The sequence below is a fragment of the Bombina bombina genome, chromosome 11 (genome assembly GCF_027579735.1).
Source record: "Bombina bombina isolate aBomBom1 chromosome 11, aBomBom1.pri, whole genome shotgun sequence".
Taxonomy (NCBI): Eukaryota; Metazoa; Chordata; class Amphibia; order Anura; family Bombinatoridae; genus Bombina; species Bombina bombina.
This window is the reverse complement of record NC_069509.1, coordinates 25,442,481-25,503,428: the sequence shown is the minus strand read 5'-3', so window position 1 is coordinate 25,503,428 and position 60,948 is coordinate 25,442,481. Positions and strand designations below refer to the sequence as shown.

The following is a 60,948-nucleotide window of genomic DNA, read 5'->3' as shown; positions in this document are numbered from 1 at the left end:
TGCAGCGTGTATCACTTGTACTAAGAATAAGGTGATAGGTACATTAGTGCAGCTTGTATCACTAGTATTGTGCATAAGGTGATAGGTACATTAGTGCAGCGTGTATCACTTGTACTAAGAATAAGGTGATAGGTACATTAGTGCAGCGTGTATCACTTGTACTGAGCATAAGGTGATAGGTACATTAGTGCAGCGTGTATCACTTGTACTAAGCATAAGGTGATAGGTACATTAGTGCAGCGTGTATCACTAGTGCTGAGCATAAGGTCATAGGTATATTAGTGCAGCGTATCACTTGTACTGAGCATAAGACGATAGGTACATTAGTGCAGCGTGTATCACTTGTACTGAGCATAAGACGATAGGTACATTAGTGCAGCGTGTATCACTAGTACTGAGCATAAGGTTATAGGTACATTAGTACAGCGTGTATCACTTGTACTGAGCATAAGGTTATAGGTACATTAGTGCAGCGTATATCACTAGTACTGAGCATAAGGTTATAGGTACATTAGTGCAGCGTGTATCACTAGTACTGAGCATAAGGTTATAGGTACATTAGTACAGCGTGTATCACTTGTACTGAGCATAAGGTGATAGGTACATTAGTGCAGCGTGTATCACTTGTACTGAGCATAAGGTGATAGGTACATTAGTGCAGCGTGTATCACTTGTACTGAGCATAAGGTTATAGGTACATTAGTGCAGCGTGTATTACTAGTACTGAGCATAAGGTTATAGGTACATTAATGCAGCGCGTATCACTTGTACTGAACAGAAAGTGAGCACATGAAAAATTAACTCCTTGGCTACCAAACTGGACTGTGCAACATTATTTTACAAATAGTTACAGCCACATCTGGAACCAAAAGTCAAAAAGAGCTGGTAAGTGTCTACTTCAGGATACAGGCTGTTATATATTTTAGATTACAATATTAATTATGACTATCTCGGCAGGTCTCTCAGGTCTTTCACAGCAAAGTTACTTTATTTCTGTAACGTTTTCGGAGGTCTCGCCTCCTTCATCAGCATAGTTAAAACAAAGCATAAAATACAAATAAATAGTGACATACTCACTCATACCACTCAAAACCAGCCCCTTTCCCTTGGCGCCAAACTGCCGATAATGGAACGCATACTGCGTTCCATCAGTGCTGAAGTGCCGGAAGTGGTGCGCTACATCACTTCCGGTAAACAAATATTGCCCAAATATGTGAAACAATTCAATACGTGAAGATGAGCGTGATCGGATCTCTCCTGCATGTGTGTGCTCACAACAACTACAGTACCTAGTGCAGATACTACAAAATAACAAACAAAACATGAAAGAAAAAGTTTTGGCGACACGTTTGCACGTTGTCATGGCAACCTGTGTGTACATCGTACCCCACTCATTCTATGGGGAAAAAATAAAGATAAAGAACAAATGTGATCCACAATTCTGTGTGGTGTTGTACAAAACTCAAAAAGTGCAGTGCTGATTCATATATATATATATATATATATATATATATATATATATATATATATATATATACTATACTTAACATAACCAGAAAATACACTGCCTACCCTAATAGCAAACAATTGCAATTGCGTGCTGTGCTGCAGGTTTTGAGCCATACAAGACTCAAGTTTTAATCTAAATAACCCAAAGGTTTAAATAATGTATACCCATAAGGACTGCATAGTTGCACCCTAATGTTATGCAGGGGTCCACTAATACCCAGTATGAAATAAACCTCCAAGATGGTAATGTGAATTTTTAAATTGGATTATCCCTTAATTACTATGCTGGGTATAGTATGAGAAACCTCAACATTATGAAACCCCTGGTTGTTTCTATCTGAGTGCATATTACTGTATATAAGGTGCATATATACTGTATATAGGTGCATATATACTGTATATAGGTTACAAAATAATTTACTATTGTCTCATCAGTAATCTCCCATATTTGTATTATTTTTTTTTAGTAGTTCTATTCAGGTGATATCTTTTTAAACACAGCAAATTATATTTGTGGAGTAAGAATAAGGATTCAGTTTGAAAATATATATACAGATTTATTACACATTAAACAAGATACTAACAAGCGATATACAACTTAACTATACACAAAACAAACTCTCTGATACAATATGAAATAAAATATGCTACAACACTTTGCTTTGATCCTAGGGGTACAAATCTAACAATGAAGTCTATAACAAAAATAAAAATGAACCAGCATGGACCAATTATGCAATATGTGTTACTAAAAACAGCTATTTAATATAATTTTAGACAATATTATCATTAAAATTATGTTTTTGTAACTTAATAATACAATGCAATCAGTCAGATTCAGAATGTCTACAACCAAAGAAACGCATAAAAACATCTCTAATGTGTCAGCAAGTCTCAACCTTAGGGAAAATAAAAAAAACTAAAATAAAATATACTTAAACATAAAACCAGGGTTTTTCTTACAATGGACTGAATTATTTGAATACTATTTATAACAAAATGTCTTGTATTTATAGGTGAATTAGATTCCTAGACAATATAAATTAGACTATAGCTATAAGTACATTTACAATTTGGGCCTATAATCATCTAATACAAATCTTAAATAAGGACCTTAAATGCCACAACTGTTTAAATATAATTATAGACTTTTTATACTTTACCAAATGTTTGCTCCTCCAAGCCCTGTGTTATCAATAATCACGCTATGTGTTTTCTCTGAATCCGGTTTCACAAAATCTCTTAATCCACAGCAAATACAGGCAAAAAGTTTCCAAGGATACCAAAAATATAGAATGGGTACAATCAGGATTTAGAATTCTGTTTCAGAGGAAAATTGGACAGCGTATCCACCCTTCTTTCATGCAACCCAGAGTCCCTTGTGAATGCTCAGTGACCCAATTTATCCTGTACTACAACTCCGCCCCAATCTCCAACAGCCATTCACAGGTGTGTGAGGATCTGTAATGCTTTGACTGGATGAATGCTAATTAGCCCCTGGGAATTATTCACTCAATGCTAAGTATAGCAGGTTGTACTTCTACTAATTCACTGCAAGATGGCGATGGTGAGTTGTGCCATAAAAGTAAACTTGTGTAACTTCCTTGTATTTATTTTTCTTAGAATATTTTTTTTATATATTATATATATATATATATATATATATATATATATATATATATATATATATATATATATATATATATATATATATATATATATATATATATATTCATATATGCATACACATAGTACATATATATATATATATACACATACATACATATGCATACCTACATCCATGTCTACTTACAAGCATGCAAATATATTTCATTTAATATTTTTTCTGTTTAACTAAAATGTACCAGTTTGAATGATATAGTAATTTACAATAGTTTCTCACTATATGTATATTTTAATCTGTCATGACTCCTCAATGCATGGTGATGCCTGGGAGTATAATTTGGTCAGGTAATCAGTATATATATATATTTTTATATACAATACATAAATGTACAAGTCACATTATATACATATATACAGTATATATATATATATATATATATGTACACACATATACATTTATACAGTATATACACAGATACACAGGAATACACATATTCATATCATACTGGCTATTTCATATACTTAATTCCATATTTAACTTATTTATACATATAGTTATTTTAAAAACATATGATCCTTATACACACATAATGCAATAATGGTCATTTTTACATGTCCTTCCTTACACATTTAATTGCTCTATACATTTAGATACGTGGGACATTATTTATCACAATGTGCCAATTCTTTTATACACCATTCTAACCTATGATTTCTTATAAAGGTTACCTCAGTTCATTTAGGGAGTGCAATGTAGACTAGCAGGTATCTCATTAACATATGCGTGAGAGCCCATTTGTTTGCTATTCCTCCCACCAAAGTTCCTAGACAATGGGACTCCACCTGTGTTTCTCTTTTGTGTTCACAAACAGCAGGGGGTTTTCCTGGCCAAGTGGTAAACTTTGGACACATGTGATCCAAGATAATTTACATTGTTATCTTATGAGTCATGGAGGTGTGGTAAATTCTAGCCAAATGTTCTTGTTTAATTAGAGAATGCTATATACAAAATGATTTTAAATACATTTCCTGTATCAAATTAATTATTTTTATAATTTAATAAAATAATTATTCTGCTATAGACAGTTCCCCACAGATGATGTAACAAGGTTTTCTAAATGTCATTTCAAGCGAAGCATCTTTAAAACCGATGGCAACAGTCCTATTTGTGGTGGAATCTCCACTGGTTTAGCTGCAGCAGCTAATCTCTCAGATTCCAGCCTTTGCTTCTCTAACTCTCTCTCATGTGCAAACGTGAACAGAAATTCCTTCCGCTGGATCTTTTCCTCAGTCGGATCCCTTCTTTCTTCCATTCGGAATTGAACATCTTTACAAATTTCAGAGAGACACCATAAAATTGTTTCATGTTTGCCCCTTGTTTTTAAATGATCCTCCTTTGTATAATTTTCTACAGGGAATATGTTCCTCACGCCCATCTGTCTGAATTTCTCTTTCACGTGAGCCAAGTTCTCATTTGTTTCATGGGTGAGAACCACTGTAGGGAGAACTCCTGTAAAAAGAATAAAAGTCATTATTGTCAGGATATAAAGTCATCACTATCTGTACAAGAAAAGACTGATAAGACGTCAGTTTGTGTAGCTGTGTCAGCCTAAGATTAGCAAGCTGAGTAGTGAATAGAGGGAACGCTATCTCAGTACTCTAGACAAAACCATGGTCATAGGGCTGTAATGCACTTGCTGTTTTACTGGTGGGGCTGTATTGTTAAGATTTAGGTCAATGTAGATAATTAAAGGGACAGTGTATTGTACAATTTTCTCTGCTTTAAGGCATTTCCAGATGATCTATTTTACGTGTCTGAGTGTATTTAAGTGTTTAGAAATAGCTCCTTTATTTTGTAATTTTAAATAGCTACAATTCTCTGCTCTATCCCCACCCATACTGAAAATTTCAGTACTTAAGTATTGTTTAGTGATGGGCAAATGTTTTACAACATTCAAAAAAAATTAAATGAATTTTAACACATTTGTTTGTTTCAAATTTACAATGTTTGTACAACATTCTAACATTCTTTAAAGGGAACCTCAACACCTGATTAACATATTCTAAACTAACTTTTTCTAATTGTGCAAAATAAACTAACTAGCAATGCTGTATGCAGTTTTTTCATCTTACTGCATTTTATTTTTGATAAAAGCTTTATAATTTAAACATTTATTTGCAGCATTGGATGTGCTATGCAAGCTGCCATTTGTTAAAGTAGGTTTCACAACAGTGTGTCATGTGATGCACACGGCACCAGCTATTACTAAATCACAGTGAGCCCTGCAGTGTCTGACAAGAACGGCTTCAGGCACTGTTATGTTTATAAATAGAACGAGCAGGGAAAGGAAGTGTGAGGGGGAGGCGAGGTGAAGACAGAGGGAGGCACAGGGGGAAGAAAGGCTCCGGAGATCATATGTAAGGTGATGAATGTCTCTTGTTACAATTTTTATGCAGCGTGAGTTCGCTTTCATTCTTCCCCCTGTGCCTCGCTCTCTCCGCCTCTCCTCCCCCCTCCCCCCTCCTTCCCTCCTCGTGCTATTTATAAACATAACAGTGCCTGAAGCCGTTCTTGTCAGACACTGCAGGGCTCACTATGATTTAGTAATAGCTAATCACGTGACAGTGTTGAGGAACGCACGTTACAAGATGGCAGCTTACATATCTTATACAATGCTGCAGATCAACGTTTACATTGTAAAGCTTTTATCTACAATAGAATGCAGTAAGATAAAGACTGCATACAGCATTACAATCAGTTTATTTAGGATAATCAGTAAAAGTTAGTTTAAAGCATTTCCAGCAGGTGTTTAGGGTCCCTTTAATGTAATAGTATTTCTAACGCTCTCTTTACATGTAATATTCAATTATGCAATATTTGAAAAAGCAAAATTTTAATTAATATATTTGTGTCTATTTTGTATCAATTTACTACATTTCCTACCACATGAACTATTGAAATTCTGAATAGTTATATTATTAACATTTGAAAACGATAAAAAACATTTGATAACCAAATTTTAGTGGATTTTCGTTCTTATCAACCTTCGATTGTCCAAAACAAATGTTCACAGGACTATTCATTCTACCAAGCAAATTGCACTTTTACAACGTTTGCCCATCCGTAGTATTGTTTATAGAAACAATATGTAAACAAGAATCAGTCATTGAAATTACACTACCAGTTGGGATTAGGTGAGATAGTTACTAAAATGTTAATTTTCGATTGCTCTCTCTAAGCCCCTGATGATCAAAGCATTGTGGTAATGGCAAAATTTTAAAAAGGGATCTGTAGCGCAATCATGAATGCCGGTGACATTTTAAAAAGGACTGAAATCAGTGTTTGAAGGCTGTCTCACAGAGAGACGATTTACTATACATCTCTGTAGGTGGTCATGCTTTTCTGATACTGGTGAAATTGTAAAAGCAATATCACTACCTACATTGAAGGTGTAATATAAATGAGCCTTTTACATAGGATTGTGTCATGAGATGCAGGACACAGCATAGAAGGTACAACGCTATTTTATTGCAGAGCATAGAAGTATACAGCTTGTACAACACATCAAACTTGGTAACTGCGACATAGACAATAAGGGCCCTAAACCTCGCCCCCATCCAGTGACGTCACTTCCCTTTCTCATCATATCTTCCCCCTTTTCAAAGGACAAAGCAAACATTTTTTTTTTCTTTTTGAATACATCAAATAACAAGGTATACAAGAAGCAAACAGAAATAGTTTTATTTAGTATACAAAAAATAACAAGTTAAAGAGAATATATATATATAAACAACATGAAATACCATCCTGACTTGAACATCGGGGTAGACTACCCTAGTCCACAGTGACCATGGGATTATTCTGCCCATACTGCCGGTCACTGCTCTAACTAGTGCTAATCCCGATATCGGGCTGGAAGTTTCACCACCCTTCCACTTGATATCATTTTACATGAACTTTCCTCTGATACAGAAGAAGGTGATTGAGAGTCTGCTGGAAGCAAAGACGTATCTCTGCTGTCATCTTGCTGAGGGGAAGGCACCCCTCTTAAAACAGGGGATCCCACCGGCAGTGGTACTGAGGCATCCAGTCCCAAACTCTCAGGTACTGGCTTAAGATGTTTTCGATTTCGATGTGTGACTGTCCCTCCATCAGTAAGGACTACATAAGACCTAGGTTCTGGAGAGCGTCCAATTACCGTAGCAGGCGTCTTCCATTTCTTCTCATCATCCACTTTAACTCTGACACTTTGCCCCACATTCAGCTCCTACAAGGGCCTCACAGAGTGTTTCCTGTCGTAGAAGAATCAATAGCCCCTTTTAGCCTTTTCATCCCTCCTAAGAGGGTAAAGTGGTGTGAATCTGAAGCTAAGATTGCTTCAAAATGAACTTTGTTGTTTGAGCTGCCCTTTCAGCCATTCAATTAGCCTGCGGGTAATGTGGACTCGCGTAGAATGGACAAAATCATATTCACTGCTGAAAGGACTGAACTCCATGGAAGCAAACTGCATTCCGTTATCACTCACTAACTCCATTGGTATGCCCCACCGGGTGAACAAGCTCTTGAGACGAGTGATAACGACTTGACTTGTGATCTCATTCAAGGGTGCAATCTCCAAATACCTGGAATAGTAGTCAATCATGACTAGGTACTTTTCCCCGTGCCGTTCGCACAAATCAGCAGCTATTTTCTGCCATGGGCCTGCAGGCAGCGGAGTAGAAATCAAGGGCTCCCTTCTCCGAGTAGGCCGGTGTTCCCGGCAAAAGGCACATTTTCACACATGGCTTGCGATGTCGGAACTGATCCCAGGCCCCCATACTGCCGTAGCTGCCCTTTCTCTGCACTTTGTAATGCCCAAGTGGACATTATGCTTAACATTTCCTGCCGCATGCTAACAGGAATAACAATGCGGTCCTGGAACTGCACCAACCCATCCAGCTCTGTGAGCTGCGACCTGACTGGTAAGAACATAAAGACATCCAGGCTGCCCGGCTCTCGGGCCAACCGTCTTTTATGTACTTAATAACTTCTTGAAGGTCAGTATCTAAATATGTCTCCTTTCTTATTTGCTCTAGCTTCCCTGACAAAATGGATTTGGGTGCCAGAACTGAATCTACATACACTTTCACATCTGATTCCGTTGAAGATTCTTCAGCAGCAGCCAGCGGGAGCCTGGAAAGTGTATCTGCCACTACCAGTCATTTCCCCCGCACATGCACTGCCTGAACGCTGAATCTGAGCAGCCTCATCAGACGTCTCTGGCATCTTAAGGATGTTTTGTCAATATCATAGGAGTTGATTAGAGGGTCTAGCGGTTTATGATCAGTCTCCAGACTAAATTTCTCTAAACCCACTAGGTAACGCTGGAAGCACTCACATGCCTAAACTGCAACCAGGCACTCTCTCAATATGGATGTATTTTGACTCAGCAGCTGTTAGTGTACGAGAACAGTAGGCAATGGGCTGTAGTTTGTTCTCATTCAACTGCAGGAGGGCGGCCACTAACCCATAACTGCTCACATCAGCACTAACCACAGTCTTTTTAGAAGGGTCATAGAACCCCAACACTGGGGCAGACCCCAGCAGGAACTTGACCTGCACAAAAGATTCTTCCTGTGAAGGTCCCGAGACCCAGGCAACATCTTTCTTTAACAACTCTGTGATAGGGTGTAGTATTGTGGATAAATCTGGAAGGAACCTGCCCACATAATTCACAAGGCCCAATATTTGTTCATCAGAAGGACTTTTCATCTGTTCAATAGCAAGGATTTCATCAGGGTCCGGCTTGATGCCATCCCCATTAATAATATGCCCAAAGTAACATAACTCAGCCTTCCTAAAATGGTGTATCTCCTTATTTAATTTCAGCCCGGACTCTATAATGGTCCGCAGCACACAGCTCAATCGCTGATCATGTTCTTCCAATGTAGACCCATACACCAATATATCGTCCATGATGACTGCCGTGCCCTCGTGGTTCCTTAGGAGAGAACTCATCTCTCTTTGAAAGATTTCAGGAGCAGAGGATATCCCGAAGGGGAGTCTGCAGAAGCAAAACTGACCTACTGGTGTAATGAAGGTAGTCAGTTTGCGGCACTTTGGATCTAGAGGTATCTGCTAGAAGCTGCTGGAAGCATCCAGTGTAGAGAAGAACTTTGCTCCAAGCCAATATCGGAGCTATGTCTCCAAGTGTTGGCAGCACATATCTCTCTCTCTCTTTACCACCTCATTCAGCCTTTTCAAGTCTACGCAGATGCGTACCTTCTCGTTTTTCTTCGCAACAGGCACAATGGGGGCACACCAGTCAATTGCTTCAACAACCTCTTCAATAACTCCCATATTCTTCATAAGCAGAAGTTCCTTCTCCACTTGAGGCATGAGCGGGAACGGAATTCTACGTGGAGTGGTAATGCTGTATGGGACTGTGTCACCTTTAAGTGATATTCGGACTAGGTTACAATTCAGTAGGCCCAATTCACCAAACATGTCTTCTGAAATCTCATTCACTCTGGCGACCAGGCCCAAACCACAGGCGGCTTTTCTGCTCAATAGGTTGTTAACACACTGACCACTTATCACATGTACCCACATGGTGAATTTCCTCTGCTTGTACTCGCAGCTGGCAAGAAATTTCCCTGCACAAACGATGCGGCCACCAGGACTATGGACTTTTGTTGTAACTTTCGCCAGCTGAGGCTGTCGAGGCAGTTTTATGAATGCTGCAAGGGACATAACAGTGATGTCTGCTCCTGTGTCAATCTTAAAGGCAACTTTGGCTCCCATTACAGTAAGAGTAACCCGCCAATCTTCATCTGAACCAGACCGTTCAACAACAGACCCTACAATGGACACTTCTTGACCCTCCTGATCACTATCCACCTGCATCTCCTTAATGTATTCAGTTTTACTCGCCACTTCAAAATGGCCCATTCGGTTACATTTTCAACATCTTTTGTCTTTAGCAGGGCATATGACACTCTGATCATGGGTACGGTTACACCACGTGCTGCGAGCATGCTGCGCCTATTCGCTTCTGGGCCTATCTGTTGCCCTTGGTCTACCACTCACACTGTGCCTTTTACTAGCAGCTCTCCTGAACTGCTGCACTTCATACACAATACTCTTGGACCTCAGATCAGCACTTTGCTTTTTCACCAGTTCACTCTGGCGGGCCATCCTAATAGTCCCATCCAATGTTAAATCAGCCTCCAACTGCAGCTTCAGTGAGACTTCAGCATCTGCAATTCCTATGACTATTCTGTCTCTGATTTGCTCTTCTTTAGCAACACCAAACTCACAGAATTCAGCTAATTCATACAGGCTGCGCACAAATGACTCCACAGATTCTCCCACATGCTGGGCACGTTTGTGAAAACAAGCTCTCTCATGAATCACATTTCTTTTGGGCACAAAGTGGGCACTGAGTTTGTTCATAACTATTTCAAAGTCAAATTCTTCCTCTTGTAAAGTAAAGGCATTGAACACTGGCTCCACATATTTCCCCATACAGTATAAAAGAGAATTAACTTGTACTTCACCACTCTCCTTGTCCAGCTTAGAAGCAATCCTGAAGCGCTGAAACCGCTGACGCCATGTGGGCCAAGCTGCAGGCTGAGAGAAATCAAAAGGCTCAGGTGGGGTAAAATTCAACATCGTCATTAATCAGGAAACAGAAGGCAAGTACTTCTGACACCATGTCATGTGATGCAGGACACAACATAGAATGTACAAAGCTATTTTATTGCAGAGCATAGAAGTATACAGCTTGCACGGCACATCTAACTTGGTAACTGTCACATAGACAATAACGGCCCTAAACCACGCCCCCATCCAGTGACATCACTTGCCACTCATCACAGATTGTATGTAATAAAATGTATATGTGTTAATTCAAACTCAACTACTCTTGTTAAAATACAATAGGGAAAATAACACATTAATAATACACCTATAGGAGCTGAGGGATTATGGGTACATTATTTTAATTATTATTATAATGCTTTATTTATAAAGCGCCAAGAATTAACGTAGCACTGTCCATGGGTACAATTGATACAATGATACAAAACTTGTAAGAGACAAGAACACATTTGTGAAACTAATACAGGAGGAATTGAGGACCCTATTCCCATGGGACCTTACAGTCTAAAAATATATAAATAAAACACTGTATATACATGTTTATGTAGTTCATTGTATAATGCTATAATATGCAGACATCCCAAGTCTCCCTGATTGTAATAGCGGCTCCCTGATGCCAGCAAATGGAATGCAATCTCCCTGAAACTTCAAGTACCATGATCCAATGTGGTCCAAATCTGGAAAAGTGTTTCTTTAAGGAATGCCTTTAGTTGCTGGGACATTATAAAACCCTCATGCATCAGTAACTAAAAAGCCCCCACTGATTTAAATAAAATAAAACGCAAATACTACCTTATTTACTGCACGTAATTAAACTTTGCATTATAAAATATTTGAGCATTCAACAAGCGTCACTGGAAAATAGGTTTGTTGTATGTGGTTGGGCAATAAAGGTTTTGTTTTTTTGTTTGTTTTTTAAATGTGACTTTAGTTGGAAGCTAAGGCCTAGATTTAGAGTTTGGCGGTAGCCGTGAAAACCAGCGTTAGAGGCTCCTAACGCTGGTTTTAGGCTACCGCCGGTATTTGGAGTCAGTCAGGAAAGGGTCTAACGCTCACGTTTCAGCCACGACTTTTCCATACCGCAGATCCCCTTACGTAAATTGCGTATCCTATCTTTTCAATGGGATCTTTCTAACTCCGGTATTTAGAGTCGTGTCTGAAGTGAGCGTTAGAAATCTAACGACAAAACTCCAGCCGCAGAAAAAAGTCAGTAGTTAAGAGCTTTCTGGGCTAACGCCGGTTTATAAAGCTCTTAACTACTGTGCTCTAAAGTACACTAACACCCATACACTACCTATGTACCCCTAAACCGAGGTCCCCCCACATTGCCGCCACTCGATTAATTTTTTTTAACCCCTAATCTGCCGACCGCCACCTACTTTATACTTATGTACCCCTAATCTGCTGCCGCTAACACCGCCGACCCCTATATTATATTTATTAACCCCTAACCTGCCCCCCACAACGTCGCCGCCAGCTACCTACAATAATTAACCCCTAATCTGCCGACCGCCACCTACGTTATACTTATGTACCCCTAATCTGCTGCCCCTAACACCGCCGACCCCTATATTATATTTATTAACCCCTAACCTGCCCCCCACAACGTTGCAGCCAGCTACCTACAATAATTAACCCCTAATCTGCCGACCGCCACCTACGTTATACTTATGTACCCCTAATCTGCTGCCCCTAACACCGCCGACCCCTATATTATATTTATTAACCCTAACCTGCCCCCCACAACGTTGCCGCCAGCTACCTACAATAATTAACCCCTAATCTGCCGACCGCCACCTACGTTATACTTATGTACCCCTAATCTGCTGCCCCTAACACTGCCGACCCTATATTATAGGAAAATTCTGATTGGCTGATGGAATCAGCCAATCAGAATCAAGTTCAATCCGATTGGCTGATCCGATCAGCCAATCAGATTGAGCTTGCATTCTATTGGCTGTTCCGATCAGCCAATAGAATGCGAGCTCAATCTGATTGGCTGATCGGATCAGCCAATCGGATTGAACTTGATTCTGATTGGCTGATTCCATCAGCCAATCAGAATTTTCCTGCCTTAATTCCGATTGGCTGATAGAATCCTATCAGCCAATCGGAATTCGAGGGACGCCATCTTGGATGACGTCCCTTAAAGGAACCGTCATTCTTCAGTTGGACGTCGTCGGATGAAGATGGGTCCACGCTGGAGGTCTTCACGATGGAGCCGGTCCTCATCGGATGAAGATAGAAGATGCCGCTTGGAAGAAGATGGTTGCCGGTCTGGATCGCCTCTTCTTCCCGGATAGGATGAAGATTTTGGAGCCTCTTCTGGACCTCTTCAGCCGCCGGATGATGGATGTCTAGCCCCCTCTTGGGTTGGATGAAGATTTTGGAGCCAGGATCGATCGGTGATACCCGGTGAGGTGAAGATAAGGTAGGAAGATCTTCAGGGGCTTAGTGTTAGGTTTATTTAAGGGGGGTTTGGGTTAGATTAGGGGTATGTGGGTGGTGGGTTGTAATGTTGGGGGGGGGGTATTGTATGTGTTTTTTTACAGGCAAAAGAGCTGAATTTCTTGGGGCATGCCCCGCAAAGGGCCCTGTTCAGGGCTTGTAAGGTAAAAGAGCTTTGAACTTTTGTAATTTAGAATAGGGTAGGGCATTTTTTTATTTTGGGGGGCTTTGTTATTTTATTAGGGGGCTTAGAGTAGGTGTAATTAGTTTAAAATTGTTGTAATATTTTTCTAATGTTTGTAAATATTTTTTTATTTTTTGTAACTTAGTTCTTTTTTATTTTTGGTACTTTAGTTAGTTTATTTAATTGTATTTATTTGTAGATATTGTATTTAATTCATTTATTGATAGTGTAGTGTTAGGTTTAATTGTAGATAATTGTAGGTAGTTTATTTAATTTATTTATTGATAGTGTAGTGTTAGGTTTAATTGTAACTTAGGTTAGGATTTATTTTACAGGTAATTTTGTAATTATTTTAAGTATTTTAGCTATTAAATAGTTCTTAACTATTTAATAGCTATTGTAACTGGTTAAAATAAATACAAAGTTACCTGTAAAATAAATATAAATCCTAAAATAGCTATAATATAATTATAATTTATATTGTAGCTATATTAGGGTTTATTTTACAGGTAAGTATTTAGCTTTAAATAGGAATAATTTATTTAATAAGAGTTAATTTATTTCGTTAGATTTAAATTATATTTAATTTAGGGCGGTGTTAGGGTTAGACTTAGCTTTAGGGGTTAATACATTTATTTGAATAGCGGTGAGCTCCAGTCGGCAGATTAGGGGTTAATGTTTGAAGGTAGGTGTCGGCGATGTTAGGGAGGGCAGATTAGGGGTTAATAATATTTATTATAGGGTTATTGAGGCGGGAGTGAGGCGGATTAGGGGTTAATAACTTTATTATAGTAGCGGTGCGGTCCGCTCGGCAGATTAGGGGTTAATAAGTGTAGGCAGGTGGAGGCGACGTTGAGGGGGGCAGATTAGGGGTTAATAAATATAATATAGGGGTCGGCGGTGTTAGGGGCAGCAGATTAGGGGTACATAAGTATAAGTAGGTGGCGGTCGGCAGATTAGGGGTTAATTATTGTAGGTAGCTGGCGGCGACGTTGTGGGGGGCAGGTTAGGGGTTAATAAGTGTAAGGTTAGGGGTGTTTAGACTCGGGGTACATGTTAGAGTGTTAGGTGCAGACGTAGGAAGTGTTTCCCCATAGCAAACAATGGGGCTGCGTTAGGAGCTGAACGCGGCTTTTTTGCAGGTGTTTGGTTTTTTTCAGCTCAAACGGCCCCATTGTTTTCTATGGGGGAATCGTGCACGAGCACGTTTTTGAAGCTGGCCGCTTCCGTAAGCAACTCTGGTATTGAGAGTTGCAGTGGCGGTAAATATGCCTGTACGCTCCCTTTTTGGAGCCTAACGCAGCCATTCTGTGAACTCTCAATACCAGAGCTATTTAAAAGGTGCGGCCAGAAAAAAGCCAGCGTTAGCTACGCGGGTCGTTACCGACAAAACTCTAAATCTAGCCGTAATTTAATAACGGCTAGATTTGGAGTTTGGCGGTAGCCGTGAAAACCAGCGTTAGAGGCTCCTAACGCTGGTTTTAGGCTACCGCCGGTATTTGGAGTGAGTCAGGAAAGGGTCTAACGCTCACTTTTCAGCCGCAACTTTTCCATACCGCAGATCCCCTTACGTAAATTGCGTATCCTATCTTTTCAATGGGATCTTTCTAACGCCGGTATTTAGAGTCGTGTCTGAAGTGAGCGTTAGAATTCTAACGACAAAACTCCAGCCGCAGGAAAAAAGTCTGTAGTTAAGAGCTTTCTTGGCTAACGCCGGTTTATAAAGCTCTTAACTACTGTGCTCTAATGTACACTAACACCCATAAACTACCTATGTACCCCTAAACCGAGGTCCCCCCACATCGCCGCCACTCGATTAAATTTTTTTAACCCCTAATCTGCCGACCGCCACCTACGTTATACTTATGTACCACTAATCTGCTGCCCCTAACACCGCCGACCCCTATATTATATTTATTAACCCCTAACCTGCCCCCCACAACGTCGCCGCCAGCTACCTACAATAATTAACCCCTAATCTGCCGACCGCAAAGAGCCGCCACCTACATTATAGCTATGTACCCCTAATCTGCTGCCCCTAACACCGCCGACCCCTATATTATATTTATTAACCCCTAATCTGCCCCCCTCAACGTCGCCTCCACCTGCCTACATTTATTAACCCCTAATCTGCCGACCGGACCGCACCGCTATTATAATAAAGTTATTAACCCCTAATCCGCCTCACTAACCCTATAATAAATAGTATTAACCCCTAATCTGCCCTCCTTAACATCACCAACACCTAACTTCAATTATTAACCCCTAATCTGCCAACCGAATCTCGCCGCTATTCTAATAAATGTATTAACCCCTAAAGCTAAGTCTAACCCTAACACTAACACCCCCCTAAATTAAATATAATTTAAATCTAACAAAATAAATTAACTCTTATTAAATAAATTATTCCTATTTAAAACTAAATACTTACCTGTAAAATAAACCCTAATATAGCTACAATATAAATTATAATTATATTATAGCTATTTTAGGATTTATATTTATTTTACAGGTAACTTTGTATTTATTTTAACAAGGTACAATAGCTATTAAATAGTTAAGAACTATTTAATAGCTACCTAGTTAAAATAATTACAAAATTACCTGTAAAATAAATCCTAACCTAAGTTACAATTAAACCTAACACTACACTATCAATAAATTAATTAAATAAAATACCTACAATTACCTACAATTAAACATAACACTACACTATCAATAAATTAATTAAATACAATATCTACAAATAAATACAATGAAATAAACTAACTAAAGTACAAAAAATAAAAAAGAACTAAGTTACAAAAAATAAAAAAATATTTACAAACATCAGAAAAATATTACAACAATTTTAAACTAATTACACCTACTCTAAGCCCCCTAATAATATAACAAAGACCCCCAAAATAAAAAAATGCCCTACCCTATTCTAAATTACAAAAGTTCAAAGCTCTTTTACCTTACCAGCCCTGAACAGGGCCCTTTGCGGGGCATGCCCCAAAGAATTCAGCTCTTTTGCCTGTAAAAAAACCCACATACAATACCCCCCCCCAACATTACAACCCACCACCCACATACCCCTAATCTAACCCAAACCCCCCTTAAATAAACCAAAAAATAAGCCCCTGAAGATCTTCCTACCTTGTCTTCACCATGCCAGGTATCACCGATCGTTCCAGGCTCCGAAATCTTCATCTAAGCCCAAGCCGGGGCTAGACATCCATCATCCGACGGCTGAAGAAGTCCAGAAGAGGCTCCAAAGTCTTCATCCTATCCGGGAAGAAGAGTAGATCCGGACCGGCAACCATCTTCTTCCAAGCGGCATCTTCTATCTTCATCCGATGAGGACCGGCTCCATCTTGAAGACCTCCACCGCGGACCCATCTTCTTCCGACGACGACTTCCCGGCGAATGATGGATCCTTTAAGGGATGTCATCCAAGATGGCGTCCCTCGAATTCCGATTGGCTGATAGGATTCTATCAGCCAATCGGAATTAAGGTAGGAAAATTCTGATTGGCTGATGGAATCAGCCAATCAGAATCAAGTTCAATCCGATTGGCTGATCCGATCAGCCAATCAGATTGAGCTCGCATTCTATTGGCTGATCGGAACAGCCAATAGAATGCGAGCTCAATCTGATTGGCTGATTGAATCAGCCAATCGGATTGAACTTGATTCTGATTGGCTGATTCCATCAGCCAATCAGAATTTTCCTACCTTAATTCCGATTGGCTGATAGAATCCTATCAGCCAATCGGAATTCGAGGGATGCCATCTTGGATGACGTCCCTTAAAGGAACCGTCATTCGTCAGGAAGTCGTCGTCGGAAGAAGATGGGTCCGCGGTGGAGGTCTTCAAGATGGAGCCGGTCCTCATCGGATGAAGATTGTGGGGGGCAGATTAGGGGTTAATAAATATAATATAGGGGTCGGCGGTGTTAGGGCAGCAGATTAGGGGTACATAGGGATAATGTAAGTAGCGGCGGTTTACGGAGCGGCAGATTAGGGGTTAATAATAATATGCAGGGGTCAGCGATAGCGGGGGCGACAGATTAGGGGTTAATAAGTGTAAGGTTAGGGGTGTTTAGACTCGGGGTACATGTTAGAATGTTAGGTGCAGACGTAGCATAGCAGACAATGGGGCTGCGTTAGGAGCTGAACGCGGCTTTTTTGCAGGTGTTAGGTTTTTTTTCAGCTCAAACAGCCCCATTGTTTCCTATGGGGGAATCGTGCACGAGCACGTTTTTGAAGCTGGCCGCGTCCGTAAGCAACTCTGGTATCGAGAGTTGAAGTTGCGTTAAATATGCTCTACGCTCCTTTTTTGGAGCCTAACGCAGCCATTCTGTGGACTCTCAATACCAGAGTTATTTAAAAGGTGCGGCCAGAAAAAAGCCAGCGTTAGCTACGCGGGTCGTTACCGACAAAACTTTAAATCTAGGCCTAAGTCTCTATCTTATTTAGGGTTTCAAGTAGCGGGAGAAGCCACCTCCCTGAAATGAATTTTTGCAGGTTGGGATGTCTGTAATATGTGTTTACAATCTAGTCATGGTTTTTCTTTAGGAAGAAGATTTTGTGTTTTTGATATTAATATTTCATAGAAGTCAGTAGCCACAACTGTCTAGTTTTATTTCTTTATTGTCTATATAAGTGCTCACTGTTCTGAGCGTGTTTTAATTAAAATATTGTGACCTCAATGTAACAAATGTGTTATTAATATAGAACAGGTTCGTTACAGTGCGGTCACAATATTATAAGTATGACATCTAATTATAGAAGCACTGTCCCACAGGTTAGAAACACCTTTTTAGCCATATCAGTCTCGCCAGCTTTTCAGTGGTGCGAAACTCCATAGTGAGAAAACTAGCGACTGTGCAGTGAAACGTCACTTACATATAAATTATTTGTAGTGTTACTACACAAAAACAGTTGTTTTATTTAACGCACACAGTTATCAGAGATAATTGGCGATGTTGGCAGATTTTGCTGAAGCTGCAATTCCTATTAATTCTTATGGGAGACGCATCACCCCTCGTCTTTTAATATATTGCGAGACTGGAGAGGGGGAACTCAATTTCCCATGGGTCTGACAATGCTTAATCTTCAGGGCCTAGGTATTGTCTTTTTGGTATGTGCACAGAGAAAAGATAAGGAGGCTTTATTATAAAAAAGAGAAGGATTACATAATATAGCCTGTTTTCCCCGCAAGCTAAGCCAATTTAAATGGTTTGTGGTTTCAACAAGCAAAAAATCTATTTCACATACAAAAATCTATTTTCCTTACTAAAGCGTAAATAGGGATCACACAGCTCTAGTTACCTGTTATTTCTTGGGCATGACGAAGTAGCTGCTTAAGTTCCTCAACCTCCTGATCTGCTATTGATTTCTCCACACTGCAAATAACAAGACGCATTTAACCAACAGCCTTTTAAAAGTAAAGTAAAATACTGAGTTGAATGGTATATCATTTATATTAAGACAAACAAAACCTAATGGACTAGAATATCTCAATGGATGACAGCAGGGTACACTTAGGAAATGTCACATTAGAAATTGAGAAGAAAAACACCAAGTAGCAGCAGAAAGCACATGAATATTAAATGTATGACAGCAAATGCAAGAGGCATGATGGGTAAAATGGCAGAGCTGTACCTCTTAGTTGCAGAAGAGGACTATGATATTATTATCAGTATAACTGAAACCTGGTGGGAGGATTCACATGAATGGGCATTTAACTTAGAGGCTTTTACTTTATTTAGGAGGGACTGGTGTATTAAAAGGGGTTAAGACATTTGCATGTATATTAAACCTGACCTTATACCTGCACTAAGGGAAAACATTTATAATGATGCAGGTGGTAATATAGAGATGCTGTTGGTTGAAATAAAGAGTGTGTAAAAAAAAATATTAAAAAATATTACTAGAAAGAATTTTACGAGAGGCGGAACTAGCCAGCAACTGGAACCGCCTCAATGCAATTTTACCTAAGATCGTACACCCAGATCAAGTTGGCTTCGTAAGGGGAAGAGAGGCAAAGGACAACACAATTAGAGTGTTGCAATCCCTGCAGTGCACAAAAGAAAATGGGACTCCTCTAGCGCTTCTGTCATCTGACGCCGAGAGGGCCTTCGACAGGGTCAACTGGCAGTTTATGTGGGGGGCTCTGTCAAAGTTTGGCTTCTCGGAAGCTTTCATTACAAGAATTCAGGCATTGTACTCAAACCCCCAAGCTAGAGTCCGAGTGAACGGAACCCTTTCACAGCCTTTTCATATAACAAACGGAACCCGTCAGGGTTGCCCTCTGTCGCCTTTACTATTTGCAATAACTATCGAAATCCTAGCAATAAAAATCAGAGAAAATAGAGATATACTAGGCTTGCAATATAATCAAGTAAACCAAAAGTGCCTATTATTCGCGGATGATGTGATCTTCACTCTCCAGTCACCTACTACTACCCTTCCTGCCCTGGTAAAAACCCTAGAGGATTATGGGCAGGTCTCTAATTTTTCTATAAATATGGAAAAATCAGGCATAATGCTTTCGATCCTCCCCCAGCAAGATATTGACTTTATAAGGAAACATTTCGTGTTACAGACAAACTTAAATACTTAGGTTTAAATCTTCCCCAGAACAACACAGACCTCTTTCGATGCAATTATATCAGTCTACAAAAAACAATCAAAAACCTTCTGGAGGGATGGCATAGGCAGGGACATCTTTCTTGGTTCGGGCGAGTGAACACTATTAAAATGATGATAATACCCAAATATCTATTTCTCTTCCGGACACTACCGATGGCCCTGCCTATCTCATATCTAAGGTCGCAACAGAAAATGATCAATTCATTCATATGGTCCTACAAAAAGCCTAGAGTTTCCCAGCACACACTATACATGCATAAAGAGGATGGCGGTCTCAGTGTACCAAACCTCTTAAACTACTACAAGGCGGTACACTTATCCAGAGTGATCTCCTGGACTCATTCCCGACAATCAGACCTCTGGGTGCAGGTGGAGAGCTCCCTTACTGGAATAGACCAAATGAGAGATATAGCTTGGTTACCTAAAATTCACAGACCACCACAGGCATACCAGAATGCCTATATCAAGGCCACTCTAGAAATCTGGGATTCGGTCCTAGCCCATGATACTGCAATCTCCACCCCAGTTACGCCTCTCACTCCCTTACTAGGCAACCGGCTATTTTTAGAAAAGGTTTCCTTTACCCATTGGAACTCTGAGAAACATTTACGTAACTTGCCAATATATCTTTTACTGGAATCAGGAAAGTTTAAGGACAGAACTGAGTTAAACGACAAACTAGGAGCACCCTTTCATGGTTGGTTCTCATACCTTCAGATAAGGCATGCGCTTCACAACAACACACACAAAGATCACACATTTAGACCATTGACTGTATTCGAAAAGATATGTATTAATCCCGACTACCAAAGATCACTTCTTTCTTTGACATATAAGCTGTTGAGAGGGTCTTTTCCTGACCGTAGTCCTACTTTCTTAAAGAAATGGGAGGCTGAGGGACTGGAAGAGATCACAAATGAGGACTGGAAAAACAGTTTTAAAGCTACACACTCTGCTTCCACTTCGGTGCTACTAACCGAGCTGAACTATAAAATACTCTCCCGCTGGTATCTGACACCACAGCGTCTTAGATACATTTATCCGACCACTTCCTCAGCATGCTGGAGGCGCTGTGGTGGGACAGGCAGCTTAACTCACATATGGTGGGATTGCCCACTTCTGACGGAATTCTGGTCACATATAGAAAGGTGTATTAATAAAATACTAGGAACAAATATCTCTCTCAATAGTAAACATATTATGCTCAATATCCTTCCACCAATACATTGTATCTACCGCACGAAACTTCTCCAACTGATGCTAACAAGTGCAAAAAGATTAATTCCTCGTCTATGGAAGAGCCAAGACATACCCACTCAAACACAATGGCTAGCTGAGACGGACCATATTGTAACACTAGAAAAACATCACTACACCTATACCGGCAAACACGACTTTATTAATGATTTACTCTTTATTTGGGAACATGGTAAATCATCCCTAGTTTAACATACATTCAGATTAGACATACACTAGTGAGAACTGGATACACTTTCTTATTCTTTCCCTTTTCTACCCTCCCCCATCTTCCCCACATACTATTGCCTTTCTTTATAACCTTTAAAGATAGAACAATACAGATAGCAGATAATAATGTGGTGGCTTAAAAAGTTTGTGAAATAAAGGATCTAGAGAATCTAGATATGTTATTTACTTGAATGCCATATACCGCAGATGTTTTTTTTTTTTCTTTTTTTTTGTTATTTGTATGAACCGTATTTATCTACTTGTTGTATTGTTTTGAAAAAATTGAAAACTAATAAAAATTATTGGAATTTAAAAAACCCCAGGCCCGAATGGATTTCCAGGCTCCTTTTACAAGGATCTCCAACAGATCCTGGTTCCACAGTTGGTTAAACTATTTAACCAAATTATGCAAGGAAATTATATACCCCCAGATATGCTGCTAGCCCATATTTCAGTAGTACCTAAACCAGGCAAAAGTCACCAATATTGTCAAAATTGTAGGCCCATATCACTTATTAACCAAGATATTAAACTTTTCACCAAGATATTAGCAAACCGATTAAACATAGTTATACCAAAATTAGTGCATACAAGTAGGATTCATCAAGCTAAGAGAAGCCCCAGACAATACCCGCAAATCATAGATCTTTTGAATTACACAAATCTATGCCTTCTCTGTTCCTGGCCTTGGATGCAGAGAAGGCATTTGATAGGATTAATTGGAATTATCTTCACATCACCCTAAATAAAGTAGGTATAACTGGCCCATTTCATAAAGCAATTTTGAAACTATACTCAAACCCAGAAGCATTTATAAGGGTTGCAGGATATCAGTCTAAAACCATACAAATTTGAAATGGGACAAAAACAGGGTTGCCCCCTGTCTCCCCTCCTTTTTGCCCTCAGTATAGAGCCAACTTGACAGCTACGACACATAACTTATATGAGGAAAATTACACTACAATGTTTAAACATATTAGAAAATTATTAGATAAATGGTTGAGATTTAGGATATCCCTGTTTGGAAGAATTGTCACAACTAAGATGTCAGTTTTGCCCAAAATACTATACCTTTTTCGATCTTTACCAGTAACAGTACCGATTCATGAATTACTTAAAGTACAGAAAGACGTATTACAATTCATATGGCATGGCAAGAGAGCACGCATAAATAAGCAAGTTATGTCTAGAAATAGGAGAGAGGGAGGTGTAGGGATACCGAACATGACATCATATTATTATGCCGCAAGTATGGCTCAAACGTTGCATTGGAGTAAATCTATGGGAGATAAACAATGGGTCCAGTTAGAATCCGATCTCATTGGTGTTGATCGGATAGATAAAATCTTATGGCCTTCTAAGAAAGAGAGACCACACAGAAAGGACACATTTATGGCTATAGAACATACTATACGACTATGGGACAATCTTACACACAAATTCCCCTTACATAATCGAAAATCCACACTAACTCCTCTAATCATTGTAGGATCACCAATGGAGATAGCCATTGGCACAAAATGGTCAAACAAAGGACTATACAGAATAGCAGAAGTGTTAAGACAAAATAAACCCATATCCTATGAACATTACATAAACAGCAGGGCATCAATGGTTCCACTATTCACAACTACTATCGAGAATAAAGGAGGTGTTGTGGGGTGAGACGGAGGGTCCAGAAACAACGTTTGAGAGAATTTGGCTATCAAAACAGAATTTAAAAAGCATGATATAATACTCAATATTCAATGCCGCTAGCAAAACTGACAAACCAGCTTTTATAATAAAACGGGAAAATGAATTAAACAATAGCTGACCAGTAGACCAATGGGAAGCAAATCTACATAGAAGTATGGCATTCACAGTGAATGCTGCCCTGAAAGAAAATTTGAAGGTGGCTTTCAAATGGTATTTACACCCAACAAGGTTTCACAACACACCAGGTGCAGAAAGAAACTGTTGTTATAGAGGGTGCAGGGAGATAGGCACATATCTTCATATGTGGTGGAGTTGTCCTAAAATTAGGGGAATTTGGGAAGAAACCGCTAAGCTCCTAGGTACACTTCTCTCAAAAGACATAAATCTAAAGCCAGAACAAGTCCTGTTACACTTCCCAAATGAAGAAATTTTTGAACACCATCGTAAATTAGCAGAAATGATCTACACCATAACTAGATAGGGTATTGTTAAAAACTGGAAGTCGAAGCCCCCTTCCTTTGCACATATCTTACGCAAATTAGAATACCACTACCATAGAACGGCACTCTCAGCAAAAATATTAGATAGAGAAAATCAATTCCTTGCAGATTGGGAACCCTACATTATGTTCTATGAGAAAACTAGAGGTGGGAGAGGTGAGAGAAGTCCTTTACCAATTGAATGAGATAGCTTACGATTTGTATCCTTAGAGCAGGATGATATGGGTAATTAGATTGTCTACTCTGTCATTAAATGTCTGGATTAACAGAATTTTTCAAAAACATGCAACATACCATATATAACTGTGCAATGTTATGTTATATTTATTTTATCTATGTTTGTATTTGTTCATTTCTTTTTGTTTTTTCTTGAAAAATAATAAAAATTATTTCAGATTTTTTTTTTTTACTAGAAACATGCTACAAGCCCCCCCATTAGTGACATTGAGGAAACTCAACTACTAAAGCAAATAGGAAATTTGTTATAAAACATAAATGGGACGAAGTGTTCTCTAATAAAAATAGAGAGGATAAATAATGGATAACATTTTAAACTTTTTTGAATCGATATACTAATCAATACATACCACATGGTTATATAAGTAAAATGAAAATAACAAGCCAACGTGGCTAAATTAAAATGTGTAAAGAGAAATTAGGGAAAAAAAGTAGGGAATTTAAATTATTCAAAGAAAATAATACAGACTATGTAACAAAGCATGCAAAAAAAGCAATAAAATTAGCCAAAAATGAAAATGAAAGATTAATTGCAAAGGATGAAAGGGTAAACCCTAAAAGATTTTTTTATGTACATAAATGGCAAAAAAAATCTAAGATGGACAATATTTGTACATTAAAGTATGTGAAGGTTTGCATGAAAAACAGTGACAAGGAGAAGGCTGAGGTACTAAACCAGTTCTTTTCTTCAGCATACACAAGAGAGGAACCAATGGGAGATACTTTGAAACAAACTAGAACATAAAAGCCCATACCATTAACTGGGCTATCTCTAGAGGATATAAGAAAAAACATGGATAATAATAAGTTAAATATAACTCAAGGCCCAGAATGAATACACCCAATGGTTTTACAGGAATTTAGCACTGTTATAGCCAAACTTCTACTCTTAATTTTTCAAGAATCATTATCCTAACACATAGTACATCAGGACTGGCTTAAAGCCGATTTGGTGCCACTATTTAAAAAGGGAAACAAAGCTTATCCGGGAAGCTATGGCCCAATTAGTCTGACATCGATAGTGGGGAAGATACTTGAAGGGATTATAAGGGTTCATGAGCATGGTTTTATGAGAAATAGATCATGTCAAACTAATCTAATTAGACTGTATGAGGAAGTAAGTAAAAATATAGATAAAGTGGAATCAGTTGATTTCATACACTTGGATTTTGCAAAGGCGTTTGATACAGTGCCACATGAGAGATTAATGTACAAAATTAAGGGACTGGGAATAGCTGAAAATGTTATCTCATGGATAAATAACTGTATAAAAGACAAGGAGCAACGAGTAGTAGTAAATGGATCATACTCAGATTGAACAAAAGGTAATCAATGGAGTCCCCCAGGGATCAGTACTGGAACCTGTTCTTTTTAATAAATATATTAATGGTTTAGAGCAATTATTAAATAGCAACATCTCTATTTTTGCAGATAATACAAAGTTGTGAATGGTCATTAGGAAAGAGCAGGATCAACTTGTGTTACAAGGGGATCTACAAAAATTAGAGAAATGGGCAGGTAAATGGAAAATCAGATTTAATATTGGAAAATACAAGGTTCTACATTTTGGAAGTAAAAATAAGCAGGCAACCTATTATTTAAAAGGTATTAGACGTTGCAAAATTGAGAAGGAAAGGGATTTGGGAGTAGTAATAGATGACAAGCTAAAGATGGGCGCACAATTCAGGGCAGCAGATTCTAAGGCTGATAAAATACTAGTATGTATTAAAAAAAACATTTATACAAGGGAGGAAAACATAATTATGTCACTATATAAATCCCTGGTAAGACCTCACCTTGAGTTTGGAGTGCAGTTCTAGGAAGCAATCTCAAAAAAAAAAAAGACATTGCAGATTTAGAAAAGGTTTGGATTAGGGCCACAAAGCTAATAAGGAGAATGGAAAATCTAAACTATGAGGAGAGGCTAGCCAAACTGGCTCTATTTTATTTAGAAAAAAGTTGATTGAGAGGTGACATGATTACTTTATCAAGGACAAATTACAGAGATGTTGAAAGCTCTGTTTAGTCCAAGAAAATTGTTTGTGATGAGATGTCAAAATTTCAGGTTGGATGAAAGGAGATTTAATCTCCAGCAATTTAAATGTTTTTTTTTTTCACTGTAAGAGCAATCAAAATATGGAGCTCATTGTCTTAGGAGGTAGTAAATGCCAATACCTTAGATAAATTTAAGATTGGTTTAGATACACTTCTGGCTACATAAAGAATTCAGGGATTGCTTGTGTTAAATGGGTCACATTTTAATGGATTAATTTAAGTTAAACTGGAACTTTTTTTTTTTTTAAAACAAACTTTATTTATAAAATAAGATCAGTATACATGTTACATATCATAACCATCAATAATACAGTCACCAAAACATATACAGCTCATGGGCCTTTCTTGAAAAAAGAAAAAGAACATTGGCAATCTAAATTAACATCATAGTGAGGTCCATACGTCATATAACTCCTCTAGTTCTAACTTATTACAGAATAAAGTTGTAATCTAACAGATATCAATGCATGGCCCACCCCTCACCACTCCAGTATATTTTACAAAGCAGTAACTGGATCATAGAGTATATCCTATATCAACATATGAGGTGCTATTAAGATATGCTAAGTATTCCTATAAAGCATCTGGGTTGTAAGGTGGAGGTGTAGGGTGGGTAATGTGGTCTGTCAAGGAGTGTAGGTATTCCTCCCAGATAAAGGAAATATCATGAAATTCCCTCAGTTTGCCCATCTTGATGTAATGATATTGTTCTAGTTTTAAGGCCATAGTCACTCTATCTCTCCAAAACTGCAATGTTGGTAATGTATTTTTCTTCCAGTTGTAAGGAATGTATCTCTTGGCCGTGTTTACCGTGATCGTCAAGAGTTGGAGTCTGTACATACAGCGTATCTTAGGGTGGACATTAAACAAGAATGTCCATGGTGTGTGGGTGATGGGGGAACCTAGAGCCTCCCTATTTCTATTCCTATGTCTAGCCAATATTGCTTTACAATGGGGCATGTCCACCATATATGTGTAAATGTGCCTCTGTCCTCGCACCCCCTCCAGCATTAAGTTAAACTAGAACTTTTATTGTAAATATATTAAGATTTATATAGGTTGAACTCAATGGTGTACTGCCTGTTTTCAACCTCATCATCTACTCAGTGTTTACCCCAACATAACCAGTCTATACATTATCTGCATTAAAGGAGGATATGAATAGATTTATCACAACATTATTACCTGTACACAAATATAGGAACTATGAAATCAGTAAATTGTCCGTCCCTTTCGCTTGCTAGTATAGTTTTCATGACACCACTGAATCCTCTTTCCCAGCTTACTTTACAATCCACTGGTAAAAAGTTACCTGTGATAAAAGATAAAATCATAAAAGGTTATATTCCTACCTCGTATTACTGTTGTTTTATATTTATTGTCATTTAATAATAATCTTCTGAAACAGTAACAATGTTTCTTTTATAAACATAACTTGTGTGGATAGGACCTAAACTGTGCACAAGGTTCAGGTAGAATCGTCAGGCAGAGAAAAGGTAAATGTAGTTGATTATGACTATAATAAGATCAGACAAGGTTATAGATCAAAATAAGCAGATTATGAAGCTAATGAGTTACCTTCTTTTAGTATGAAAACTAGACGTGCAAAAAAATTAGTTTGGTATAAATCTTTGGGACCGAATATTTTGAAAAATTTGTTTTCTGGATAATCATCTGCTCCACAATTCTGTATTTGTTCAGTTTAAAACAAAACAAATAAATAGTTATGGCACATTTACATTAGTTTTCGTTAAACCAATGTTATAAAGAGTGGGGGGGGGGGGACTAAAATAATATTACTAGGAACATGCTACAAGCCCCCCAACATTAGTGACCTGGAGGAAACTCAACTACTAATGCAAATAGGTAAGATTGCTAATAACAGTGATGGAGCTTGGTAATTCGGTCCTGAGGTATGTTGCCTGATAATTCATAAGACAAATAAGTACTGTGTAACTGGGATTAAACTGCTCAGGTTTATGAAAAAGGGAAAATTACCACTTGTGAATATCTAATTGAAGCTATTTCATCTAAAATGGTGCATAATATTTTGAAGCAGTTAATGCTTTGAATATTTTTTATATAAATATATTAGGGTGAAAGTATCAAATATGTTTCATCTTGGCTAAATGGCCAGATCTTTAAATACGTATATATACAATGTTAAACTGAAGTCAATTATAATTATCTCCAGTACAGATATCTCTATGTCTTTATGATTATATAAGGTAGATAATAAGTGATCAGTATTTATAATCAGCCTATGGTATTAGAGAGGATGTGAGTATTGCACACAATATTGAGATAGTCTATGTATTATAACATCTTGGCTTGATAGACATGAAAATGATTGCTGTAGAATTTAGCACACTGCTATCAATTCAGTATTATCATGTAAATCATCACCCCACTATGTTGTGCACCATTCAGATTGCATTAGTTTATACCTGTCACGCTCGGTTGAGCAGGTTTAGGGGAATGGAGCATTATTAAGGTGATGGCTGAGCTAATATGTAAGGGTGTGAAGAGATGAGTGGAACTCAGTATACCATAATAGAAACACAGGGCAAAGAAAGTATTTTCTAGAAAAAAACTTTACTGAAAATAATGCAAGGAAACAAGAGGCAAAACAATACAAGGTTATAATCCAACCTGATAATAGACAAACAAAAGTATTTAAAAAAAAAAACACTTTGAGAAGAAATCCTTCAACAAACATAGACTACCCCTGCGGGCACTGTTGGTGAAAGTTCTTCAACAAACACAAACTACCCTACGGGCACTGTTGGTTTTGGATTCAAAGGAAAGCATACACTGAAATCATAGCAAGGAAATTGGGTTTCAGAATCAATGTAAGCATACTCAGGTATCACATCAAGGGTACATGGTTTCAGGATCAGGTGAGCATATTCAAGTATCACATCAAGGGTACTTGGTTTCAGAATCAGGCTGAGCATATGCCAGTATCACAGCAAGGGTACTTGGTTTCAGGATCAAGGTGAGCATACGCCAGTATCGCAGCAAGGATACTTGGTTTCAGGATCAAGCTGAGCATACACCGGTATCGCAGCAAGGGTACTTGGTTTTAGAATCAAGCTGAGAATAAACCGGTATTGCAGCAAAGGTTTTTGGTTTCAGGAGCTAGATACACATACAGTTCTTACAGCAGTGGTGTTTAGTCTCAGCAGCCAAGTAACATACAGTTGGTTTCAGGATCAGGCTGATCATACGCCGGTATTACAGCAAGGGTACTTGGTTTCAGGATCAAGCTGAGTATATGCCGGTATTGCAGCAAGGGTACTTGGTTTCAGGATCAAGCTGAGCATACGCCGATATCGCAGCAAGGGTACTTGGTTTCAGGATCAAGCTGAGCATACGCCAGTATTGCAGCAAGGATACTTGGTTTCAGAATCAAGCTGAGCATACACCAGTATTGCAGCAAAGGTTTTTGGTTTCAGGAGCCAGATACACATACAGTTCTTACGGCAGTGGTGTTTATTCTCAGCAGCCAAGTAAGCATACAGTTCTCACAGTGGAGGTGTTTAGTCTCAGCAGCCAAGTAGGTATACAGGTACTCAAAGAAGACGTGTATAGTCTCACAGCAGACACTTGGCTTAAGGATACACAAGTGTCACAGTAGAGTTGCTTAGACTCAGCAGCCAGATAAACATACGGTTCTTACAGCAATGGTGTTTAGACTCAGCAGCCAATTAAGAATACAGGTATTCACTGAAGAGGAATTACTGTAACTGGCTGAAGACACAGGATACAAGAGAATCGTCAGAATACAAGCCAATGGTCTGTAAACCATGAAAGCAGTCCAATCTTTCATAAAGCATAAGGAGAATCCAGAAGAATGGTCAATCAGCAAGCCAAGTGTAGAAGTCAGGAATCCACCAACAAGACAGGAATTAAGGAAGCAGAACAGAGGCACAAACAAAGGAAATCAATCACAATGTCAAGGCAGGAAGTGAATAGTGAAGCAGCCTTTTATAGCAGAGCTGATTACAAACTACCTGCCGCTGACAAGCAGGTGGCGCCAGAGAGAAATCCACAGAAGGCAACAAGCCTCCAAAAGGCTGTAAACCTAAACAAATACCTCTGGTGGTGCAGGAAAAAAGAAACAGGCTGAGAACCAGGAGTCCCAGGTTCAAATCCAGGCACGGCCGTGGCAATACCCCACTGTGTTGTACACAATTTAGATTGCGTCAGTTTGTACCGCCGTTAACACACTATACCTATGAAACAATGTGGATCGGCTTAAAAAATATTAACACGATTGCTAATGTTAGCAAATTTTAATGCCTAGATAACCTTATAACCATGTATTTAAAATAGAACACATCAAAAATACATTACGAAGTACAGTTACACTCATAATAACATTATCTAATAAAAATTATTAGATTGCACTATAATATATAAATAAGGCTCCATTGACTTCTTGGAGAATATTTCAATTTTGGCAATTTGCGAGCATCTAGTTAACTCACTTGCAAAAAACTTTTTACTTTCAACTTGTAATACGCACTATCCGATGCACGCAATATGCTTAATTCTTGCTAAATTAACAAATGAGGGGGAGCATTAAATGACGCTCCATTTATAATCTAAACCCTAAGAACAAAAGTGAAGCTTATTGACTGACACAGGAATCTATCACCTTAAACAGACATTGCTGGATCGGTATTGAATAGTGTAAAAATCACATGCTCTACCTGAATAATAAAATAAAGAAAATTGTGTTTCATGTCCCTTTAGTCTCATTACAGAACCTATCTTCTGCTGAAGAGTCCTAATGAGAACAAAACAGCCGTCCAGAAGTGGTTGTGTTTTTAATGCATTACCCAAATAGGAGGTTGCTGGTTTTTATTACAGTATCAGAAGCAAAAAAGCCTGAGATGTTGCATATCTAATTTAAATAGCTTACCCAGAATCCTCTGGTGCATTGGTGACAGTGTATATGGGGTATTTATGAGTAATGGCAAGTGGGGATACTTATCTAGATGTTCTAATTGCCTGTGCAATAATTTTATGAAATGGAGGATTTTCATCTCATGTTTTAATCTCCACCAAAAAGTAAATGAATATTGCTTCTAAAACTACAAAATCACAGAACATTAACCAGTTAAGCCACCTAGGTTCTATATCACAGGGAATTTTGCAATGCAAACAGTGACAGTGAGGTTGGAAGGGGAGGGTTGTCTATTTAACACAACATTTACTACTCAAGTGCTAAGCTAAACTCAGATTTTATAATGTAAATAAAGTACTTGAGCAGTAAATTGAGCGTTAAAGGACCAGTTCACTAGTAACCTAGCAGCAGCAACACAGTACTAAAACTTTAAATAGAGTAATACCCAAAAAAATAGTACTTGTAAAAGTTATTATTTTAATGATGCTGTCCTCAACAATCTTGTAACGCCCAGATAAAAGCGCTGACACCAGCTCTATGTTAGCCCACTCCCTGACCAATTGTAATCGCGCAATTAATGTATGCAGCAGTACCTTTTCAATACTAAATATATAGTATGCAGTATTAAATAATATTATTGTGTACTGTATATAATACATTATAAACCAAGGCACAAAAGCACTATGCACTTGATTATGTACTCGCCTCCTCAGTTGTAGTGAGCCCGCTCCTGCCGCTAACTGGTCACAGTGCACAAAGCTTTCATGCAGTGAGCACAGGGGGCAGCCGTGTCTATGCTGTGACCAAATCGCTATATTACAAGCTAAGGGGCCTATCTATTAAGCTGTCGACTGCAAATATGCCGGAATACTGCAGCGTAATTGTTGCAAGCTTGATCTGACCTAGTTATCACAATCTACAGATCGGCAAATGTTGAAATTTGTGACGTAACATACGATCCACCGGTCTCAATCCGACGCAGATCGATGCTTACGTCATTACAGATGTTCCAAATATACATTCGGCTCTATTTTACACTTTTTCCAAGTTATCAAACTTTTAACAGGTACGCTCGTGGCTATACTGGCCCAGCGTACTTGTTTTTTTAATACGCCACCCTGGAGGCTGCGGATGCCATAGAAATGCACCGAAAGTCTGAAAGCACCGAAAGCTTATGTTCGATGCTGCTAGATATCCCATTGATTTCTATGGTTGAAAACAAGTTACATTTACACCTAACACCCTAACATAAACCCTGAGTCTAAACACCCCTAATCTCCTGCCCCGACATCGCCGCAACCTAAATAAAGTTATTAACCCCTATCCCGCCACTCCCCGACCCCGCCGCAACCTAAATAAACATATTAACCCCTAAACCTCTGGCCTCCCACATCACTACCACTAACTAAACCTTTTAACCACTAAACCGTCAGCCCCCCACATCGTCAAAAAACTAAATTAAGCTATTAACCCCTAAACCTAACAACCCGCTAACTTTAAATTAAAATTACAACATCCCTATCTTCAAATAAATTTAAACTTACCTGTAAAATTAAAAGAAACTATATTAAACTATTAATTAACCTACCCTAACTATTATCCTACAATTAAATTAAACTACCAATTAATTAAAATAAATTACATATTAAAAAACCTAACCCTACTCAAATTAATTAAATATACTATTAAACATTATTAAAAGTACTAAATTACAGTAAAAACAAACACTAAGTTACAAAAAAAAACACTAATTTACGAAAAATCAAAAATAAAAAAGAATTACACCTAATCTAATAGCCCTATCAACATAAAAAGCCCCCCCCCCCAATAAAAAGAAAAAAACCCTATCCTACTATAAACTACCAATGGCCCTTAAAAGGGCCTTTTGTGGGGCATTGCCCCAAAGAAATCAGCTCTTTTACCTGTAAAAAAAAATACAAACATCCCCAACAGTAAAACCCACCACCCAACCAGCCAACCCCCCCAAATAAAAACCCTATCTAAAATAACCTAACCTCCCCATTGCCCTGAAAAGGGCATTTGTATGGGCATTGCCCTTAAAAGGGCATTTAGCTCTTTTACATGCCCAGACCCTAATCTAAAAATAAAACCCACCCAAAAAAACCTTAAATAAACCTAACACTAACCCCTGACGATCCACTTACAGTTATTGAAGTCCCGCTTGAAGGATCCATCCAGTCGGCAAGAAGTCTTCATCCAGGCGGCCTCTTTGATCTTCATCCAGCCGGCGAAGTCCCCATCCAGGCGGCAACAAGTCTTCATCCAGACGGCATCTTCTATTTTTCATCCATCCGGCGTGAAGCAGGTCCATCCTGAAGACATCTGGCACGGAGCATCCTCTTCATACGGTCGCTGCTGTAAACTGGAACTTCAATGCAAGTGACGCCGTTCAAGATGGTGTCCCTTGCATTTCTATTGGCTTGAAGATTTCAATCAGCCAATAGGATTAGAGCTGCTAAAATCCTATTGGCTGTTCCAAACAGCCAATAGGATTTGAGCAGCTCTCATTCTATTGGCTGTTCCAATCAGGAGGCTATCTGGTTTAGATAATTTGCAGTTCCTGTAACCGATGTCCTACTATGTTTTTTACTAACGTTACCGGTTAAAGGGACAGTACATTTAAAAAAAAAATGTTTTTGTTGTTTACATAGATCTTTTGCAAAGATGGACTTAGAGTCTATGCCTGAAATAGATTGCAAAATTTGTTTGAGTGCCCATGTTGAACCTCCTTTGCCTTTTTATGGTTCTTGTATTGAAAGAACCTTGATGTATAAAGACAGATTTTTTTTGTTACTGAGCCACCATTCTCTAAGGTGGATTCTGTTCAGGCAATGCCACAGTGTCCTCCTCAAGTACCCCAAGTATCATTACCGTCTCAAGCAGTGCCCTGCGGTTCCTCGCAGACTCTTGATGGAGTCTTTTTGAAGTCAGAAATTGCTGCCCAGATGTCCTCAGCGGTATCTGAGGCGCTAGCTGCCATTCCCTTGCCGCAGGGGAAACATAAGAGGAAGTCTAGAGAATCAGATAGTAGGTATCAGATCCTGTACAGGCTAACCAATTTGCTCTTTCCCATAAGTCAGAAGAGGAGGAAACTTTGGTAGCCTCTGAGGGTGAATACTCAGATTCGGATAGTGTAATTCCTTCTTCTGATGCTGAAGTGGTTTCCTTCAGATTTAAGCTTGAACACCTCTGTGTTTTGTTAAAGGAGGTTTTAGCTACATTGGATGACTCCGATGCACCTATCATTGTCAACCCTAAAAAATCTAGTAAATTAAATAGATACTTTGATATCCCCTCACCTGGGGAGGTGTTTCCAGTGCCAGACTGTGCCATGAAGATTATTACCCGGGAATGGAAGAGACCAGGAATACCTTTTTCCCCCTCCCCTGTCTTTAGGAAAATGTTCCTGGTGGCAGACTCCATAAAGGAGTCATGGCAAACGGTTCGAAAGGTGGAAGGGGTGATCTCCACTTTGGCCAAGAGAACTACTATTCCAATTGAAGATAGTTGCTCATTCAGAGATCCTATGGATAAAAAGCTGGAGGGCTTTTTAAAGAAAATGTATACTCATCAAGGGTTACAATGGCAACCGGCGGTGTGCATTGCTACAGTAACCAGTGCGGCAGCCTATTGGTTTGACGCCTTGTCTAAATCCCTTCAAGCGGAAACTCCTTTGGAGGAGATTCAGGATAGGATAAAGGCTCTAAAGTTAGCTAATTCCTTTATAACTGATGCTTCTTTACAAGTCATTAAGTTGGGGGCCAAAATATCTGGCTTTGCAATCTTAGCATGTAGAGCGCTATGGCTTAAAGGGACACTTAACCCAAATTTTTTCTTTCATGATTCAGATAGAGCATGCAATTTTAAGCCACTTTCTAATTTATTCCTAGTATCAATTTTTCTTCGTTTATTTGAAATGCAAGAAAGTAAGTTTAGATGCCGGCCCATTTTTGGTGATCAACCTGGGTTGTTCTTGCTGATTGGTGGATAAACTCATCCACCAATAAAAAAGTGCTGTCCAGAGTTCTGAATAAAAAAAAAGCTTAGATGTCTTCTTTTTAAAATAAAGATAGCAAGAGAACGAAGAAAAATTGATAATAGGAATAAATTAGAAAGTGGCTTAAAATTGCATGCTCTATCTGAATCATGAAAGAAAAAATTTGGGTTAAGTGTCCCTTTAAGCCATAGCGCTCTACGTGCTAAGATTGCAAAGCCAGATATTTTGGCCCCCAACTTAATGACTTGTAAAGAAGCATCAGTTATAAAGGAATTAGCTAACTTTAGAGCCTTTATCCTATCCTGAATCTCCTCCAAAGGAGTTTCCGCTTGAAGGGATTTAGACTCCCAAGAGGGAAAGGTCCTGTACACATTTCAAGAACGCCTCTGTTTATCTGGTTTACAGATAATCTTGAGAGGTGGAACCTGCCCCTGGGAGGAAAAGTTTTGAACTCTAACTTGTACCCCTGGGAGACTATGTCCACTGCCCACGGGTCTGGTACATTTCGTTCCCAAGCTTGCACGAACAGAGAGAGTGTGTCCCCCACTTGATCCGATTCTGGATCAGGGGCAAACCCTTCATGCTGATTTGGATTCAGCTGCAGGTTTCTTGGATTGCTTCCCCTTGTTCCAAGACTGACCAGGCTTCCAAGAGGGCTTGGATTGTTGCTGTATGGTAGAGGCCGGGGAAGACTTACCTCTTAAGTTGCGAAAGGAACAAAAATGAGTCTGACATCCCTTCATTTTGTTCTTCTTGTCTTGAGGCAGAAAGGATCCTTTACCACCCGTGATATCGGAAATAATTTTTGCCAAAGCCAGACCGAACAAAGTCTTTCCCTTGTAAGGGATTGCCAAAAGCTTAGATTTAGAAGAAACATCAGCAGACCAAGATTTAAAGGGACACTGTACCCAAATTTTTTCTTTTGTGATTCAGATAGAGCATTGGTGATTCTAATAGCTCCTGCATGGCATCGAAGGATCTGGTATGCAGATCTAGTAGAAATGTAATCTCTGTCTCCGTAGAGACTACCTCTGAGGAAGGACCTTCTGCTTCAAGGCCCCTTCCTTCATCCAAATCTCGCATCTCTGAAGCTGACTGCTTGGAGATTGATTGCTTGATGTTAGCTAAACATGGGTTTTCAGAATTGGTCATTGAGACCATGATTCAGGCTTGTAAGCCTGTCACCAGAAAGATTTACCATAACATATGGCGTAAATATCTTTATTTGTGTTAGTCTAAAGGATATTCTTGGAGTAAGGTCAGGATCCCTAGGATCTTATCTTTTCTCCAGGAAGGCCTTGAGAAGGAGTTATCTGTCAGTACCCTCAAGGGTGAAATTTCCGCTTTATCCATTCTGTTGCACAAGCGTCTGGCAGACGTGCCAGATGTTCAATCCTTTTGCCAGGCCCTGGTCAGAAACAGGCCTGTATTTAAATCAGTTGCTCCTCCTTGGAGCCTTAACCTTGTTATACAACAGGCTCTGTTTGAGCCTATGCATTACATAGATATTAAGTTATTATCTTGGAAGGTTGTGTTTCTTACTTCTATTTCTTCTGCTTGGAGGGTTTCTGAACTCTCAGCATTGCAGTGTGATTCTCCTTATCTTATATTTCATGTGGATAAGGCAGTTCTACGTACCAAGTTTGGTTTTCTTACTAAAGTTGTTTCGCACAGAAATATTAATCAGGAAATTGTGGTTCCTTCTCTCTGTCCTAATCCTTCTTCTCATAAAGAACGTTTGTTGCACAACTTAGACGTTGTGCGGGCTCATAAATTCTATCTGCAGGCTACGAAGGACTTTCATCAGTTTTCTGCATTGTTTGTTTGCTTTTCTGGGAAACGTACGGGCCAGAAAGCTACTGCTACTTCTCTTTCTCTATGGTTCAGAAGTGTTATTCGTATGGCTTATGAGACTGCTGGACAGCAGCCTCCTGAGAGAATTACAGCTCACTCCACTAGATCGGTGTCTTCTTCTTGGGCCTTCAAGAATGAGGCCTCTGTAGAACAGATTTGTAAGGCTGCAACTTGGCCTTTTTGCACACTTTTCTAAATTCTATAAATTTGATACTTTTGCCTCGGCTGAGGCTTCCTTTGGGAGAAAGGTTCTGCAAGCAGTGGTGCCTTCTGTTTAGGTTACCTGTCTTGCCCTCCCTAATCATCTGTGTCCTCTAGCTTGGGTATTGATTACCAACAGTAAATGATGATTCTGTGGACTCAGCGTGTCTTAAGAAAGAAAACAAAATGCATGCTTACCTGATAAATGTATTTCTTTCTTGGCACGGTGAGTCCATGGCCCTCCCTGTTTTTTGAGACAGTTTTTTTATATAAACCTCAGGCACCTCTGCACCTTGTGCTATTTCCTTTCTCTCCTTTTCCTTCAGTCGAATGGCTGGGGGTTGTGGGAAGGGAAGTGATACTTAACAGCTTTGCTGTGGTGCTCTTTGCCTCCTCCTGCTGGCCAGGAGTGATACTCCCAATAGTAATTGATGATTCCGTGGACTCACCTTGTCAAGAAAGAAAGACATTTATCAGGTAAGCATAAAAAAAATGTACATTTTTTTTTTTTACATAATATTTTGCAGTTTTGTATTCCCCCATAGCCCCCAACCTCCCTGATCCCCCCCAACAGCTCTCTAACCCTCCCTACTCTACCTAATTGTCACCAACTTGGGTACTGGCAGCTGTCTGCCAGTACCCACTTTGAAATAAAATTGGGCTATTTATTTTTTTTTACACCATCCTTTTTAATCCCTATCATTTAAGTTGGCTCCCTCCATAACCCCCCTCCCTCCGAGATCCCTTCCCCAACCTTTATTTCTTCTTTATTCCCCCCTCCCTCTCCCACCTTCCCTTATACTTGATCACTTGTTGTTATACTAGATCCCCGGCATTAGCGGAACAGCTCCAGCGATGGGCCACCCACCCACCTCCCTTCTATGGCGCCCACCCACCAACGATCGGCACCACCGCTGTTCAATGCAGAGAGGGCCACCGAGTGGCCATCGGTAACTCTGCAAATCTATTTCTGCAGTGCCCCACTACTGCTGAACACTGACGCACAGAGATCAATGGTCAGTGTTCACAAACAAATTTGATAACAGAAGTAAATTTCTAAAGCTGTTTAAAATTGCTGTACTTTCTGAATCACAAAAGAAAATTCTGGGTTCAGTGTCCCTTTGCTAAGCTGATTTTTAACTTTTTTTTTATTTTTTACTTTTTTTAAAATATATTTATTTGCAACTTTTTTACTTTTTGTGACAGATTCCCAAGACTAATACTGTTGGAAAGGTTAGGCGGTTACCTTTACAACTGTGGGTCTTGGGGGTTTGTAGCGGCTTAGATGCCTGAGATCCAGGCTTCTAAGCAGCATGCCCACATACTTGTCATTGTAAACTTTAAATAAAGTTGCCCGGTGACGTCATCATGTTATTGCGCGTGATGTCACCGTGCGAAAGTCAAGCCCCGGCGATGCCTGTCACTGTACAGGCCAGATCGCTGGGGTGGAAGTAGGTGAGAGAATCCAGATTGCCCTCAAGGTGGCTCTGAGCCGTCGTCAGCACCTGACTGGGGACAATTTGCGACAGCTCAGAGCCGTCCTTAGCACTCAAAAATAAATAGATTTAAAAAAAGATTAAAAAAAAAAAAAAAAGTTAAAAACCAGCTTAGCACCCAGGTGAGAAATGACTTAGCAGCCTTAAAGGGACACTGAACCCAATTTTTTTTGTGATTCCAATAGAACATGCAATTTTAAACAGCTTTACAATTTACTTTTGTTATAAAATTTGCTTTACTCTCTTAGTATCTTTTATTGAAGAGTAAAACTAGGTAGGCTCATAAGAGTGTGCACGTGTCTTTAGTACTTTATGGCAGCAGCGTTTTACAACATTGTATAACAAAGCTACAAATAATGTTGCAAAACACTGATGCTATACTGATGAGTACTAAAGACACATGCACACTCCTGAGCTCTTATGAGCCCACGTAGTTTTACTCTTCAATAAAAGATACCAAAAGAACAAAGCAAATTGGATAACAGAAGTAAATAGGAAAGATGTTTAAAATTGCGGCTTTATCTGAGTCATGACAGTTGTGACTTTACTGTCCCTTCAAACCATAATGTAAATTATGTAAAAAAGAGCAGTACAGTAAATGATTTACTACACGTTATTAGGTAGCACCCTACCTGACCTTTCATCTCACAGCATCACATTCTATAGCAGGAAGGTTGAAGGGGCAGAAGTCACTGGTCTGCCTGTTTACTGAGGGCTCCGACTCTACCAAGCACATGAAAATAAACACAGCAGAGGGGGAACAACAGGAGCCCAGCAGCTTAAATGAACTGGATTCAGTGTCTGCACTTCATGCATAGGGGCATATTTATCAAGCTGCGTCTTGCCAGAAACACAAGTTATGAAGCAGCGGTCTAAATGCCACTGCTCCATAACCTGTCTGCCTGCTCTGAGGCGGCGGACAGACATCACCGGAAATCAACCTGATCCAATACGATCGGTTTGATTGACACCCCCTGCTAGCGGCCGATTGGCTACGAATCTGCAGGGGGCGGCATTGCACCAGCAGTTCACTAGAACTGCTGGTGCAATGATAAATGCCGAGAGCGTTTGCTGTCGGCATTTATCGATGTGCGTCAGACATGATCCGCAATATATGTTAAATCGGCCCCATAGTATAAAGATGTGCAAAGCAATAGTCCAACAAGCACTGGTTTATTTGCAGAGCTGATAAACCGTGATCTCGGTTGTTGTGGCAGTTTCAAAGCCACTGTACTTCAATGGCATCTCATTACAGCATAACCGAGGCCTCTGAATAAACTCTTCACCAGCACAAAGACTTCATAAAGGGACAGTTTACCCCAAATTATTATTATTATTGGTTATTTGTAGAGCGCCAACAGATTTCATTTTAATAGAATTTGCTGACATTGTGCAATATGTTAGTGCTGGGCAAACATCTAACATCACTTTATATGTTTAAAAAACATTTTTCAATACAGCATTTTTGAATAGTGTTTCCATACCCCTTACCATTTTTTGTGGCTCGCTTTTTTTTATTTTGTTAGGGGGATTAGATTAGGTGTAATTAGTTTAAAAATCTTGTAATTATTTTATTATTTTCTGAAATTTAGTGGGTTTTTTTTTTGTACTTTAGATAATTTAATTTAATTGTATTTAATTTATTTAATTATAGTGTAGTGTTAGGTGTAATTGTAACTTAGGCTAGGTTTTATTTTACAGGTAAATGTGTCTTTAATGTAACTAGGTAGTTATTAAATAGTTAATAACTATTTAATAACTATTCTACCTAGTTAAAATAAATACAAAGTTGCCTGTAAAATAAAAATAAACCCTAAGCTAGCTACAATGTAACTATTAGTTATATTGTAGCTAGCTTAGGGTTTATTTTATAGGTAAGTATTTAGTTTTAAATAGGAATTATTTAGATAATTGAAGTAATTGTATTTAGATTTATTTAAATTATATTTAAGTTAGTGGGGGTTAGGGTTAGACTTAGGTTTAGGGGTTAATAACTTTATTATAGTGGTGGCGACGTTGGGGCGGCATATTAGGGGTTAATAAATGTAGTTAGGTTGCAGCGACATTGGGGGCGGCAGATTAGGGGTTAATAAATAGTATGTAGGTGTCGACGATGTTGGGGGCAGCAGATTAGGGGTTCATAAGTATAATGTAGGTGGCGGCGGTGTCCGGAGCGGCAGATTAGTGGTTAATAATATAATGTAGGTGTCGGCAATGTCAGGGGCGGCAGATTAGGGGTTAATAAGTGTAAGATTAGGGGTGTTTAGACTCGGGGTTCATGTTAGGATGTTAGGTGTAGACATAAATTTTATTTCCCCTTAGGAATCAATGGGGCTGCGTTAGGAGCTAAACGCTGCTTTTTTGCAGGTGTTAGGTTTTTTTTCAGCCGGATCTCCCCCATTGATTCCTATGGGGAAATCGTGCACGAGCACGTTCAGCCAGCTCACCGCTAACGTAAGCAGCGCTGGTATTAGAGTGAGATGTGGAGCTAAATTTTGCTCTCTGCTCACTTTTTTGCGGCTAACGCCGGGTTTGTAAATACCCATAATACCAGCGTTGTCTGTAGGTGAGTGGTGAGCAGAAACTGCTCATTAGCACCGCATAGCTTCTAACGCAAAACTTGAAATCTAGGCGATTGTAATTGTAATAGGATATACAATTAAGTATAGGTAGTTCTAATCTGCGTTTGAAATAATAACTCTGCGAAATTGAAATGGTTAAGTAAGCAATTTAAAGTAATAATTCAATATCATTCACAATATTATCTTTATTGAAAAAAATATATTAAAAAAAAGAGAATTATCATGCATACAAGTGACTTGAGCTCAAATTAAAAACACTTAAACCAAGATCAATAATGGACTTCCTATCTAAGTTATTAGAACTTGTATAATGTTAAATTGTAACAGCCAGCAGAAAAAATATCAATATCAGCTAAGCCCTTACAATCCGAAGGCTAAGGTTAAATTATCTTTACAACTGCTAAGCTGAGATATCCACATAAAGATAGGGAATCTTATTTTATAACATGGTTAACAAGTTAAAAAAATGGAGAGAAAGAGCCTCTCCAAAGGACCCAATATACTGACCACATACTACTAGGTATATTGATGACATTCTATTTATTTGGGAAGGGACAACCAAGGAACTTGATAATTTCATGCTGAAATTAAATGAGAATAATAAGAACATCAAATTGACTTACTCAGCTGATCAACATAACATATGTTTCTTGGATTTAACTATATTCAAGAATAATGATGGATCCATCAATACTACCATTTATCGCAAAGAAACTGCCACTAATACACTATTACACAACTCCAGTGCACATCCACCATATACCCTGAAGGCCAATCCATATGGCGAATTTCTACGCCTCCGTCGTAGGAGAAATCAACCCGACCAATTGGCTGTGAATCTGCAGGGGCCGGTATTGCACCAGCAGTTCACAAGAACTGCTGGTGCAATGATAAATGCAGAGGGCGTATGCTGTCAGCATTAATTGATGTGCAGTGGACATGATCCACAATATCGGATCATGTCCGCTCGCGCAATCATAAATATGCCCCTGAGGGGCCAATTTACTAATGCCTGGCAGACATAATAAACCGTAGCGTATCATATCCGCCAGACATTGATGAATGCAGACAGCATACGCTGTTGGCATTTAGCATTGCACAAGCAGTTCTAGTGAATTGCTTGTGCAATGCCGCCCCCTGCAGATTTGCGGCCAATCGACTGCTAGCAGGGGGTGTCAATCAACCCGATTGTATTCAATCGGGTTGATTGCTGTCCGATGCTAAGAGGCAGCGGATACAGTTAAGGAGTCTTGAGACCGCTGATTCTTAACTGCTGTTTCCGAAGAGCCTGAAAGCTCTCCCAGAAACAAGGGGAACAGGGGCCATTCAGGCCTTGTTAAATCGACCCCTGAGACATTTTAGTCCTATAGTGCTACACACTACCCTGCTGTTACAAAGAACCTCTATGTGGTGGTTGTTTGCATGCTGTTTTCATCAATTATTTTTGTTTTATCATTGTATGTTTTAATCATTGGTTGTGACCAGTCACATATATACACTTTCAATATTTTAAAGGGTGTTATTGTACTCCTAGCAGAAATACTATATACAATATAATAAATATTTTTATCAATACTGCAATATATCTCTATCCGTACATTAAGAATAACTTTAACACTATAATTTTTACCCTGTAGCTGTTAGCGCTCTTATACATACTTACTTTTGCAATCCCCCTTTTTTATTGCCTGTGGGAGCAGGGATGTATAGGAGCAAGGGTCCTTATCTGAGACTATGGGGCCAAATTATTAAGCTCTGAATGGAGTTTGATGCTCCTGTTTCTGCTTGAGCCTTCAGGCACACAGGAAACAGCAGTTATGAAGCAGTGGTCTTAAGACCACTGCCCCATAACTGATCCGCTGCCTCTGAGGCTGCGGTCTTCAATCCTCCCCAATCCTATACGATCGGGCTGATTGACACCCCCTGCTAGTGGCCAACTGGCTGCGAATCTGCAGGGGGTGGCATTGCACAAGCAGTTCACAAGAACTGCTTGTGCAATGATAAATGCCGACAGCGTATGCTGTCTGTATTTATTGATGTGCGGTGGACATTATACGCTACATCGTATCATGTCCGCTCGCACTATAATAAATTGGCCCCTATGTCTGTTTTAGAGTGTCTGAGATTGTGTGTGTGTCTGTTCCAGAGTGTATGAGCTTGTGTGTGCGTCTGTGTCAGAGTGTCTGAGCTTGTGTCTGCATCTGTGTCAGAGTGTCTCAGATTATGTCTGTGTCAGAGTGTTAGATTGTGTGTGTGTCTGTGTCAGAGTGTCTGAGATTGTGTGTGTCTGTGTCAGAGTTTCTCAGATTATGTCTGTGTCAGAGTGTGAGATTGTGTGTGTGTCTGTCTCAGAGTCTCCGAGATTGTGTGTGTGTCTGTCAGAGTGTCTCAGATTATTTCTGTGTCAGAGTGTGAGATTGTGTGTGTGTGTCTGTGTCAGAGTGTCCGAGATTGTGTGTGTGTCTGTTCCAGAGTGTATGAGCTTGTGTGTGTGTGTCTGTGTCAGAGTGTCTGAGATTGTGTGTGTGTCTGTTCCAAATTGTATGAGCTTGTGTGTGTGTCTGTGTCAGAGTGTCTGAGATTATGTGTGTGTCTATGTCAGAGTGTCTGAGATTGTGTGTGTGTCAGCGTCAGAGTGTCTGCGATTGTGTGTGTGTCAGCGTCAGAGTGTGAGATTGTGTGTGTCTGTGTCAGAGTGTCTGAGATTGTGTGTGTGTCAGCGTCAGAGTGTAAGATTGTGTGTGTCTGTGTCAGAGTGTCTCAGATTATGTCTGTGTGTGAGATTGTGTGTATGTCTGTGTCAGAGTGTCTGAGATTGTGTGTGTGTCTCTTCCAGAGTGTATGAGCTTGTGTGTGTGTCTGTGTCAGAGTGTCTGAGATTGTGTGTGTCTGTGTCAGAGTGTCTGAGATTGTGTGTGTGTCCGCGTCAGAGTGTGAGATTTTGTGTGTGTCTGTTTCAGATTGTCTGAGATTGTGTGTGTGTCAGCATCAGAGTGTGAGATTGTGTGTGTGTCTGCGTCAGAGTGTGAGATTGTGTGTGTGTCAGCATCAGAGTGTGAGATTGTGTGTGTGTCTGCGTCAGAGTGTGAGATTGTGTGTGTGTCTGTGTGCGTCAGAGTGTGAGATTGTGTGTGTGTCTGTATCAGAGTGTGAGATCTGAGCTAGTGTGTGCGTCTCTGTCAGAGTATCTCAGATTATGGGGCACATTTATCAAGCTTCAGACTAGCCGGAAACACAAGTTATGAAGCAGTGGTCTAAAGAACACTGCTTCATAACCTGTCTGCCTGTTTTGAGGCCGCAGTCAGAAATCGACAGAAATCCACCCAATCTAATACGATCGGGTTGATTGACACCCCCTGCTAGAGGCTGATTGGCCGCAAATCTGCAGGGGGTGGTATTGCACCAGCAGTTTACCAGAACTGCTGGTGCAATGATAAATGCCGAGAGCATATGCTGTCGGCATTTATCGATGTACAGCGGACATGATCGGATAATTCGGCCCCTATGTCTGTTTCAGAGTGTCATAGATTGTGTGTGTGGGAGTGTGCCTGTGTCAGAGTGTCTAAAATTGAGTGTGTGTCTGTGTCAGATTGTCTGAGATTGTGTGTGTGTCAGTGTCTTGGATTGTGTGTGCTTCTGTGTCAGTGTCTAAAATTGTGTGTATGTTTGAGATTGTGTGTTTGTCTGTGTCAGAGTTTCTGCAGTTGAGTGTATGTCTGAAATTGTGTGTGTGTCTGTATCAGATTGTCTGAGATTGTGTGTGTCTGTCTGTATCAGAGTGTCTGAGATTGTGTGTGTCTGTTTGTATCAGATTGTCTGAGATTGTGTGTGTCTGTCTGTATCAGGGTGTCTGAGATTGTGTGTGTATCTGAGACTTTATGTCTGTGTCAGAGTGTCTGTGGGAGCAGGGATGTATAGGAGCAAGGGTCTTTATCTGAGACTATGGGGCCAAATTATTAAGCTCCGAATGGAGCTTGATGCTCCTTCAGGCTCAGTGGAAACAGCAGTTATGAAGCAGCGGTCTTAAGACCACTGCCCCATAACTGATCCGCTGCCTCTGAGGCTGTGGTCTTCAATCCTCCCCAATCCTATACGATCGGGCTAATTGACACCCCCTGCTAGTGGCCAATTGGCTGCGAATCTGCAGGGGGTGGCATTGCACAAGCAGTTCACAAGAACTGCTTGTGCAATGATAAATGCCGACAGCGTATGCTGTCGGTATTTATTGATGTGCAGTGGACATACCACATACCACATATGCTACATCGTATCATGTCCGCTCGCACTATAATAAATCGGCCCTATGTCTGTTTTAGAGTGTCTGAGATTGTGTGTGTGTGTCTGTTCCAGTGTGTATGAGCTTGTGTGTGTGTCTGTGTCAGAGTGTCTGAGCTTTTGTCTGTGTCTGAGTGTCTCAGATTATGTCTGTGTCAGAGTGTTAGATTGTGTGTGTGTCTGTGTCAGAGTCTCCGAGATTGTGTGTGTGTCTGTCAGAGTGTCTCAGATTATTTCTGTGGCAGAGTGTGAGATTGTGTGTGTGTCTGTGTCAGAGTGTCTGAGATTGTGTGTGTGTCTGTGTCAGAGTGTCTCAGATTATGTCTGTGTCAGAGTGTGAGATTGTGTGTGTGTCTGTGTCAGAGTGTCCGAGATTGTGTGTGTGTCTGTGTCAGAGTGTCTCAGATTATGTCTGTGTCAGAGTGTGAGATTGTGTGTGTGTCTGTGTCAGAGTGTCTGAGATTGTGTGTGTGTCTGTGTCAGAGTGTCTCAGATTATGTCTGTGTCAGAGTGTGAGATTGTGTGTGTGTCTGTGTCAGAGTGTCTCAGATTATGTCTGTGTCAGAGTGTGAGATTGTGTGCGTGTCTGTGTCAGAGTGTCTGAGATTGTGTGTGTGTCTGTTCCAGAGTGTATGAGCTTGTGTGTGTGTCTGTGTCAGAGTGTCTGAGATTGTGTGTGTGTCTGTGTCAGAGTGTCTGAGATTGTGTGTGTGTCAGCGTCAGTGTCTGAGATTGTGTGTGTGTGTGTGTCAGCGTCAGAGTGTGAGATTGTGTGTGTCTGTGTCAGAGTGTCTCAGATTATGTCTGTGTCAGAGTGTGAGATTGTGTGTGTGTCTGTGTCAGAGTGTCTGAGATTGTGTGTGTGTCTGTTCCAGAGTGTATGAGCTTGTGTGTGTGTCTGTGTCAGAGTGTCTGAGTTTGTGTGTGTCTGTGTCAGAGTGTCTGAGATTGTGTGTGTGTCCACGTCAAAGTGTGAGATTGTGTGTGTGTCAGCATCAGGTTGTCTGAGATTGTGTGTGTGTCAGCGTCAGAGTGTGAGATTGTGTGTGTGTCTGCGTCAGAGTGTGAGATTGTGTGTGTGTCTGTGTGCGTCAGAGTGTGAGATTGTGTTTGTGTCTATCAGAGTTTCTGAGCTAGTGTGTGCATCTGTGTCAGAGTATCTCAGATTATGGGGCATATTTATCAAGCTCCGTACGGAGCTTGATGCCCCGGGTTTCCGGCGAGCCTTCAGACTCGCCGGAAACACAAGTTATGAAGCAGTGGTCTAAAGACCACTGCTCCATAACCTGTCCGCCTGTTTTGAGGCAGCAGTCAGAAAATGACAGAAATCCACCCAATCTAATACGATCGGGTTGATTGACACCCCCTGCTAGAGGCTGATTGGCCGCGAATCTGCAGGGGGCGGTATTGCACCAGCAGTTTACCAGAACTGCTGGTGCAATGATAAATGCCGAGAGCATATGCTGTCGGCATTTATCGATGTACAGCGGACATGATCGGAAAATTCGGCCCCTATGTCTGTTTCAGAGTGTCATAGATTGTGTGTGTGGGAGTGTGTCTGTGTCAGAGTGTCTAAAATTCAGTGTGTGTCTGTGTCAGATTGTCTGACATTGTGTGTGTGTCAGTGTCTTGGATTGTGTGTGTTTCTGTGTCAGTGTCTAAAATTGTGTGTATGTTTGAGATTGTGTGTTTGTGTCAGAGTGTCTGAAATTGAGTGTATGTCTGATATTGTGTGTGTGTCTGTATCAAATTGTCTGAGATTGTGTGTGTCTGTCTGTATCAGAGTGTCTTAGATTTTGTGTCTGTATCAGATTGTCTAAGATTGTGTGTGTCTGTCTGTATCAGGGTGTCTGAGATTGTTTGTGTATCTGATATTTTGTGTCTGTGTCAGAGGGTCTGAGATTGCGTTTTAGAGTGTCTGAGATTGTTTGTTTGTCTGTATTAGAGTGTCTGAGATTGTGTATGTGTCTGATTCTCTAAGATTGTGTGTGTTTCTGTGTCAGAGTGTCTGAGATTGTGGGAGAGAGAAAGGGTGTGTGAAGGGTGTGTGGGAGAGAGAGGGATAAAGGGGGAGAGTGGGAGAAAGAGAAAGGGGGAGAGTGGGAGAGAGAGAAAGGGGGAGAATGGGAGAGAGAGATAATGGGAGACAGAGAGTGGGAAAGAGAGTGGGAGAGTGAGAGAAAGAGAGAGAGAGAGAGAGAGAGAGAGAGAGAGAGAGAGAGAGAGAAAGGATAGTGGGAGAGAGAGGGGGAGAGTGGAAGAGAAAGAGAGAGAGAGAGAGAGAGAGAGAGAGAGAGAAAGAGAGAGAGAAAGAGAGAGAGAAAGAGAGAGAGAGAGAGAGAGAGAGAGAGAGGGGACAGTAGGAGAGAGGAGAGTGGAAGAGACAGGAAGAGGGATTTAAAACTTTGTTAGCTTGCCAGTCCTAGGCTGTCTGTCTGTATATGTATGTCTGTGTGTTTCTGTGTCTGTCTGTCTGTGTATGTATGTCTGTGTGTTTCTGTGTCTGTCTGTCTGTCTGTGTATGTATGTCTGTGTGTTTCTGTGTCTGTCTGTCTGTGTATGTATGTCTGTGTGTTTCTGTGTCTGTCTGTCTGTGTATGTATGTCTGTGTGTTTCTGTGTCTGTCTGTCTGTCTGCCTGTGTTGGTCCCTCCTACTTTTTTTGTTTGTAGATTTTGCACTTAGTGAATGAGAAGCCTCATCCATTGCCATAGACATTAGCAGGACTGTAACAAAGCCTTATGAATAAGTTAACATTGAGGACAACTGATGTTGTCAGGTGTTCTGCTTTTCAAGTTGATATTGATACAGTATTAGTATAAATATGATAGTTATAATATCACCCATAAATAAATACAATTCTGAAAATAGGCCCACCAAATTCTTCAGCACCAGGCCCACAATGCCCTTAATCTGGCACTGCTTCTAATTACCAAAAATCAATGGCAAAGACGTTGTCTGCTATTTTTAAACAAAGGGGACCCCACAGAAATAATTTCAGGAAGAACCCCAAAGTTTGTGAAAAAGTTAAAGGGCCATAATACCCAAATGTTTAAACACTTGAAAGTGCTGCAGCATAGCTGTAAAAAGCTGACTAGAAAATATCACCTGAACATCTCTATGTAAAAAAGAAAGATATTTTACCTCAAAAGTTCCTCAGTAGCCACATCCCATTGTAAAGGATTTCTAAGCAGCATATTAGTATGTCTGTCCTGGGACAGCTTAGGGGATGAGCCTCGTGCACTCTCATGTTATTTCCCTATTCAGTGTAACAATGAAATCTCATGAGAGTTAAGTGAAATCTCATGAGATCACAGTAAAAGAGTTCATGACCTCAGCACTGCTGATGCTGATTGGCTGCTGTTCATTTCTTCATTATTATTTTTTGTTACCTGCAGCTGGGAGCAGTTGAGTATAACTTATTACACAGAACTTACTCTGCTGAGCTGAAGAAATTGTGAGATAAAATATCTTCCTTTTTTACATAGAGATGCTCAGGGGATATTTTCCTCTCAGTTTTTTACAGTTATACTGCATCACTTTCAAGTGATTTAGCATATGAGTATTATGTCCCTTTAACTATTTTTTAATATGATCACATTTGGCAGAAAAACTGTGGCATAAAATATACCAAAATGGACCTAGATCAATATCTTGGGTTGTGTACTGAAAAAATATAGTTTTGATAGGTAAAAAAAAAAAGACAAGGCTCTATTTCTGTTTAAATGTAGTGACAGCAAAAATGCTAAAAATTCTCTGGTACTTTGGGCAAGTTTTTCTCTAAAATTCTTTGGTCCTTAAGGGGTTAAGCATAAATAGAAATAGGGTTAACTGTTTAAATCACTTACCAAGCTGGAGATATATTTCTGCAGTTTCATCCTTGTTCATTGTCACACAGCCTCTGTTATCTACTAAAGTGATGGTGCCTGTCAGCTCATACGCATTTCTTGTCATCGTACAGGGGGCTTCTTTATGCTCAGCAACTGATGCATAGACTTTGTAGTCCCCTCCATCCACGACATATTTGCAAGAGTTAATGTAGGATGACTTGCCATGTCCTGCAAAGCCGAATAGCTGCAGCAGCACCCGGTTGTAGCCCTGGTTTCCATGAGGTGTGCAGCTATCAAGGCTGAAGTTAGAAATAAATGCTTTCAACTCATTATAGTCTATGGATCGTGCCATTATTATGGAATGTGAATAATATCAATTGCCCTGATTAGGTCAGAGATGTCTCTTCTGGTCAGTGCCTGAGGAAACTAAAAAGAAAACGCACAAGCCCTTCCCTAGTTCTGACTAAAAACGAAACTGAAATTAGCTTCAAACATGAAATACTTTCACATCTGTTTACACAGTATCTGACAAACAAACTGTGTGCTGTATGGGTGTGTTTAGGCTAGAAGTACTACTTACTAATGATGTGTATATACACAGTGTTTTATATTACACAGTATCTGACAAACTGTGTGCTGTATGGGTGTGTGTTTAGGCTAGAAGTACTACTTACTAATGTGTATATACACACTGTTTTATATTACACAGTATCTGACAAACTGTGTGCTGTATGGGTGTGTGTTTAGGCTAGAAGTACTACTTACTAATGATGTGTATATACACACTGTTTTATATTACACAGTATCTGACAAACTGTGTGCTGTATGGGTGTGTGTTTAGGCTAGAAGTACTACTTACTAATGATGTGTATATACACACTGTTTTATATTACACAGTATCTGACAAACTGTGTGCTGTATGGGGGTGTGTTTAGGCTAGAAGTACTACTTACTAATGATGTGTATATACACAGTGTTTTATATTACACCGTATCTGACAAACTGTTTGCTGTATGGGGGTGTGTTTAGGCTAGAAGTACTACTTACTAATGTGTATATACACACTGTTTTATATTACACAGTATCTGACAAACTGTGTGCTGTATGAGTGTGTGTTTAGGCTAGAAGTACTACTTACTAATGTGTATATACACACTGTTTTATATTACACAGTATCTGACAAACAAACTGTGTGCTGTATGGGTGTGTGTTTAGGCTAGAAGTACTACTTACTAATGTGTATATACACACTGTTTTATATTACACAGTATCTGACAAACTGTGTGCTGTATGGGTGTGTGTTTAGGCTAGAAGTACTACTTACTAATGTGTATATACACACTGTTTTATATTACACAGTATCTGACAAACAAACTGTGTGCTGTATGGGGGGGTGTTTAGGCTAGAAGTACTACTTACTAATGTGTATATACACACTGTTTTATATTACACAGTATCTGACAAACAAACTGTGTGCTGTATGGGGGTGTGTTTAGGCTAGAAGTACTACTTACTAATGATGTATATACACACTGTTTTATATTACACAGTATCTGACAAACTGTTTGCTGTATGGGTGTGTGTTTAGGCTAGAAGTACTACTTACTAATGATGTGTATATACACACTGTTTTATATTACACAGTATCTAACAAACTGTGTGCTGTATGGGTGTGTGTTTAGGCTAGAAGTACTACTTACTAATGATGTATATACACACTGTTTTATATTACACAGTATCTGACAAACTGTGTGCTGTATGAGTGTGTGTTTAGGCTAGAAGTACTACTTACTAATGATGTGTATATACACAGTGTTTTATATTACACAGTATCTGACAAACTGTGTGCTGTATGGGTGTGTGTTTAGGCTAGAAGTACTACTTACTAATGTGTATATACACACTGTTTTATATTACACAGTATCTGACAAACTGTGTGCTGTATGGGTGTGTGTTTAGGCTAGAAGTACTACTTACTAATGTGTATATACACACTGTTTTATATTACACAGTATCTGACAAACTGTGTGCTGTATGGGTGTGTGTTTAGGCTAGAAGTACTACTTACTAATGTGTATATACACACTGTTTTATATTACACAATATCTGACAAACAAACTGTGTGCTGTATGGGTGTGTGTTTAGGCTAGAAGTACTACTTACTAATGTGTATATACACACTGTTTTATATTACACAGTATCTGACAAACAAACTGTGTGCTGTATGGGGGTGTGTTTAGGCTAGAAGTACTACTTACTAATGATGTGTATATACACACTGTTTTATATTACACAGTATCTGACAAACTGTGTGCTGTATGGGTGTGTTTAGGCTAGAAGTACTACTTACTAATGATGTGTATATACACAGTGTTTTATATTACACAGTATCTGACAAACAAACTGTGTGCTGTAAGGGTGTGTGTTTAGGCTAGAAGTACTACTTACTAAAGTGTATATACACACTGTTTTATATTACACAGTATCTGACAAACTGTGTGCTGTATGGGGGTGTGTTTAGGCTAGAAGTACTACTTACTAATGTGTATATACACACTGTTTTATATTACACAGTATCTGACAAACAAACTGTGTGCTGTATGGGTGTGTGATTAGGCTAGAAGTACTACTTACTAATGATGTGTATATACACAGTGTTTTATATTACACAGTATCTGACAAACTGTGTGCTGTATGGGGGTGTGTTTAGGCTAGAAGTACTACTTACTAATGTGTATATACACACTGTTTTATATTACACAGTATCTGACAAACAAACTGTGTGCTGTATGGGTGTGTGTTTAGGCTAGAAGTACTACTTACTAATGATGTGTATATACACACTGTTTTATATTACACAGTATCTGACAAACTGTGTGCTGTAAAGGGGTGTGTTTAGGCTAGAAGTACTACTTACTAATGATGTGTATATACACAGTGTTTTATATTACACAGTATCTGACAAACTGTGTGCTGTATGGGGGTGTGTTTAGGCTAGAAGTACTACTTACTAATGTGTATATACACACTGCTCATTCACATTCCCCCTCTCACTCGCCGCAGCAGGTATTACAGCATTATAAAATTGCTGCTCATTCACATTCCCCCTCTCACTCGCAGCGGCGGGTATTGCAGCATTATAAAATTGCAGTGGCCTGAAACCCCTGCTAATAGTGGCTCTCCCCCCTCTTCTAAGGTAACTCTGGCGTGGCTGTGTTGAAGTCCTGGCTCCCCTCTTAACTGTCTTTGTCCCCCTACCTCTCCCTCTAATGATTGGGGATCTGACACCCTGAGCGCGACCTGCTACACCCTGACCGGGTGTGCTAACTGCATTCTGGCCTCCTTCCCTGGTTGCCACATGCCCCCCTTGAAGCAACGTTCCCTCTTGGTGCTCACCTTCGAGCCCATGAGAGACCGCTGCTGTTGCTGCCGCTCCGGTGCTGCCGCTGGGAATAATGGCCGCACCGGAAGTTCCCACACCTACTTCCGGTCGCGCGGCCAATGTAAGTGCGCAACCGGAAGTAGGCCTAGAAGCCTGAAGATGGTTCACCGGAGGCTCCGGTAAAGTATTTAGAGGTCGGGAAGGGGTGGCTACAATTGCGGAAGGTGCGCGAAGGGGGGTCGCTGCGCCGGCGAGGGGGGTATTGAAAGTATTGGCCTCGGGTGCCTGCGCTTGCGATGGGGGCAAATTGGTCATTGAAAAAGGGGGCAAAACAGGCCCAAATGGCCCCCGGGCCCCCCCATGTGGCTGACCAAGTGTGTCCAAAGCCTGATGGGGGGGCGCAACATAACCGGGAGCATTTAGGCCATGTGCCTGCTCCTGGTGCAAACTCTGCTCAGGTGCCTGAGGGGGCAATAAATGCTGAACTTGCAGGGGCAAATTAGAATGAGGCCCAGTGGCCTGTATGTGTGAAAGGGGATCCACATGCTCTGCAATATGGGGATCCCTGGTTATGCCAGGCCCAATTTGCAAAGCACGTGGTACCACATGCTGCAATTGTACAGGGCCTGCTGAGGGCTGTGCAGAGGCAGCATTAGATATTGCAGCTGCAATATATGTCATAAAATTTAAAACTGCTGGAACATCTGCAGATGGTACAGCCTGCAGCAGGTTTGAGACTTGGTTAGTAGTCAATTGCTGCTGTTGTTCCAAATTAATTACAGGTGAATGAACCTCCTCTATCACTAACTGTGATTCTGGCACCAGATTAACTACATCCTCCCCGGCTTCAGTGATTTGATCCTGGGAGGATGCAGCATGAACCTGTGCCACAACAACAGCCTGATTTTGTGTAGGAGGGATGCAATCTAAATCATTATCAATTGTTTTCTGAGTACTTATCTTTTCCCTTTTCTTTCCAGCTTCTGCATTATCCTGATAGCGTCTAGGTGGGAGAACTGAACGCCTTGAACGATGCATGGTGGTCAGAGAAAAGGGAGAAAAAACTGAGCAGCACAGAAAAAGAAAAAACACTTCACAGCCTGGATCGGATGGAGAAGAGGAAGTTGGGAGGGAAACCTCAGCTTTTTACCAGGTAAGGAGGGGCCTGACCTAGATAATAGAACAGAGGAGGGCCCAATGGCACCCAAAATACACAAAAATAAAGAACATCCACCTGGACGCCCGATTGTATCGGGAATAGACAATCTAACAGAAAAAGCCAGTAAATATGTGGACAGTAGACTGAGAGAATTTCTGACACAAATTCCCTCATACATCAGAGACACCACAGAAGTCTTGCAACAGCTACAGGATATCTGGTTAAATGACAACACATGGCTAGTGACAGCTGATGTAGAGGCTTTATATACCAGCATAAGCCACAAACTTGGCCTCCAAGCAGTTAAATACTACTTAGATATGTCTGCAGAAGAAAATCTAAATCACAATGAGTTCATTCTGAAACTACTTGAATTTGTACTAACTAAAAACTTCTTTGTGTTCAACAATCGGTACTACCTTCAAACCCAAGGAACAGCAATGGGTACAGCATGCGCACCAACCTACGCGAATCTATTCCTAGGTTGGTGGGAGCAAACAACGGTATTTTCTGACAAATATGATATGTATACTAAATTCATCCCCTGTTGGCTTAGATTTATAGATGACATTCTATTCATCTGGGAAGGCACTAAAGAGAAACTTAGAAACATAGAAACATAGATATTGACGGCAGATAAGAGCCATAGGCCCAGCAAGTCTGCCCGACCTTACCTAACAGTATAAACTTATCTAGTTCGTAGGATAGCCCTATGCTTGTCCCATGCATTTTTAAAGTCCCCCACAGTGTTTGTTGCTACTACCTCTTGAGGAAGTTTATTCCATAAATCAATCACTCTTTCTGTAAAGAAGTGCTTCCTCAAATTACTTCTGAATCTACTACCCTTTAGCTTGAGCTCATGACCCCTTGTTCTTGAATTTTCCATTTTATGTAAAATACCCACAGCCTCAGTTTTACTAAACCCTTTAATGTACTTGAAAGTTGCTATCATATCACCTCTTTCCCTTCTCTCCTCTAAGCTATACCTCTCCTCTAAGCTATACTTGATGAGTTCCTAACAGAACTAAACATCAATCAACTTAATATAAAACTAACATATCATAAAAGCCAAACAGAAGTGCCCTTCTTGGATCTGTTAATATTCAAGAAACCTAATGGCCAGATAGGGACAGATCTATACAGAAAATCCACAGCAACAAATACACTACTATTTAGCACAAGTGATCATGCACCAAATACCATCAAATCACTTCCAATTGGAGAGTTCCTGAGAACTAAAAGAAACTGCTCAGAAGAATCTTTGTTTAACAAAAGAGCACAAGAACTGGAGGAAAGACTACAAACACGAGGTTACAGTAAAACATCTATTAGAAAGGCCAAAAAAAGAGCCCGTTCAACTAATAGAAAAGAATTATTACAATCAAAAAGCAAAAAATCTGATGGCAAAACAAGGCTCATTATGACATACAACTCTAATAGTAAACAAGTCATTGATGTGATAAACAAACATTGGAAAATCTTACAATCAGATACTGTACTAAAACAACATCTAGGCAATAGAGTTGATGTAAGCTACAGAAGAAGCAAAAATCTGAAAGATATGATAAGTCCAAGCCATTTTGTGGAAAAAAGGAAAACTATCAAGAAAACCACTGTACAAGGTTCATACCCTTGTGGTACATGCAGTAGTTGTAAACATATGAAAAAAACTCACAGAATAAAAGATAGATTCGGTAAATCTCATGACATAAAGACATATATCAGTTGTAACTCATCAGGAGTAATTTATATTCTTAAATGTGGATGCCCAAAAATATATATAGGCATGACGACACGCAAATTGCGAACCCGCCTACAAGAACATCTTCGTAATATAAAAAACGCGGAGAAAGACCTACATGACAAGAAAAATCTTACGTCAGTGGCCTATCATTTTCTAAAGTACCATAAAGGGAAAAACACCTCACTTACCTGTGCAGGAATTCAAAAGATCAGTTTGGGTATAAGAGGAGGGGACTTATCTAAAAATCTTCTACAACATGAAAGTAGATGGATTTTTTTAATGAACTCAGTTCAACCAGAAGGACTGAATGAGCACAATAATTACTTTACATACCTATAAGTAAACAAACATTCTTTCTAAAAAATACAAGCATACCAAACCACTATGATCTTTGTTGAAATATATGGAACTATTGGGATGAGTATGTAGCTACATCCTGGTTATACTAGATACATCTATAACTTGAAATGAATACTACAAATATGGTGTTACAAACAAATTAAATTGGTCACTTTTAATAACTTATATTAGATACATATTCAACTAGATATTACGATCACATAAAATTCGTTACCAACAAATTAAATTTATTATTTATAATAATTCAAAGACCCCCCTTTTTTTATAACCAAGGCACCCTTAATTATCATATTTTTTAATAGAACCACTAATATGTAAACACTATCACAACAATAACAATTGTACACTTCTAATCCTTCTCCCCATGTCTCACAATATTGAGACATAATATACAAACAATTAATTTTTGTTTATATTCAACACTATCACTCACAATGAATAAAAGCTCATTTGTATTAACTAAGGTTGATACGTTTATACAACTATAACACATATTATTCTGAGTAGACTCCTTTCTTTTAAGAAAAATTAAATTCACTTTAAGATAACACATTTTATTTATTCTGTAAGCACTATATAAGCACAATGGTCACAAGTTTAAAAATTACACTCTTTATCACACACTATAAAGCTGTCAAATATATTGTTACCATAATGTATAGTAATATATGTATCTACAATGATATCCAGTAGATTCAATTGATGTAAGGTTTATCCAATAAAGGAACACAATTACAGATACTGTTTGTAATATTATGTAAGGCAATATATAACGAAAGCAAGTTAAGGATGAATTATAATATGTATGTCTCACTGCTGGTAATGAATACCCAATAACTGTAAGGCAATCTGATCCAGCAGTGAATTTATCTAGAATGATTGTGAAATAAAACCAAACTTAATATGGTTTAATAAAGAGTTAAATAAGAATGTGCAGCAAAATTATTATGTAGCAGGAAAAAGGTCTAATCATCAGAATTGAGAGGCAAGAGGAAATGCAGTATTGATAACTTTTGAGGAGTTCAATATTGCAGAGGTAACTTCGATAATCACAATTGTTATAATTAGAAGGCAGAGACAAGATTATTAAAACTACGAAATAGCAAAATAAGAATATGAATGTTATTCCCCAGCTAAGTATGGTACTTCCAGAGATTAGTCACATTTACTACCTTATCCCATAGAGAGTTCTCCCTTTTGCCTGTCAGCAATGCGGTTTAGTGCTGAGCTGAGATGCTGAGTAGTGTAAACAGGAAGTTCCGGTTTCAGTCCGGTGGAATTCTGGGAGCTGTAGTTCAATTGCAGAAAAGAATAATAATAACGAAAAAACGGGTAAACACTTGCTGAAGAAATAATAAAGTTAGTTAAAGCTTGCCAGGTCAGTATACTTATAGTTGTTAGATGGAGGATGACTGGAAGGAATCCTGTCCTGGGAAGGAGAGCTGAGAATGGTGCAGCTTACTCGAGCAGCGATGAAAGTTTCACCTTGCAGGTATGAGAATGAGGCTTGGTACTCAGGTGTTCAAAGGAACGGATTAGAATAACTAAGCAATGATGCTTAGTTGTTCTAACTATTTAAAGGGGAAGTACCCAATCAGAAGAAAGAACGAATTAAAGGCACAGTAACCCTTACAGGACCCCCTGCTCAAGGACGCTGTTCCACAGCGGTAGGACGAGGTCTGTCGGGGTGACGGCGATGAAATGAGGAAATTAACCTGGGAGCATTGACACTGGATGCAGGTTCCCAAGAATCCTCATCAGAAGAGAAATTCTTCCAGTGAATAAGATATTGTAGGGCACCCTGGCGTAGCCTAGAGTCCAGAATGGACTGGACTTCGAATTCATCCGGATCAAGGAGAATTGGAGGAGGAGGTTGTAGAATGTTGGATACTCTCTGCTCCTTGTAAGGCTTCAAAAGTGACACATGTATTGTTGGGTGAATGCGGAGAGTATTAGGAAGTTCAAGAGTGACAGCGTTCTGATTTACTATTCCTTTTATGCGATAGGGTCCGATGAAAAGACTTGCCAACTTTTTACTGGGTAGTTGTAATTTTAAGTTTTTTGTGGACAACCAAACCTTTTCTCCAATAGAATAATTTGGTGGGGGTCTTCTGCGTAAATCATAGAACTTCTTTTGTGTAGCTTGTGAGTTCTCAATATTTTGACGAATGAAGTTGAAATTATCAACGAGTGAATTGTGTAACTCATCCACCAAAGGAAAATTTAAATCGTCATTTGAATCCAGAAGAAAGGTCGGATGGTATCCATAATTAGCAAAAAAAGGTGTAAGTTTTGTTGAGGAATTTACAGAATTATTATATGCGAACTCAGCAGTGGATATGAAGTCAATCCAGTTGTTTTGATGGAAAGAACAAAAACATCTTATGTATTGTTCCAACCACTGATTCACACGTTCTACCTGACCATTGGTTTGTGGATGGAATGATGTAGAGAATCTATGATCTATTTGAGTGAGATCACATAATTTCGACCAGAACCTAGAGGTAAACTGCGTGCCTCTATCTGTTGTGAGGATGGAAGGAATTCCGTGTAATTTTACGATGTTGTCTAAAAACAGCTGTGATGTTTCTGCCGAGGTTGGCAATTTGTGATAAGGTAGGAAATGAGCCATTTTCGTGAAAATGTCAACCACCACAAAAATTGTTGTTTGATTTTTTGATGGAGGTAAATCAACGATGAAGTCCATTGAAAGATGTTGCCATGGTTTGGTGGGTATAGGAAGGGACATGAGTAATCCATAGGGAGGTTTTCTCTCCGGTTTGGACGTGTTGCATATGATGCAAGTTTGAATGTGTTGTTGAACACTCTCTCTCATCTTTGGCCACCAAAATGACCTCTTAAGTAAGTCAAGGGTGCGTTGAATTCCTGGATGTCCAGAGAGGGGAGTATCGTGGTGGTTTTGTAAAAGTGTTTGTCTTAATGAAACGGGTACATAGATCCTACCTTTGTGATAATAAATTCCGGATTTGTTTAGATAAGTAGAATGATCTTGATCGGTTTCTTGACTGGTATGCCTTTTTAGATCTGGTATAAAGGTGTTAGTGAGACCAATGAAATGATGTTTGGGTATGATCTCAGTAGGATGGTCTTGGGGATCAGGTTTTTGAGGTAACCTTGAGAGAGCATCTGCTTTACCGTTCTTATTTGCTGGTCTGTAAATAATGTTGAAAGAGAATCTAGAAAAATAGAGGCTCCATCGAACTTGTCTTGCAGATAAAGTTTTGTTTGACTGTAAATATTGGAGATTTTTATGGTCGGTATAAATTTTGATAGGATGTTTTGTACCTTCCAGTAGATGTCTCCAGTATTCAAGAGCCTGTTTTATAGCGAGAAGTTCTTTGTCTCCGATAGGATAATTCCTCTCTGCTGGAGTCATAACTTTGGAATAATAAGAGATGGGGTGAATTGGACTATTTAGATCCATTTGTTGAGATAACACAGCCCCAATTGCGAAGTCTGAGGAATCGACTTCTAAGATATAATAGAAAGAAGGATTTGGAAATGTCAGAATGGGTGCAGTAGTAAAAAGATTTTTCAAAGTTGTAAAAGCTACCTCAGCTTCTGGAGTCCATTGAAATGGAATAGATATACTGGTTAATTTTGTCAGTGGTTTTGCAACTTTAGAGAAATCTCTAATAAATTTTCTGTAATAGTTTGAGAACCCTAAGAACCTCTGTAGGTCCTTCCTTGTCTTAGGTATCTCCCAATTTGACACAGCCTCGAACCTTTTCTTGTTGCATTTCTATGCCAGTTGGGGATAAATTGTAACCCAGAAAAGTTACTTTGTCAGTATGGAAAAGACATTTTTCGGGTTTCGCATATAGTTTATGTAATCTTAAACGTCGGAGTACTTCTGTCACATGTTCTACGTGGTCAGTATAATTCTTTGAATAGATTAAAATGTCATCCAGGTATATAACAACACTAGTATCCAGAAGATCGTGGAAAATGTCATTAATAAAGTGCTGAAAGGTGGCAGGGGCATTACATAACCCGAACGGCATAACGAGGTATTCGTATAAGCCGTATCGGGTCCTGAATGCCGTTAGCCACTCATTTCCTTCTTTAATCCTGATGAGGTTGTAGGCTCCTCCTATCTATAATCCCATCAATCATCAGATGTCTTTGATCCCACTGTAGAGAGAGTGACAGAGTGAAATAGGCTGAGTTAAGTACATTCAGAATTGTAGAAGTAGTAGAAACAGACTTACTGCGTTTGTTCTTTTGAAGGACAGGGCAGTCTTGAACGGTATGTTGAGGGTTTGCACAGTACATGCATAAGGATTTTATCCTACGTCTAAGTCTTTCTTCCGGTGTGAGCGGTCCTCGGGCTATACCTATCTCCATAGGTTGTTCAGCCACTTTTGAGGTTATAGGTATATCTCGTGAGCTTTGTCCTGAAAACATTTTAGGACGAACATCTGAATTAAATAGTTCAGCACGTCTTTCACGTAGTCTGCGATCTAACAGTGTGGCCGTTCTCATTAATGCTTCAAGAGTCTTAGGCAATTCGACTCTGGCAAGCTCATCTTTGAGACTATCAGCAAGACCCAGTCTGAATTGGTTGCGCAGTGCAACTTGGCTCCATTGGGAGTCAGAAGCGTATAACTTAAAGTCAGCGACATAGTCCTCGACTGGCCTTTTACCCTGTTTAAGATTCCTCATAGAGGATTCTGCAGTTAATTGCACATCTTTGTCCTGATATAGGTTATCAAGTGCATCAAAGAATTCCTCTAGTGACCCCAGTAGTGGATCTTCTGTCTCACACAGGTTATCCGCCCATGAGCGGGGTTCACCTTTCATAAATGATATGATACTCAGAACCTTGACGCTCTCAGTTGGGTATGTTCTGGGTTTTAGTTGAAACAAAAGTTGACAGGAATTTTTAAACTGTCTATAGAATTTACGGTTACCAGAAAAAGGTTCAGGTAACATAACTTGGGGTTCTGGGTTATGCTCCTGAGGTGTGGGTCTAAGGCTTAATGAATCTCTTATAATAGCCCTTAGTGATTGATTCTCAAGTTGCACATCATGGACTGCTTGTGCAAGTTGATCAACTTTCTGAGACAAGTTATACACAATTTGTGGAATATCTGTTGGTTCCAA

The 60,948-nt window shown here is 39.6% G+C and overlaps 1 protein-coding gene across 1 annotated transcript; it reads right to left on the bottom strand.

Moving 5' to 3' along the window:
* Positions 1-3,276: 3,276 nt before the first annotated feature.
* Positions 3,277-49,708, bottom strand: LOC128641576 (uncharacterized). Its single transcript, XM_053694115.1, has 4 exons — positions 49,195-49,708; positions 27,192-27,318; positions 18,727-18,800; positions 3,277-4,645 (listed from the first exon to the last, which is right to left on the bottom strand). The coding sequence occupies exons 1-4, from the start codon at positions 49,526-49,528 to the stop codon at positions 4,257-4,259; spliced, it is 924 nt and encodes a 307-aa protein (XP_053550090.1). The 5' UTR covers positions 49,529-49,708; the 3' UTR covers positions 3,277-4,256.
* Between the last annotated feature and the right edge of the window lie 11,240 nt (positions 49,709-60,948).

Coding starts and splice junctions, on each gene's coding strand:
- LOC128641576 (XM_053694115.1), bottom strand. CDS start 49,528: ATGGCACGATCCATAGACTATAATGAGTTGAAAGCATTTATTTCTAAC. Junction 18,801..27,191: donor GTTCCTATATTTGTGTACAG/GTAATAATGTTG, acceptor TGTTATTTGCAG/TGTGGAGAAATCAATAGCAG. Junction 4,646..18,726: donor TCATGCCCAAGAAATAACAG/GTAACTAGAGCT, acceptor TTCTTTTTACAG/GAGTTCTCCCTACAGTGGTT.